Genomic DNA, 72,089 nt, shown 5'->3' on the forward strand with positions numbered 1-72,089 from the left:
AAGGTGGAGGATTAGCCCAGTGAGCTGTGGCACTGGCTGAACTATTCTACTTAAATGGAAATATCTTCTTTTGGAAAAATGGGAGGAACTGTAACTGTTGGTAGTTAAAGCTAAGCAGTAGAAATGGTGGTTGTGATGGTAGCCATGGGAAAGCAGGGTCTTCAACAGAACTGTAAGATTATGATTTGGCTTGGCATAGCTAGAACCTGAAGAAGTGATTGAAGTTGGTGAATGGTAGCAGAGTGTTAATTATAGCAAGCAGCATTGAGAACCATACTAGGCAAGGAGTTTAATTAGATAAATTGTAGTTTTGTACTGCTCTCTTCAAATAATAACAAGATTGTCACTTGAAGATTGTAGAATTGATTTTGGTAGAATACTAAGTATTACCGGAACAAAGATCTTTTGATGTTAACATGTTCTTTTGATCATATACACATTCTCCTAGCTATAAGGACTGGTAGAAATAAGGTTTTCAGAAGGATTTTCATCATGCAAGAATTATTTTCATCCTGGAGACAAAAATTGTAAGTCCTAAAATATCAATGAAATAATTGTAGTAAAAGAGATTTAAAATCATGTAGAATGGCCAAAATTGGTGGAAGACATGAACTTCATCATTCAGTTAGTTTAGAAACCTTTAGCAAATTTTCAGATCAACACTTTCATCATAATATAACCCCCTTAGCAAGTGAAAATAATATATGTTTGTGATCTAATACTCTAATTCTCTTCCCTTATTCAAGATAAAATAAATTTACCAATTAGAAACGAACACCAATTGTGGGGAGCAACTGAGACTAGACTAAATTACTGGAACTGCTAGGACTAATTCTATGCATCTGATCTCCCACAATATGGTGCTGAGTGACACCAAACAACTTCTACACAGCTGCTTCACCAGTTTGACTGATAAGCTGCAGGAGCTGATCCTGCTCCTGATTGGAGGAGAGCAGCGTGCTCCACGTGTGGGTAGCAGAGTTGGGATTGGTGGAAGAGGACTATAAAGGAGGAGAGAGACAACATGCACCGGGGACATCTGAGGAACATCTGAGCAGCCCCTGAGAGAGCCGGCCGGCTGTGTGCCGCTCCTCCGCAGAAGCGGGGAAAGCAGCAGGGGTGCCGCCCCTCTGTGGAGGTGGGGGGCGGTGGGGGGGTGTCCGGCAGCAAAGCCGGGAAGGACCGGCAGCTAACCCAGGATGGCATCGTTCCTCCGCGAGTGAGGGAATGGCAGCAAACCCGGGAAGGGCCGGGCAAAGAGAACAGTGCAGGGTCCAGTGTCGTTCCTCCGCGAATGGGGGAGCGACAATCAATGAATTCTATTTTGAAAATTTTGATCTGAATAAAAATGGGGGTACAACAGTAAGTCACAGCAGATATCAATTTGAAAATCTAAGGGAAAGTTTTACTTGCTCTTAAAGATTTATTGAATTATAAAACAATTCAATATTAAGATTTATAACAGGGAACTGTTATAAAGGATAATTGTTTTAAACATGTATCTTATGGTAGAATAAGTAACTGCTGAAACCAACATGCACTCTTTTTTTAAACTTTTATTTAATAAATATAAATTTCCAAAGCACAACTTTTGGATTACAGTGGCTTTTTTCCCCATAACCTCCCTCCCACCTGCAACCATCCCATCTCCCACCCCATTCTTCTAGATTCATCTTCAGTTATCTTTATATACAGAAGATCTACTTAGTATTTACTAAGTAAAGATTTCAACAGTTTGCACCCACACAGACACACAAAGTATAGAGTACTGTTTTAGTAGTAGTTTTACCATTAATTCACATAGTACAACACATTAAGGACAGAAATCCTACATGGGGAGTAACTGCACCGTGACTCCCATTGTTGATTTAACAATTGACACTCTTATTTATGATGTCAGTAATCACCTGAGACTCTAGTCATGAGCTGCCAAGGCTATGGAAGCCTCTTGAGTTCACCAACTCTGATCTTATTTAGACATGGCCATAGTCAAAGTGGAAGTTCTCTCCTCCCTTCAGAGAAAGGTACCTTCTTCTTTGATGGCCCATTCTTTCCTCTGGGATCTCACTCACAGAGATCTTTCATTTAGGTTTTTTTTTTTTTCTACAGAGTCTTGGCTTTCCATGTCTAAATTCCTCTCATGGGCTTTTTAGCCAGATCCAAATGCCTTAACGGCTGATTCTGAGGCCAGAGTGATGTTTAGGACATCTGCCATTCTATGAGTCTGCTGTGTATCCTGCTTCCCATGTTGGATGGTTCTCTCCTTTTTAATTCTATCAGTTAGTATTAGCAGACACTAGACTTGTTTATGTGATCCCTTTGACAAATTATAATCCATTATGACCTGAAACTGATCACTTTGACTAGTGAGATGGCATTGGTACATGCCACCTTGATGGGATTGAATTGGAATCCCCTGGCACATTTCTAACTCTACCGTTTGGGCATGTCAGATTGAGCATGTGCTGAACTGTACACCTCCTCCCTCTCTTATTCCCACTCTTATATTCAACAGGGATCACTTTTCAGTTAAATTTAAATGCCTAAGAATAATTGTGTGTTAATTACAGAGTTCAGCAATGGTATTAAGTAGAACAAAAAATACTAAAAGGAATAAAATAGTAAGTTGTTCCACAACAGTCAAGACAAGGGCTGATCAAGTCACTGTTTCTCATAATGTCCATTTCACTTCAGCAGGTTTCTTTTTAGGTGCTCAGTTATTTATCATTGATCAGGGAGAACATATGATATTTGTCCCTTTGGGACTGGCTTATTTCACTCAGCACGATGTTTTCCAGATTCTTCCATTTTGTTGCAAATGACCGGATTTCATTGTTGGTTTTTTTTTGACTGCTGTATAGTATTCTATAGAGTACATATCCCATAATTTCTTTATCCAGTCTTCTGTTGATGGGCATTTAGGTTGATTTCAGGTCTTAGCTATTGTGAATTGAGCTGCAATTAACACTGAGGTGCAGACAGCTCTTTTATTTGCCAATTTAATTTCCTTTGGGTAAATTCCAAGGAATGGGATGGCTGGGTTGTATAGTAGGGTTATATTCGGGTTTCTGAGGAATCTCCAGACTGACTTCCATAGTGGCTTTAGCAGTTTGCATTCCCACCAACAGTGGATTAGTATCCCTTTTTCTCCACATCCTCATAAGCGTATGTTGTTGGTATATTTCTGTATGTAAGACATTCTAACTGGGGTGAGGTGAAACCTCATTGTGGTTTTGATTTGCATTTCCCTGATTGCTAGTGATCTTGAACATTTTTTCATGTGTCTGTTGGCCATTTGGTTTTCCTCTTTTGAAAAATATGGCAGGTGCTGCGGCTCACTAGGCTAATCCTCCGCTTGCGGTGCCGGCACCCTGGGTTCTAGTCCCAGTTGGGGTGCCCGATTCTGTCCCAGTTGCTCCTCTTCCCGTCCAGCTCTCTGCTGTGGCCCGGGAGTGCAGTGGTGGAAGGCCCAGGTCCTTGGGCTCTGCACCCGCATGGGAGACCAGGAGGAAGCACTTGGCTCCTGGCTTCAGATCGTTGTAGCACGCTGGCTGCAACGCACCGGCCTTAGTGGTCATTGGGGGGTGAACCAATGGAAAAGGAAGACCTTTCTCTCTGTCTCTCTCTCTCACTGTGTAACTCTGCCTGTCGAAGGAAAAAAAAGAAAAATATCTATTTAGGTCCTTGGCCCATCTCTTAAGTGGGTTGTTTGTTTTGTTGTTGTGGAGTTTCTTGATCTCTGTACATTCTGGTTATTAATCCTTTATCTGTTGCATAATTTATAAATATTTTTCCCATTCTGTTGGTTGCCTTTTCACTTTCTTGACTGTTTCTTTTGTAGTACAGAAATTTCTCAGTTTGATGTAATCCCAATTGCTAATTTTGGCTTTAACTGCCTAATGCACTCTTCTCTAGTAGTAGTGCTTCAATGATTGTAGGAAACATTAAAACACACAAACATCCTTTTAAAGATTAGTAACAAAGACAATATGCAAGAAAAATGCATAGTTATGTATTTATTAATTTGTTTGTTTCCATTTCTTTTTCTTAGTTTCCTTCTGAATTTTGTTTAATTCTTTTTAATGTTTATCATCCCCAATCTGCATGTACATATAGATGAGGAAAACATGGGCAAGGGTGATTTTTATCTTTTGTAAATATTCATTTTATTTATTTATCTGAAAGGCAGAGTGACAGAGAAGTGGGGGGAGAGAGAGATAGAGAGAGAAGGAGACCTTCCATCCACTGGTTCACTCTCAAACAATTGCAGCAGCTGGGCTTTGGCCAGACTGAAGCTAGGAACCAGGAACTCCAACTGGGTCTCCCATTTGTGTGGTAGAGATCCAAGTACTTGAACCATCATCTGCTGTCTCTAAGATACATTAGTAAGGAGCTGTATTGGAAGTGGAGTAGCCAAGACTTGAATTAACCCTGAGATGTGAGATGCAGATGTCCCAAATAATGGCTTAACCTGCTGCACCACAGCACCCACCCCAAAAAGAGCAATTTTTAAATTCAAGTTTAGATTCTTAAAATTTTATTTATCAATCTAAGAGGAAATTCTTATATTTTTAAGAGTAAAATAGTCATTATAAATCAGGGATACTTTTTATGAACTTGATACCAGGAAAATAGGATTGGAATCTAGGTGAAGTGAGTGGTTATTATATTGTAATACATTGCCAATTTCTTCCTCTATTTTCTTCCTTCCTTCAGGTGACTAATCTATAGTACTCAAGGAGCACTACTCATTCAAGATGTCTACATACCTATGCACATGAAGTATATGGCAATGGCAGCTAGTTTGTGGAAATGGTACACTTAGAGGACTTCAAAGTTTCTTGTATGTGTCTTGAGATAAAAATGAAGGATATAAATGCGAAAGAAATAATTGGAAAATGATTTTGTATCTACGGTGGGTAGCTTTCCATTTCTTATTTAAATTTACATATGTCCTTACCACAAATCTTTCTTGTGCTTCTTCTAGCTTGAATTAGTGTCTATACCTTGTGACTATGTTCTACTAAAACAAAAAGCAAAGAACAAATCCTGAAGTCATCTTACTTTAACACATGAAAATTAATTTTTTCTTCCATAGGGCCTGCAAGTATGCAGGGTAGCTTCATTTTGGGGGTAGACCTAGAGATCAACACTCTTTTAATGTGACTTTACCATTGCAGGAAATGGATTTTGCTGTTGCAATGGCAGGGAAAGGGAGAGCAGAAAGGTTGTAGGTTGACTCTTAAATGCTTTGATCTGGAAAGGACACATATCACTTCTGTGCAGAATCTGTGGCCAGAGCTGCTCCAGTAGTCATATCAAATTGTAGGTCTCTGAAATGCAGGAGGAGCACATCCAACACTATTGATACAGATTGTAGTTAGCATAAACTGTATAATATGGAGATGGATTACAATTCTTTGTCAATTGTTTTAAAAGATTCTGCCTCCTGCAGTTGATCTAATGAGCATTCTTAAAGAACATAATCTCTTTATCTTATTATTTGAGATAAAGGAGGAAAAATTATTTGTTGATATGTGAAAATAATTTGTTCTTATATAAAGTAAAATGAATACAGTTCTAGTAATCCAAGTGGAATAATTGTTTAAAGAACATGCAGTTGATTATTTGAATGAGATCAATCATAGATTTCAATCTCTATTTTTCTCAAAAATTTTCCTTTACTGGAAGCATAACAGTGAAACATTGTAATTTCATAATGAATACATTTGGATGGAAATGTCTGCTTTTTTCCCCACAGAGGAATTGGAGTAGTTTAGTTATTATTGCTATCTTAAATATTTTATTCACTGGATGTACATATAAGGTCCATTTACAAAAAAATTTTTCCCCAAAGAAATCTTTTATTTAAGGAATACAAACTTCATGCATTTCCTAAGTGTAACTTTAGGAAGATATTGATTCTTCCCAACATACTCACCCACCCACACTCCCACCTATACTCTTCTTCCCTCTCTCGTTCCCAGTCCCATTCTTCACTAAGATCCATTTTTAATTAACTTCACATTCAGAAGACCAACTCTATATTGAGTAAAGAGTTCAACAATTTGCACACACAAAAAATCTGTTCCTCAACAATTGAGACAAGGGCTGTTAAGTCATTGCATCTCAAAGTTAATTTCATTTCTTTTTCTTTTTTTTTTTTTAGAAACTTAACTTTAAAGAAGCAGCCAAGAATGATATATCTTTTACCAGCACTTAGACATAACTATAACTTATGAGACATAAGAATATCCTCTGGCCGGCGCTGTGGCTCAATAGGCTAATCCTCCGCCTGTGGCACCGGCACACCAGGTTCTAGTCCCGGTTGGGGCGCCGGATTCTGTCCCAGTTGCCCCTCTTCCAGGCCAGCTCTCTGCTGTGGCCCAGGAGTGCAGTGGAGGATGGTCCAAGTCCTTAGGCCCTGCACCCACATGGGAGACCAGGAGAAGCACCTGGCTCCTGCCTTCGGATCAGTGCAGTGCACCGGCTGCGGCAGCCATTGGAGAGTGACCCAATGGCAAAAGGAAGACCTTTCTCACTGTCCACTCTGCTGTCAAAAAAAAAAAAAAAAAAGAATATCCTCCACTTAATACATTAAAAAAAGTCCTTGAGAACAAGTTTTATCATTAATTAAAAAAGCACCTGGGAAAACAAGGAATGGAGTTAGACACTAGGCCAACTAAAACTTATGAGACATAAGAATATCCTCTACTTCATTCGCTAAATTGAAATAAGTCTTTGAGAATAAGTTTTACTGTTAACTCTCATAATACAGCTCTTTGAGGACAGAAGTCCTACATTGGAAGTTAGTACATATTGACTCCTGTTGTTAATTTTTTAATATAGAGGAGGCAGAGAGGAATTCCTGGAACTGTTTTTTTTTTTTTAAAGATTTATTTATTTACTTGGAAGTCAGAGTTAAACAGAGAGAGAAGGAAAGGCAGAGAGAGAGAGAGAGAGAGAGAGTCTTCCATCCACAAGTTCACTCCCCAGATGGCCAAAATGGCCAGAGCTGCACTGATCTGAAGCCAGGAGCCAGGAGCTTCTTCCAGGTCTCCCACGTGGGTGCAAGGGCCCAAGGACTTGGGCCATCTTCTACTTCTTTCCCAGGCCATAGAAGAGAGCTGGATCGCAAGTGGAGCAGCCGGGACTCGAATCGGCTCCCGTATGGGATGCTGGTGCTGCAGGTCGAGGATTAACACACTGAGCCACAGTGCCGGCCTCCCAAAGGAACATTCTAAACCCGTTAAATGACAACTACAAAAAATCAACACTACTATCACATATTCTGGGGAAAGACTAAATTCTTTCCAAGATCAGGAAAACGGATGCCCACTTTTTCCACTTTTTCATGCTTCAAAGAAGTTTCAGTCAGCAATAAGTTAGAGGTCAGTTGACTGCATCCTGAGGACCTAATCTGGTCTAACAATTTTTATACATGCTTTATTTGTATCTCACTAAACCCTTTTTTTACGTAGTTAATTTTGCAGCAGAGTTGTGATAGAGAATGTGTGACAAACAAAACCTATAGTATTTACTACCTGATCCTTTATAGAAAAAGTTGATTCTTATGGCAGAAAACATTTAGGGGAGAGAAAGGGAACGAGGGAGGGAGGGGGGAGAGAGAGAGAGAGAAAGAGAGAATAGAGAGAAAGAGAAACTCTTTTATATGCTGGCTTGCTTCCCCAGTCGACAATAGCCAGGACTTGGCCAAGCTGAAGTCAGGAGGCAGGAACTCCTCCCTGGTGTTTTATGTGGGTGGCAGGGACTCCAGTACTGAGCTATCATCTACTACTCCTAGGTGCATTATCAGGGAGATAGATGGGAAGTGAAATAGTTGGGACTTGAATCAATAGTCCAATATTGGATATGGGCATTCCAAGCAGCAGCTTAACATACTATACCAGGACACCCACCCCAGCATCTATCATGACTAAAAGATTATTTCACTCATCACAGTCATTCAAAAAGTAATTGCATTTTAAAACCGTAATTTTTATTGTGTTTATTCTGATTAGTGGCAGGTAGTCTTACATGTGTTTGAAGTAATATATTGTCATAAAAATCATTGCTCTTGAGAAATAATGTAATCTCTTAAAAATGTTTTTAAACACATCCAAAGGAACTAAGTTTCATATTTTAAAATTATTGCTTCATAATGCTGTATATATTGGTATTTGGCCATGAACAATGGTAGGCAGAATTCGTTGAGGAATTGGACAAGAAGAGGTAAACAAGGAATGAAAATCAAACACAAAATTTGTGGTTGAAATGTCTTTGTAATCCACGATCTCAAGCTAAGACAGGAAAAAACCTCTCAAGATACCATATTGATGAATCAGGATTAGTATTAAAATATATAGATTTGGCAAATGTGTAGTCATAAAGAGATTCTGTATACCAACAGGCTTTAGAATCAATATATCTTAATTAAATATAAAAAATTAACATGAAGTCATGAATTAGATTATTCCTAAACCCTTCCACATGTCCGCTTTATTTTCTTGCTACATGTATCAGGCTTTTGTTAGGAAAACAGAAACCACTCTACAGATCTTTGAGCTTACCTGATATTTGTCAGAAGGAAATTCTTCACAGAATTAGTGAGAATGACAGTACTTTTCCTTGCTCAATAGAGCAATCATATTTATTTCATTTCAGGAGGAAACTATAAGTTCTTACAAAAATCAAAGCGTTTATATGAAAAAGAGAGTACTCAGTGGATTAGCATAGCTTCCAGCCTCATTTATGATAATCAAATTACATTTGTTTTCTTCCAGATTTATAGACATTACCATTTGTCATAAGCAGACATATTGAGAACCTGCAAAGCTGATTAGAATGATACTGGACTAGCAAATAACTTTAGTCCACTGATATTAGAAAATTGGCAAAAAAATGCATTGCTAAATCTGGGTCTATATTACAAAATAAAAGCTTTTCACCTACCTATCTATCTACCAATCATCTATCTGCCTAACTAAAAATAATAAGTAATTTAAAAGTAATCAGAATAAATAAAAACAAAATAATAATACCCAAACTCTCAACGCTTGTAGGGAGTCTGTGTATAAAGAAGAGATATAGGGACTTATCATATAAGTAATTTGCTATGAATACATGAATGCAGAAGACACATAAAAATTAAAATTTCATTATATATAATACCATTTGTGATGGGTGGGAATCTAAGAATGTCTTTTAAGAGTCCCAGTCCTGGAGCCGGTGTTGTATAGTGGGTCAAGCTGCAGCCTGCGACACCAGTATCCCCCACGAGCACTGGTTTGTGTCCCGGCTGATCCAATTCTGATTCAGCTCCTTGTGAATGTGCCTTGGAAAGCAACATAGGATGGTTCAAGTGCTTGGGCACCTACACCCACATGGGAGACCAGGAGGAAGCTCCTGGCTCCTGGCTTCTAGCTTTAGATCAGTGCAGTTCTGGCTGTTGCGGCCATTTGGGGAGTGAACCAACACTGTCTGTAACTCTACCTGTCAAATAAATAAAATATTTAAAAAAACATCTTTTTTTTTTTTTTTTAAGATGTATCTGCTTTAAAAAAAAAAAGAGACTCACTCCTGGTACACCCCAATCTTCTCCTGGTTATTCAGTCAAGCAGTAGCAAAGGAATTTTGCATATGCAATTAAAGTTTCAGTTAACGCTAAAATAGGGATATTACTCTTCTAGGCAAGAGTTAATCAGTTGAGCCCTGAAAAAGCAAAGTTTTCTCTGGCTGATCACAGAAGATGAAGTCAGAAATTCAAGGCATGAAAGGATTTGACCTGTTGTTGACTTGAAGGTGGAGGAGGGATCTGGCAAGGAATTTATATATCTTCTGATTTCTGAAAGTAGACCTGGCTGATAATAAGCACAGAAGTAGGGTCTCTCAATGTGTCTGCCACTATTCTTTTCAAACACACACACAAACAAATAAAACTTGAAAAATAGAGTTCCATGCTCCAATTTATCAATTAAGGGCAAATGGGGGAATCTAAACACATTTTGTATCTAAACATTTTCTTCAAGGCAGTGCACTGACATTTTGTTCCACAGGGAAATCTATTTTAATGAAACAACCTTGGAGTGAATCCTGCAATATATGTATTTTAGTCGGTCTAATTTATAGACTCAAGGATTGGCCATTTATTCATTAGAGAATGATTATAGCTATCAGACAGGAAATACTCCCCCAACTGGCTCTAAAAATAATCAGAATAACTTCATTGTTTTCATGGATATGACAACATAAATCTCATTAACTACTGTAACTTACCTCACAGGGTGCTTAACATTGGTTATTCATCCAGAATCTATGTTGGTGACATGATAGACATTACTCATTATGATTGATGTGAGTCATGAAGCTATGACTGATTTGCTGCATGGATCCATCAAGTCTCTAGTTATTGCCAAACACACTTTCAATTTAAATTTGTGGTGAATCATTTGAATTAGTGCATAACTATTGACAACCTCAGAAAAAAATCACTAGCATGGGAAAGTATTGGCCTGTTATCTAACTCATTTCAATTCAAGTAACATTTCTAGTTTAGTCTCAGTCAAGGCGACCTCCAATGCTTAGAATTCATTTCCAGCATCATGAAGTTTTGGTTTCCTAGGTTGAGTTTTACAGCAAATTGCTTTGTGACCTTGAATAAATTTTTAAGTTTCTTTTTCTAAAATAGTAACAACAAAATTGGGATATCTGAAGATGTCTGCTGAGGTGTTCAGGGAATACTCTTTTTAATAGACAGTAGTGAGAGACTCAGGAATGGGACAAGAAGCACTATGGTCACAAACAACAAGGTTAACAGCCCACCAAATACTTGTTACTTTTTGTGTGAAGTAAGGGGTAAAAAAGAAAATTCTTGGCAATAAATAGCAAAATTATTTTTTGAAGTGACTAGAATGAAGGTACTGAAGTACCAAGGGGGCACCTACTGGGAATAATGGCCCATTTTTAATTTCTAAGCACTTGTGTGAAAATTTTCAAATTGAGGAATAATATTATGAAACTAAAGCAGTTGTAAACTATTTTAATAATTATCAATTCATTTGAATTTTGTTGCATTTATATCATCATACTCAACTATTTTGGAGAAAGTTCCTGCATCATATTTATAGTTCAAGTATTCAGTTAAAATATTGAAATAAAAATATTTCAATTGTGGTTAAAATTAAACAGTAATTAAAATAATTATTCATTGCTTGAATCAACAAAAACGTACATTTAGGTGCAGGGGGCGGAGCCAAGATGGCGGAATAGTGAGGGCGCGCACCGATAGTCCGGGAAAATTTAGTTTAATAAAAGGGGAGTTACGGTAGCCGCAGAAAAAAGAACCAGGAAAAAATTGCACGGGAATCGTGAATCGGAGGACCTACTGGGAGAACAAGGTCGCCCACCGCGCGGAAGCCAAGTCGCGGGACGGAGCCGCAGAAGCCCCAGTGCTCCAAGGGGAGTGCATGCCACACAGACAACAGCGGGGAGACTTGGGACGCTCCACACATCGGCGCTGGAAGGGGAGGTGAGCTCAATAACCCGAGACATTGGTGGGGAAACGGGGGTCAGAATCTAGAGGGGGGCCGGAAAGTGCAGCAAACTCACTACCGGAAAGAAGGAAAAAAAAAGCTTCGGGGTTTCTCTTCCCCCTAACCTTCCAAAGGTTACAAGGCTGGAAGGCTAGAATTCCCAAGAGACAAAGAGCAGGCCTGCGCTCTGGATTTACATATCAATGGGGGAGAGCTAAGGAACTGAGTCACTACAATTCAGTAGCCTAGGCAACCCAGTGGGAGTCCAGAGGAGCCAAAGACTGGAAGCTAAATACCATCAATTCTGCACAGCCGTGCCCTGCGGTGTTACTTACCCCCTGAATAAATAAAATAAATAAATAAATAAAAAGAGAGAGATTTACCACGCATAACCTGAGGGTGTCACCTTTGCACACCCTTAACCTGGAAGAACCAGGCAGAGCTCTCAGGCCGCACCCATCTCAAGCCTCCAAGGCTCCTCCAACAGCAGGCAGTCCACTTAACACGGACACAGTATAAATAAAAAAAAAAAAAAAAGAAAAGAAAAAAAAAAACGCACAGTGACGCAAGAAGAATTAACTATGCCGAGTAACAAACACAGAAATAGAGGGAGCAAGATCAACGATGACACTATGATGCCTCCAAATAAGCAAAACACCCCAAGCCAAGAGTATGAAGATGATGAGATAGAAGAAATGCAAGATACGGATTTCAAAAAATTTATGATAAGAACATTTAGAAGTTTTCAAAAGCAAATCCTTGAACTACAGAAATCCTTAATGGACAAGATTGAAAATCTCTCTCGTGAAAACGAAATTTTAAGGAAGAGTCAAAATGAAACTCAGAAACTAGTAGAACAGGAAAGTGTTATAGTGCAGAGAAATCAAAATGAAATGAAGAGCTCAATAGATCAAATGACAAACACATTAGAAAGCCTTAAAAACAGAATGGGTGAAGCAGAAGAGAGAATATCGGACTTAGAAGATAGAGCACAGGAAAACATACAGTCAAACCAAAGAAAAGAAGAGGAAATTAGAAACCTAAAAAATATTGTTGGGAATCTACAGGATACTATCAAAAAAACCAACATTCGAGTTCTAGGAGTTCCTGAAGGCATGGAGAGAGAGAAAGGATTGGAAGGCCTTTTTAGTGAGATACTAGCAGAGAACTTTCCAGGTTTGGAGAAGGACAGAGATATCCTAGTACAGGAAGCTCATAGAACCCCCAATAAACATGACCAAAAGAGATCCTCACCACGACACGTGGTAATTAAACTTACCACAGTGAAACATAAAGAAAAGATCCTAAAATGTGCAAGAGAGAAACGTCAGATTACTCTCAGAGGATCTCCAATCAGACTCACAGCTGACTTCTCATCAGAAACCCTACAAGCTAGGAGGGAATGGCGAGACATAGCACAGGTGCTAAGAGAGAAAAATTGCCAGCCCAGAATATTATATCCTGCCAAGCTCTCATTTGTGAATGAAGGTGAAATAAAGACCTTTCATAGCAAACTGAAATTGAAAGACTTTGTGGCCACTCGTCCGGCCCTGCAAAAGATACTTAAAGATGTGCTACACTCAGAAACACAGAAACACGGCCATCAATATGAAAGAAGGGAAGGGAAGAACACCTACCAGTAAAAGAGCATGGGAAGCTCAAAGCATATACTAGAAAATATTTCCGGGAAAATGGAGGGCAAAGTCACTACGTATCAATTGTCACATTGAACATTAATGGTCTGAATTCTTCAGTTAAAAGACACCATTTAGCTGACTGGCTCACAGAACACAACCCAACTATTTGTTGCCTACAAGAAACACATCTCTCTAACAAAGAGGCATGCAGACTGAAAGTGAAAGGTTGGAAAAAGATATTCCATGCCAACAGAAACCAAAAAAAAGCAGGTGTAGCCATATTAATATCAGACAAAATAAACTTTAATACAAAAACTGTTAAGAGAGACAAAGAGGGACACTATATAATGATTAAGGGTTCAATTCAACAGGAAGATGTAACTATTATAAATGTATATGCACCTAATTACAGGGCACCGGTCTATTTAAAAGATATGTTAAGGGACTTAAAGGGAGATTTAGATTCCAATACAATAGTACTGGGGGACTTCAATACTCCACTCTCAGAAATAGACAGATCATCCGGACAGAAGATCAACAAGGAAACAGCAGATTTAAATGACACTATAGCCCAAATGGATCTAACAGATATATACAGAACTTTCAACCCTACATCTACAGACTTCACATTCTTCTCAGCAGCGCATGGAACCTTCTCTAGGATTGACCACATACTAGGCCATAAAGCAAGTCTCAGCAAATTTAAAAGAATTAGAATCATACCATGCAGCTTCTCAGACCACAGCAGGATGAAGCTGGAAATTAGCAACTCAGGAAACCCCAGAAAGTATGCAAACACATGGAGACTGAACAACATGCTCCTGAATGAACACTGGGTCATTCAAGAAATCAAAAGAGAAATCAAAAACTTTCTGGAAGTAAATGAAGACAACAACACAACATATCAAAACTTATGGGATACAGCAAAAGCAGTATTGAGAGGCAAATTTATAGCAATAGGTGCCTATACCAAGAAATTGGAAAGGTACCAAATAAATGAGCTTTCAGCGCACCTCAAGGACCTAGAAAAACTGCAGCAAACCAAACCCAAATCTAGTAGGAGAAGAGAAATAATTAAAACCAGAGAAGAAATTAATAGGATTGAATCCAAAAAAACATTACAAAAAATCAGCCAAGCGAGAAGCTGGTTTTTTGAAAAAATAAACAAAATTGACACCCCATTGGCCCAACTAACTAAAAAAAGAAGAGAAAAGACCCAAATCAATAAAATCAGAGATGAAAAAGGAAACGTAACAACAGACACCACAGAAATAAAAAGAATCATCAGAAATTACTACAAGGACCTGTACGCCAGCAAACAGGAAAACCTATCAGAAATGGATAGATTCCTGGACACATGCAACCTACCTAAATTGAACCATGAAGACATCGAAAACCTAAATAGACCCATAACTGAAACAGAAATTGAAACAGTAATAAAGGCCCTCCCAACAAAGAAAAGCCCAGGACCAGATGGATTCACTGCTGAATTCTACCAGACATTTAAAGAAGAACTAATCCCATTTCTTCTCAAACTATTCAGAACAATCGAAAAAGAGGGAATCCTCCCAAATTCTTTCTATGAAGCCAGCATCACCTTAATCCCTAAGCCAGAGAAAGATGCAGCACTGAAAGAAAATTACAGACCAATATCCCTGATGAACATAGACGCAAAAATCCTCAATAAAATTCTGGCCAATAGAATACAACAACACATCAGGAAAATCATCCACCCAGACCAAGTGGGATTCATCCCTGGTATGCAGGGATGGTTCAACATTCGCAAATCAATCAATGTGATTCACCACATTAACAGACTGCAGAAGAAAAACCATATGATTATCTCAATTGATGCAGAGAAAGCATTTGATAAAATTCAACACCCTTTCATGATGAAAACTCTAAGCAAATTGGGTATAGAAGGAACATTCCTCAATATAATCAAAGCAATTTATAAAAAACCCACAGCCAGCATCCTATTGAATGGGGAAAAGTTGGAAGCATTTCCACTGAAATCTGGCACCAGGCAGGGATGCCCACTCTCACCACTGCTATTTAACATAGTTCTGGAAGTTTTAGCCAGAGCCATCAGACAAGAAAAAGAAATCAAAGGAATACAAATCAAGAAGGAAGAAGTCAAACTATCCCTCTTTGCAGACGATATGATTCTGTACTTAGAGGATCCAAAGAACTCTACTGAGAGACTATTGGAACTCATAGAGGAGTTTGGCAAAGTGGCAGGATATAAAATCAATGCACAAAAATCAACAGCCTTTGTATACACAAGCAATGCCATGACTGAGAAAGAGCTGCTAAGGTCAATCCCATTCACAATAGCTACAAAAACAATCAAATACCTTGGAATAAACTTAAACAAGGACGTTAAAGATCTCTACGATGAAAATTACAAAACCTTAAAGAAAGAAATAGAAGAGGATACCAAAAAATGGAAAAATCTTCCATGCTCATGGATTGGAAGAATCAACATCATCAAAATGTCCATTCTCCCAAAAGCAATTTATAGATTCAATGCAATCCCAATCAAGATACCAAAGACATTCTTCGCAGATCTAGAAAAAATGATGCTGAAATTCATATGGAGGCACAAGAGACCTCGAATAGCTAAAGCAATCTTGTACAACAAAAACAAAGCCGGAGGCATCACAATACCAGACTTCAGGACATACTACAGGGCAGTTGTAATCAAAACAGCATGGTACTGGTACAGAAACAGATGGATAGACCAATGGAACAGAATTGAAACACCAGAAATCAACCCAAACATCTACAGCCAACTTATATTTGATCAAGGATCTCAAACCAATTCCTGGAGCAAGGACAGTCTATTCAATAAATGGTGCTGGGAAAACTGGATTTCCACGTGCAGAATCATGAAGCAAGACCCCTACCTTACACCTTACACAAAAATCCACTCAACGTGGATTAAAGACCTAAATCTTCGTCCTGACACCATTAAGTTATTAGAGAACATTGGAGAAACCCTTCAAGATATTGGCACAGGCAAAGAATTTCTGGAAAAGACCCGGGAGGCACAGACAGTCAAAGCCAAAATCAACTATTGGGATTGCATCAAATTGAGAAGTTTCTGTACTGCAAAAGAAACAGTCAGGAGAGTGAAGAGACAACCGACAGAATGGGAAAAAATATTTGCAAACTATGCAACAGATAAAGGGTTAATAACCAGAATCTACAAAGAGATCAAGAAACTCCACAAAAACAAAACCAACAACCCACTTAAGAGATGGGCCAAGGACTTCAATAGACATTTTTCAAAAGAGGAAATCCAAATGGCCAACAGGCACATGAAAAAATGTTCAAGGTCACTAGCAATCAGGGAAATGCAAATCAAAACCACAATGAGGTTTCACCTCACCCCGGTTAGAATGGCTCACATACAGAAATCTACCAACAACAGATGCTGGCGAGGATGTGGGGAAAAAGGGACACTAACCCACTGTTGGTGGGAATGCAAACTGGTCAAGCCACTATGGAAATCAGTCTGGAGATTCCTCAGAAACCTGAATATAACCCTACCATTCGACCCAGCCATCCCACTCCTTGGAATTTACCCAAAGGAGTTTAAATTGATAAACAAAAAAGCAGTCTGCACCCTAATGTTTATTGCAGCACAATTCACAATAGCCAAGACCTGGAACCAACCTAAATGCCCATCAACGGTAGACTGGATAAAGAAATTATGGGATATGTATTCTTTAGAGTACTATACCGCAGTAAGAAACAACGAAATCCAGTCATTTGCAACAAAATGGAGGAATCTGGAACACATCATGCTGAGTGAAGTAAGCCAGTCCCAAAGGGACAAATACCATATGTTCTCCCTGATCGGTGACAACTGACTCAACACCAAAAAGGAAACCTCCTGAAGTGAAATGGACACTATGAGAAATGGTGACTTGATCAGCATAGCTCTGACTGCTAATGGACAACTTAATACATTATCCCTCATAGTATTTTTTTTTGTCTGTTCTACTTAATATGACTGGTTTAATTCTGTAATTATCACACAGTTATTCTTAAGTGTTGAAAATTAACCGAAATGTGATCCCTGTTAAACATAAGAGTGGGAATAAGAGAGGGAAGAGATGTATAATTTGGGACATGCTCGGGCTGACTTGCCCCAATTGGTAGAGTTGGAAACATACCAGGGGATTCCAATTCAATCCCATCAAGGTGGCATGTGCCAATGCCATCTCACTACTCCAAGTGATCAATTTCAGTTCACAATTGATCATAATGAAAGGACTAAGAGTCAAAGGGAGCACATAAACAAGTCTAGTATCTGCTAACACCAACCGATAGAATAAATAAAGGGGAGAGTGATCCAACATGGGAAGTGAGATACTCAGCAGACTCATAGAATGGCGGATGTCCTAAATAGCACTCTGGCCTCAGAATCAGCCCTAAAGGCACTCGGATCTGGCTGAAAAGCCCATGAGAGTATTTCAGGCATGGAAAGCCAAGACACTCTGGAAAAAAGATCTCTGTGAGTGAGATCCCAGTGGAAAGAACAGGTCTTCAAAGAGGGAGGTGCCTTTCTCTGAAGGGAGGAGAGAACCTCCACTTTGACTATGACCTTGTCTAAACAAGATAAGAGTCGGAGAACTCAAGAGGCTTCCATAGCCTTGGAAACTCATAACTGGTGCATAGGGAGATTACTGATGCCATAAACAGGAGTGTCAATTGGTAAAGTCAACAACAGGAGTCACTGTGCACTTACTCCTCATGTAGGATCTCGGTCCTTAACGTGCTGTACACTGAGGCTTAATGCTATAACGAGTACTCAAACAGTATATTTCACTTTGTGTTTCTATGGGGGTGCAAACGACTGAAATCTTTACTTAATGTACACTAAACTGATCTTCTGTAAAAAAAAAAAAAAAAAAAAAAAAAAAAGAAAGAAATTTTCAATTCCCAACTTGACTCTCACTGGGATTAAACATGACAATAGGTCTGATCTGATTTCATCATCATTTTAAAAAAATCATCTATTATTTTTCACTTTATGTTTCTGTGTGGGAGCAAACTGTTGAAATACTTACTTAAGGTATACTAAGCTGATCTTCTGTATATTAAGATAATCGAAAATGAATCTTGATGTGAATGGAAGGGGAGAGGGAGTGGGAAAGGGGAGGGTTGTTGGTGGGAGGGACGGTATGGGGGGGGAAGCCATTGTAACCCATGAGTCGTACTTTGGAAATTATATTCATTAAATAAAAGATAAAAAAAAAAAAAACAAAAAAAAAACAAAAAAAAACGTACATTTAAAAATATTTCATTTAATTTGAAAGACAGAGTTACAGAGAGGTAGAGACAGAGAGAAAGGTCTTCCATCCACTGGTACAGAGAGAGAGAAGGAGAGACAGAGAGAGAGAGAGAGAGAGAGATCTTCCAACTGCTGATTCACTCCCCAAATGGCTGCAAAAGCTAGGGCTGGGTCAGGTGGAAGCCAGGAGCCAGGAACTTCATCCAGGTCTGCAACATGGTTTCAGTTTTCAAGCTGTACTGTCCTCTGCTGCTTTCCCAGGCACATTATCAGGGAGCTGGATTGTAAGTGAAGTAGCCAAGACTCAAACCAGCACCCATATAGGATGCTATCATAACAGGTGGTGGCTTAACCCCACTACACCACAATGCTGGTCCCAGCACAACAATTTTTAAAGCTATATATTTCAAGAAATTCTTTTGAAATATAGGCAATAATCTCTCCAAAGCCTAGAGATTCAATGAGGTATGTATAATCTTATACAAACACCAGTTCAGTATATTTGATAGAACCATGCCACTGTCAGACATTTCTTATTAAAACAACATCAGGCAGGCAACCGTGAAACAAAGTGGAATGTGGAGTCAGCCCTCTTGAGGGAAGGTGTAATTGGAGTCTGACCACCTTCACCCTTGTGGATTTCTGGATCTTTGTTTCAACTTGGCTGGGAGTTGCTGTGGAGTCTATTGGGTGAAGGTGGCCCTTTCCTCACGTTCTCACTGCTAGGGGTATGTTATGTTGCCCAAGGACATAGCCAGGCTGGTCTCTAAAACCCATTTGATGTCTGAATCTGCATAGAGGAATCTTGCCGTTCAGCAGAGTCAGGGATGGGTCCATTATATGATCCATGAACCAGAATCCCACATCTTGCAGTCCCAGCAGCCACTACCAAAGAAATCAAAGAAACGAACCTGGCAAGCCACTTCCCAGTCTCGAGCTCCACACAGCTGTTCTTCCTTTCTAACAACTTTCTGATAACATTATGTTGCCTCTCTGTTTCTCTCTCTGATATTTCAATACATTGTTCAGATAAGCTGGTAACTGCTTTGCTTGTTGAGTAAAGCCGACACCACCACAGCCCTGCCAGCTGAGTGCTCTGTGGGCCATGGCCTCCCCTGAATGTGACCCAGAAGCCTCGGTGTGTTCTGCATCCTGCAGAGCATACTCTGCAGGTGGAGGAAGCATCTGAGAGTAAGACCGTGGTTTTCATAGGGATCTCCTGACCTTGCTGTTTTGTTTTTCCCCACCGGGTGTTTTATGTATGGTGAATTGTGATTTTATGTTTCAACGTATTGCAAGCTTTCCATTTTATTCAAGAAATCTGTTCCATGTTAAAAGCCTTGATTAAAGAGGAATTTTTTAATCAATTTAAAAAAGACAACATCGGTGATTGGAGAGATTCTTAGGCAATAATAGAAAAATACAGTAGACATTTCAAACAAAAAATGAATAGTATGAGATAAGATTATGTTCAGAATTACTCAGTATTTTAGTCAGGTGTTATAAATCAGTGCATATATCCCAAAACATGAATTTAGTTTTTCTTTCCAATCATACCTCCCTTGACTTTGGTAATAGTTTTCTGTCTAGATGTAGCTAGATCACTATTTTATTTCTGTTCTAATACTCCCAGTGTTTTGGCCCCTCTGGTTTCTTGTTGGGGATTGGAAAAAGATGACCAATTAATCTCCCATTTGCTTGGGATTTAGATAATCAAGTATCAGGGCTGCACTGCCTGAATTTCACCTTTGTCTTGAAGTCTTTCTTTTTATTATACATGTATTCTAGTGGATTGTGGGCTGTTTAACATTGAGCATTTCTTGCAGAATACACTAGTAGATATTGCATCACAATGTTCTTTCTCATCTCTTACTTGCTGGATTTTTTTTTTGGGGGGGGGAAGTGGGTGGCCCTTTATCTCTTGCTATTGAGGTCTATTTCCATTGGGTTTCTCTTTCTCTAGGTGTGTTCCTATCTTCTGCACTGAAAGCTATTTTTATTCTTTGGTTTTACTGTACTACATTTGGTGCCTAAAGGCCTTTAAGAATAAGTAAGAACCAATTTTTGACAGATGCTCTTGTCTAGCATTTTGCCTGTAATCTTTTTCTGTCCATTCCAGGTGAGTTATACAAACTCACATTCTTTAAATTCAATACCACCCCTTCCTACCAGGTTTTGTTTTTAGATCATCCAACAATGGTGTGTAATGCCTCTTATTGTATTTTCTGCCTACAGTTCTATCATCCATCTGTACTGCTACTAGGTTGATTTTTTTTAAGACTTGGATGTGATTTTCACTTTCTTGCTTATAAACAGGTTTGGCTTCTCCACACTGAGAGAATAAAATGCAAACCAAAGGCTTGATATTTAGAGTCTTTCATTCACTTTACATTGACAGTAGCCATACCTACATTTCTGGTGTTTCTTTTCCCTTTTCTCCTTCATGTACACTTTCACTGTATTGTTTGATTTCCTTGCGCTTGCAAAGTGTCATATAGCTCCAGGATCTTAGTTCACTTTGCTGACATTTACCTGAATTCTCTTTGCTTTTCATCCCTCCTACTTTTTTAACTTGTTTATTTATTGATATATTTGAGAAAGACAGAAGGAGAGAGAGACAGACAGAGAGCTCCCAACCACTGAGTGAACCACTGGTTCACTCTCCAAAGGCTTGCAACAGCTGGTCCAGCTTTGGGGCTGAAGCAGGGATCCACGACCTTACCCCATGTCTGCTGTGTGTGTGAAAGGAACCCAGTCACTTCAGCCACCCTGAAGCTCCTGCTGCCTCCTAGGATCTGCATTAGCAGGAAATGGAGTCAGGAATTGGAGCAGAGAATCAAACTGAGGTACTGGGTGTCCTGAACAGCATCTTAACCACTAGGCTTAATGTTCACCTCTCCTTTCTTCTCTTAATGACTTGCATCCTTTTAATTCTTCATAATTTATTTTAAATGTCATTTTCTTCCTAGCCCAGAATGTTTATCTCTATACTGATGTTGGAAATAAACTTTCCTCTTTCTGAAAATTGATGGTACTTCCTACAGTATATCTTAAGTTTAGCTGTTTATGCTGATTCAATAAAAATTATTGAGAATCTAATCTGTGTCAAAGACAATTTTACATTTTATTGACATAGCAGTAATCAAGCGAGAAGAAAACATCTACCCTCATGGAGTTTATTTTATTGTGCTATATCTGCCTAGGGAGTTTTCAACCTTTGATTTATAAATATGTACACTTAGGTGAAGAAAGGAGAGCAACTGTCATCTCATTTACACATTCTCAATATTTTACAAAAGCAAAAATTAATAGGATCTCTAAAGAAATGCTGCTGAATTGTTGAAAAACGTGATATTTGATCATTTCTGTCTTTTGTGACACTAAAAAACACAGTTGCACTTGAGAAATTATTACTGCTTTAGGAGAGTTGCATTCATGAAGCATGCATTCATGCTGGTACAAGAGAACAACACCATGAAAGGACTTCCAAGCTTGCCAGGACATCTAACTCTGGTATGCATCATCCAGTTTGCAGTTACTACATGAGGACTGATTCAGTTCCCCAGCTTTCCCCAAATGAGTAGTGGAGGTGAAAATAATGTCCCTACTGTGACTTTGCAGGAATCAGGACATCTTTTTTATTGCGAACCATTTTACTTCTACCTCTGGTATTGAAGAAGTTAGTGGACATTCCTACTATACAGTCATGTTAATGCATTTTTTTTTCCCTGAAGTTCTTAGAAACAAGGGCTTGCTTCCGTTGAAGTTTGTGACTTCTAGAGCTCCTACCTTAGCACTTAGCATGTAATAACTAAAACCTATTTTTGAAGTAATGAATGGTATTTTCTGCATGGTCTAAAGTTCACTTTGTGCAGTTTTAGTATTTCTTGCATATTGTAATCTAAGTTTTGCTAAATGTTATTTCAGATACATGGAGTTTGTTTTTTGTAGGCTCCTCATTTAAACATTTCTACATGAACTAATTGTTAGCATTTGATGTTTTGCAAACTGTTCTTTTGTTTAAATGGTTCCTATCTGAATGAGAGACATCTTTTAAAACAACCAGCTGAGACAAAGCAATTAGTGTCACGAAAGTCAGTGTAGCAAAAAACATCAGTCACAGAATATTATCAATGTTTGAAGAGAAAATAAATAAATTTATCGAGGGTCTCATGTCAGATATGAGGGCATGTAAAAAAGCTTGTGGTAAATGCAATTAAATGATAAGTTTATTTCGAGGGTGGGCATTTGATGCAGGGGTTAAGACGCTTAGAACACCTGCATTTATATGGGATGCCTAGAACTGAGTTTTGGAGCTGCTTGATATCCCAGCTTCCTGCTAATGTACACTATGGAAAGCAGCATGTGTTGGCTCAAATAACAAATTAGAATACTTCAAAAGTGCATTGAAATGTGTGATTGAAAGATAAATTTTAGGGCCAGCATTGTGGCATAGTGACTAAAGCCACAGCCTGGGCACCAGCATCCCATATGAGCACTGGTTCTATTCTTGACTATTTCACTTCTGATCCAGCTCCCTATTAATGTGCCTGGGAAAGCAGTGGAGGATGGCTGAAGTCCTTGGGCCTCTGCACCCATGCAGAAGGCCTAGAAAAAGGTCCTGGCTGTTGGTACTGGCCCAGCTCCAGCCATTGCTGCCATCTAGGGAGTGAACCAGTGGATGGGAGATCTCTCTGTCTCTGTCTTTTCCTCTCTCTGTAACTCTTTCAAATAAATAAATAAATCCTGTTAAATTTCAAGTGGGTCTGCAAGAATGATCTCAATAAGTTGGTAGAACGTATATTATGAAAACAATGCATGAATTTCAAAAATGTTTTGCATCAAAATGACCTTACATTTTAATTCAATTCTTCCACAAAGCTTTTGTAGTACCCAGGTATTCTGTTTGTATTTTTCCAAAACTATATTGCCTTGTCTACTGTGTGTAGCATTATGGGCAAGTATGGAAACCCAATTGTGTATTTCACCCACACTTGTTAATTTGGAAATTTTAGTCTCCTTTCATCTACATATATTTTTTAGAATCAGCCTGCCAGTTTCTGTAAACAAAACTGTTGAATATTTTGTTGGAATTGCATTTTAAATCTATTTGGCAAGAATTGACAATTTTTTAAATTTATTTGACAGGTAGAGTTAAACAATGAGAGAGAGAGACAGAGAGAAAAGTCTTCCTTCCATTGGTTTACCCCTCCAAATGGCTGCCACGGCTGGAGCTATACTGATCTGAAGCCAGGAGCCAGGTGCTTCTTCCTGGTCTCCCACGTGGGTACAGGCGCCCAAGCACGTGGGCCATCCTCCACTGCCCTCCCGGGCCACAGCAGAGAGCTGGACTGGAAGAGGAGCAACCGGGACTAGAACCTGCAGCCTGTAGGGGATGCTGGTGTTGCAGGTGGAGGATTAACCAAGTGAGCCACAACGCCGGCCCCATGAGAACTGACATCTTAACAATATTGAATTTTTCAATCCCGGAAAATGGCATACATTACTCCATTAACTTAGATCTTTGTTATTTACTGTCGTGTTATTTACTGAAGATCTATTTATTTGTTTGAAAGTCAGAACATCAGAAGACACACACACACACACACACACACAGAGTTAAATATTCCACCTGCTGGTTTACTCACTTGATGGTTAGGATGGTCAGGAATTGGTCAGGCTGAAGACAGGAGCCAGGAGCTTCATCTGAATCTCCCACATGGGTGGCTCATGCACTTGGACCATATTCCACTGCTTTTCCCAGACCATTAGCAGGGGGCTGGACCAGAAGTGGAGCAACTGGGACACCAATTGGCACCCATATAATTGCTGACACACTGGTGGTGGGTTTACCTGTTAAATCATGATGCTGGCTGTTATAAGGTATTTGATAGTGTTGTAGAAAAATTTTTATTTTAATTTTAAGTTGTTCATTGTTACTGTAAAGAACAAAATCAGTATTTGCATATTTTCCTTGTTTACTACAAACTTGATAAACTTTCTTTGTACTTCTAGTTGTTTTAAAAATATGATAATTGTGTTTATATATTATATTTATTGCAAATATAGATGGACAGTCTTGTTTTCTGGCAATAAGAGCAATTTTATTTCTTCCTTTCCAAATGGTGTATATTTCATTTATTCATTTTTGATCTTGTTTTATTGCACTGGATAGAATTATCAACAAAATGTTGGAGTGGTAAGAGCAAAAATCTATATTTTTGTCAAAAATAGATGAGGAAAATATTTTCCAATTAAGTACAATTTTACAGGGGTGTGTGTGTGTGTGGTGTAAGTGCATATTAGTGGTGCCTTTTATAAACTGGACAATGTTCTTTCCTGTTACTAGTTTGCTGAAAGTTTTATTATGAAAGAATATTGAACTTGTCCAAGGCCTTTTCTGAATCTATTTGTTAACAGTAGTTTTTCTTCTCATTTGGTTGATATGGTGAATTACAGTCAATTCTCATCACTTGTAAATCTGTGCTTGTGAATTTGACCACTTGTTACAATTTATTTGTAACCCAAAAATCAATCCTTATGGTGCATTTGAATCATTCTTGGAAGTGTTTACAGCAGCAAAGAACTTGGGTCAGCCATTGTGCACATGCCTAATGATGCTCTGCCTTCCTCTTTCAGCTTTTACACCATGAACAAGTATGCTTCTGGTGGTCTAGTAATCTCCACATTTTCCTTCTGTGCTTTTCACTGATTTTTGCTTTTGAATGTGGCCTGCAAACATAGTGCTGAAGTGTTAGCTAGTGTTCCTTATGGAGAAAATATGTGTATGTGTGTATGTTAGGCAAGCTTTCTTCAAGTATGAATTTCAGTGCTTTTGGCTATAAATTCAATATTAATGAATCAATACTGTATATTAAATACAGTGGCTTTTTTAAAAAAAGATTTATTTATTTGTTTGAAAGAGTTACAGAGGAGAGACAGAGAGAAAGAGAGAGAGAGAGAGAGTTCTTTTTTTTTTTTTTTTTTTTTTTTTTGGACAGGCAGAGTGGACAGTGAGAGAGAGAGACAGAGAGAAAGGTCTTCCTTTGCCGTTGGTTCACCCTCCAATGGCCGCCGTGGCCAGCGCTGCCGCTGGTGCACTGCGCTAATCCGATGGCAGGAGCCAGGTACTTCTGGTCTCCCACGGGGTGCAGGGCCCAAGCACTTGGGCCATCCTCCACTGCACTCCCTGGCCACAGCAGAGAGCTGGCCTGGAAGAGGGGCAACCAGGACAGAATCTGGCACCCCGACCGGGACTAGAACCCGGTGTGCCAGCGCCGCAAGGTGGAGGATTAGCCTAGTGAGCCGTGGCTCCGGCCGAGAGAGAGATCTTCTATCCACTGGTTCACGTCCAAGAAGGCCATAAGGGCAGGGTTGGGACAGGTCAAACCCAGATCTTTCATTTAGGTTTTTTTTTTTTTTTTTTTTTTTTTTTTTTTCCCCAGAGTGTCTTTGCTTTCCATGCCTGAAATACTCTCATGGGCTCTTCAGCCAGATCCAAATGCCTTAAGGACTGATTCTGAGGCCAGAGTGCTGTTTAGGACATCTGTCATTCTATGGGTCTGCTGTGTATCTCACTTCCCATGTTGGATCGTTCTCTCCCTTTTTGATTCTATCAGCTAGTATTTTCAGACACTATTCTTATTTATGTGATCCCTTTGGTTCTTAGTCCTATCATTATGATCAACTGTGAACAGAAATTGATCACTGGGACTAGTGAGATGGCATTGGTACATGCCACCTTGATGCTCCCAATTCATTTCTGCTTTTATTTTTATTATTTTCTTCATTCTACTTGTTTTGGCTTGAATTTTATCTTTTATTTAAAATAAAATTTTGGAAATACGATTTGAGGTATTTTCTCTCATCTAAAATGAGTATTTAATATGTAAATTTCCTTCAAAGCACTGCTTTATTGTCATCACCCAAATTTTAATGTTATCCCTTAATTCTCATTCAATTTAAAATATTTTAAAGACCCTGCCATGTATACTTTGACTCTGATGACCCATTGGAACGGTATTATTTAATTTCCAAGTATTTGATGGAGGTTTTTTTTTTTTTTTAAGATTTTTTTATTTATTTGAAAGTCTGAGTTACACAGAGAAAGGAGAGGCAGAGGGAGAGAGAGGTCTTCCATTCGCTGGTTCACTCCCCAGTTGGCTGCAACGGCTGGAGCTGCACCAATCCAAAGCCAGAAGCCAGGAGCTTCCTCAAGGTCTTCCCATAGGGGTACGGGGGCCCAAGGGCCCAGGGACTTGGGCCATCTTCCACTGTTTTCTCAGGCCATAGCAGAGCTGGATTAGAAGTGGAGCAACCAGGACACGAACTGCACCCATATGGGATGCTGGCACTTCAGGCGGTGGCTTTATCTGCTACGCCACAGCACCGGCCCCCTTGATGGAGGTTTTTTTTTTTTTTTTGTTTGTTTTTTTTTTTGTTTTTTTTATTTGACAAGTAGAGTTACAGACAGTGAGAGATAGAGACAATGAGAAAGGTATTCCTTCCGTTTGTTCACTCCCCAAATGGCTGCTATGGCCGGAGCTATACTGATCCGAAGCCAGGAGCCAGGTGCTTTTTCCTGGTCTCCCACGTGGGTGCAGGGCCCAAGCACTTGGGCCATCCTCCACTGCCCTCCTGGGCCACAGCAGAGAGCTGGACTGGAAGAGGAGCATCCGGGAATAGAACCGGCGCCCATAGGGGATGCCGGTGACGCAAGCAGAGGATTAACCAAGTGAGCCACAGCACTGGCCCCCTTGATGGAGTTTTAAGATATCTTTTTTTGCTAATGATTTCTAATTTTAATCCATTATCATTGCAGAAAATGTATGTTAGTGAGTTGTTTGTGTGAAACAATTCTTTAATTTTTTTTTTTTTTTTTGACAGGCAGAGTGGACAGTGAGAGAGAGAGACAGAGAGAAAGGTCTTCCTTTGCCGTTGGATCACCCTCCAATGGCCGCCGCTGCAGCCGGCGCACCGCGCTGATCCGATGGCAGGAGCCAGGATCCAGGTGCTTTTCCTGGTCTCCCATGGGGTGCAGGGCCCAAGCACCTGGGCCATCCTCCACTGCACTCCCTGGCCATAGCAGAGAGCTGGCCTGGAAGAGGGGCAACCGGGACAGAATCCGGTGCCCCAACCGGGACTAGAACCCGGTGTGCCGGCGCCGCAAGGTGGAGGATTAGCCTATTGAGCCACGGCACCGGCTCACAATTCTTTAATTTTGTTAATATTTGAATTTTAGCCTAAACGTGGCCTATATTGAGAAGTATTTCATATTCATTTGAAAAGAATATATATTCTGCTGTTATTTAGTGCAGTGTTCAATATATGGCAAATGACACACACTTTGTCATAGTATAGGAAGATACTTCACAAATTTTCAAAGAAAATATAGCTATCATAAGCTTAATTTGGTGGAAAATATTTTGAAACCCATACATAGAAGGGGATCTTAAGTGAGTTCCTGGACTATGGATTTTGAAGAAATTCTGGGGACATATTTGCTATAATTTAATTCCCACAGCCAATTCAAAAACCATACAGTTTTTAAATTATAATGTGAAAGGTCATGAGAAGATGGTTGGATTCATCATATGTTATATAATTACAGCACATATATACCACTCTACTAAAACGGTTTCATATGATTTAGTCACTGTTAGCGCTGCTAAAAATGTAATTCACTTGATAATATGTCTACCAACTCTTTGATTGTAGATATTTGACTATGCAAAATCTAAGGCTAACAGTAAGTAAAGCTCTTCAGAAGTATGGTAGCCTTTGCAAATTGTTTGGAATTAATTTGTTTTGAGTAAACGGAAATTAGTCTGTTAAATTAAGCTTATAAAACAAGGATTATGAAGGGGTATGAGACCATCTCACAAGGGTAGCTTAAAACCCACACATTTGTGTGATTCAAGAGAAGAACTGTCCTTTCAAAGTGATCTTATTCCTTCTAATTGCCTGGGCTTTGTGCCTCCTAATGTGATTTGAAGATTGGCAAAGAATAAATATATTTAAAATCTTATTCATTAGAATGCTAGACTCATCCATCAGCAGATTGATAAGGTCTGAGACAAAGCATTCTGCCCGACACACAACCTGTAGGGAGATTTTCCTGTGGCTATAATGCAGAACACCTGACAGATGTGTGAGCCACCGAGCACAGCAGGAGGTGCTCATAAACACCATAAACTGGCATTCAACATGATAGGGATTATTTTTCTTTTGTCTGCCTGAAGTTATATGGCCCATAATCAATAAAGGTTTGAGGCTTAACTAGCTAACACATAGGGTGTGATATCATTTATAGGCAATATTTCTAGTGCTTCCAAGTTTATAACGTGTCCCAGATGCTGAGATACTTTCTGACGTGGCTGAAAAACGTGCTATCTAGGCTTCTCTTTTAGGATTGGAACTGGTTCAAAGAAGAGTACCAACTTCTTTGTTGCTTTCCTTATTTTTTTTTTTTTCAGGGAGTAAAGATAATGTATCATCTGTTTCTATTCTTGATAGCTCCTTAAAGATGCAATGAGCTTTACCAAATCCATGCTCATTTTTAAATTCCACATGGTGGTGAGACACTCTTTTAAATTTCCAATAACAACGTGTCTGAGTCAGAAAAAGAAAGGCAGAAATGAACATACGCCATCTGTAGTTTTTCAAATTTTACTATGTGTCCTAAGGGATGTGGATAGATGCTATTAATTTAAATGTCATGTTTGCATAGAATGAAGTGCAGCAATTTTAAACTTGGCTTTATTAAAGTTTCTTTTTTAGCTCAAGTTTCTCATTTGCCAAACAGCAATAGGAGCAAATGCTCACTGATAAAGTTTATTTAGGTCCTTTGGGGAGCAGTAACAAACATACGGGCACAATACTTTCAAAATAGCATATTTTATTGCATTTATAAATTATTGCGTGACCAAAATCTTCTTGTAGTCTACAATTAAGTAGGGCATTAACAATAAGAAAGTTAACAATACCTTTAAGGGACAAATAAATACCACGACTGAACCATGGTGCCCCTTGACGTATAAAACATTCAATTAACGAGTTGTTTTTGTGGACATAGATTTGTTAGGAACAGGTTTTATTTTGTTTTACATAGATCATGGCTTTTGTCAGTTTCCTTTAGGGTTCAGTGATTTGCTGGGCACAGCTGCATAGGCAGATGCAGAAATTGTTTCATCTTAGGCAATAATCAGAGTTTAGCATGTGTGAGCCAAGGTAAGTTTGGAGAAGTTAATTAAATCCTTTAAGGCTATGCCCAAATACAAAGAAGAGGTTGGAATTCAGAAAAACACAACCAGATAAAAATCAGTCCAGTACTTTCTATTTCCAATGTTTTTTTCTGTTTTTTTTTTTTTTTTTTTTTTTTTTTTTTTTTTCTGCTGCTAACTACAGTGTGTTAACTAATTTCCTAACACTCATATTCTAACTCCTACATTTCCAGGATAATGACTTTTGATTTTTTTGGCCCATTGACAGCAATATAGCAAACACAATTTTTCATGCTAGTTTCAGGATTAGCTGTTTTTTGCTTTTTTTTTTTTTTTTTTTTTTTTTTTTTTTTCCAATTTGAAAGTCAGAGTTACAGAGAAAGGGAGAGAGATCTTCCATCTACTGGTTCACTCCCAAAATGGCCACTTGGTCAGGGCCAGTCAGGAGCCAGGAGTTTCATTCAGGTCTTCCACATGGACGCAGGGACCAAGCACTTAGGCCATCTTCTGCTGCCTTCCCAGGTGTGCTAGTAAAGGAGCTGGACCAGGACTAGAACAGCTAAGATTCCATATGAGTTGCCGGCCTCACAGGTGGCAGCCTTCCCCACTACATCATGGTGCAATCCCAGGACTAGATATTTTGTCTGTTTGCTCCTTTGATTCTTAGATCCAGTATGATCCACATATGTATACCTGGGGTTTTATTTTCATTTTAAACTAATTTATAAAGTAGGTGAGTAATTAGAGCTTTGAAAGTTTGGAAGAGAGCTTATAATATGAATTCCAAATATAATAATTGTGAGTCTCCCCACTATAGTCCAAGTTCCAGATATAGGGATTGTGTCTGTTTTTCTTATCCTCACATCTTTTTGTCCTGCATTGCAGTGAGGACTCAATAAATACTTGCTGAATTAATGTATCTTTTTTTTTTTTTTTGACAGGCAGAGTGGACAGTGAGAGAGAGAGACAGAAAGGTCTTCCTTTGCTGTTGGTTCACCCCCCAAATGGCCGCTATGGCCGGCGTGCTGCGCCAGTCCGAAGCCAGGAGCCAGGTGCTTCCTCCTGGTCTCCCATGGGGTGCAGGGCCCAAGCACTTGGGCCATCCTCCACTGCACTCCCTGGCCATAGCAGAGAGCTGGCCTGGAAGAGGGGCAACTGGGACAGAATCCGGCGCCCCGACCAGGACTGGAACCCGGTGTGCCCGCGCCACAGGCAGAGGATTAGCCTCTTAAGCCGCGGCGCCAGCTGAATTAATGTATCTTAAATAGCACTCTTACATATTGTTGATATATTATATTGTTTAATCATGATTTTGAAACATTCCTACAACAGACATGACTTCTTGATATTTTGCTAAGCATTGCTCTACTACTGTATGAAGAGCAAAAGGTGAACCAATATAGAAATCTTTTCTTTCCTCTTCTGAAATTAATTGAGGGAAATACCCAGAAGTCAAACATGAATTGGAGGACATGCTTAGGGGTGTGGCCACCATGAGTTACACAACTACCTTACTTATCAGTTATAGCCAGTTCCCCCACTGGGGAGCAAAGAGGAATGACATTATCTTTGATAAATGGATATCTGAGTAGGAGGAAACACCTGCTTGATTGAGAGGAATATCCTGAAAGGGTTGTGAAGGGATTTAAGGGATTGTGAAGACAGGGGAAATAAATGGGGCATTGTCAGTGCGTCTCAGTAATTGTTTACTGTGTTTTAGCCTAGAGATTAAAACAAAACAAAACAAAAAACCAAGGACCACTACCAGGAAGAGAAGCTCTCTGGATTCCTGACCCATTTCTTTATATCCAGGCATGAAATAAGAAGACTGTATTACCTGTAAAAAAGATTGCGTACCATGAAGCTGGTGCTTAGTGGTTAAAGCTGCCACCTGTCGTGCCGGCATTCCATATGAGCACCAGTTCAAGTTCAGTTGCTCCACTTTCCATCCAGATCCCTGTTAATGGGCCCGGGAAAGCAGCAAAGGATGGCCCAAGTGCTTGGATCCCTGCAGTCATGTAGGAGACCAAGAGGAATCTCCTAGCTCCTGGCTTCAGATCAGTTCAGCTTCAGATGTTTTGGCCATTTGAGGAGTAAACCAGTGAATGGAAGATCTCTCTTTTTCTCTGTAACTCTGATTTCCAATAAAATAAATAAATCTTTAAAAAATTCATATCATCAGGAAAATGTAAACAAGCTTTCTGAATTTTGATATCTGATCCTTTGACGTTACAGGAGCAATCTTTGTTTTTCTGCATTGCAGATGATAACCAACCTGTTCCCTATGTTCTACCGTCTCCTCCCATGATACTGAAGTTATCTGATAACCATAAGGAAGCAACACATACATCAGGTGTATATTTAGATTTTTACACATGTAATTTCATTTTACCTGGGAGGCAGTAGAGTGTAGCTGTGTAGTGAAAAGATTAAGACCCTGGGTTAAATGGTGCAATGAACATAATGTGTTTAATAATATTGTGCCTGATAGCATGCATGGTCAATGCTCTGTAAAATGCTAGACATTATTGTGATGGTAATTATTACTAGAGTAGAGTGGAAATTCTCATTGTCCACTTCACCCAAGTGCCACTTATTGCTGGGGTCACTTTCATGACAGTCTCTCCCTTGTCATGTAATGGAACTCCTCATTGTCATTGAGGAATCTTGAAAGAGTCTGTGTCGCTCCCCCTCTTCGTGGAGGAACGACACAGGACCCTGCGCTGTTCTTTCGTCTGCTCGGCCCTCCCCGGGTTTGCTGCTGGTTCTTCCCGGGTTGGCTACTATCCCTTCCACCTCCGTGGAAGGGCAGTTCCCCCTGGCCACATTCCCCACTTCCGCAGGGGAGCGGCACACCGCCGGCCGGCTCTCTCGGGGGCTGCACAGGTGTTCCCCTTAGATGTTCCCCTTAGATGTTCCTGGTGCATGCCGTCTCTCTCCTCCTTTATAGTCCTCCTCCGCCAATCCTAACTCGGCTGCCCACACGCCAAGTACGCTGCTCTCCAATCAGGAGCAAGTCCTACAGTTTATTGGTTGAACTGGAGGCAGCTGTGTAAAAGCTGTTTTCTTCTCTCCCAGCGCCATATTGTGGGAGAGCAGATGCATAGAATAAGTCTTAATTCCAGTAACCTAGTCCAGTCCGAGCTGCTCCCCACAGATCCCCCTTTCTTTTTATTTTTTGGCGTTGATACGCGCCTGTCTTCGGTGTCCCGCGGCACACACTCTGCTCTACTTGCTAGAGTTGCCACAGGTTCTTACAAGTCCTATCAATCAGGCAAACCGAATCCGGGTCCTCTCTTCGCCATGTTGTGAGGAGGTTTTTAGGCGCTGATGCGTGCCTGTGTTCGGTGACCTGCGGCTCATACTCTGGTCGAGCCGCCTGCTGGTGCTTACCGCCTTAATCAGGCAGACCGAATCCAAGCTCTCTCATTGCCATGTTGTGGGGTGACTTATTGGTGTTGATAACGTGCCTGTCTTCGGTGACCTGCGGCGCATAAGCTGCTAGCCGCCCGCAGGTGCTCACCGCCTCCCTTAATCAGGCAGACCAAATCCAAGCTTTCTCATTGCCATGTTGTGGGGAGGCCTTTCTATTTCTCTATTTCTCTATGTCCGGGCATTCCTATTTCTCCCATTTTACTTCCATCTTCCAGCATTCCCATTTCTCTCATTTTACTTCTAAACTTCTGCTTCTCTTATCCCCGCGGCTTCCCAGCGCCGCCTGCCCCGAGGCTGCTTCTCGGCGGCTTCCCGGCTGAGCCGCTTCAGCCTGCTTCTCTCATCTGCGCGGCTTCGCGGCTCTGCGAGGCTCGGCTTTGCGCGCACACTCCGCGGTCTCCGCGCTAGCCCTGCGTTCCCTATCTACTTGTGCCCCGCACGCTCTCTCTGCGCGCGACAGCCTCCGCGAATCACACAGCGTCAGCTCACATCTCAGCCACTAGTATTCAATCTAAGTTCCCCGGGCTAGCCTGGCGAATTCAACCCAGCTCACGTCTCCGCCCCACGATTTGGCTTCCCATCCTTTGCTCCCCGGGCTAATCAGACAGATCCCAATCTGGCTTACGTTTCTGCTTCTGGTTTCAACTTTTCACCCCCTATTCCCGGGCTAACTTGAGAATCCCAAAGTGGCTTTCGTCTCCGCCTCGGCCTGCCCCCCGCGGCTTCAATTTCCCTAACATTTTTCTCTACCCGGTATGTTTCCCCAAGCTTTCCTCCAACAATACTCCTCCCTCATTTCTCCTGGCCTCTCCCACAGTCCGCATCCGAGTCTGTTTGTTCTAGCTTTCACTTTCGCTTTCGACCTTAGAGATTTCTCCCAGCTTCCCCCCGTAGTCCGTATCTGAGTCTATGCCTAGGCTTTCAATAGCTTCTTCCGACACCTTTTTCGTCCGGCTTTTCCCTAGGCTGTTTGCTAGTCTCTCTCTCCGATATTTTCCACTTCTTCCCGTTTCTTCCCTCCTAAGTTTCCTATCCGTCCTAGGTTTCCTATCCGAGTCGCGGCACCATTATGTCGCTCCCCCTCTTCGTGGAGGAACGACACTAAACCCTGCCTGGGCTTCATATCCGAGTCACAGCACCATTATGTCGCTCCCTGTCTTCGTGGAGGAACGACACAGGACCCTGCGTTGTTCTTTCGTCTGCTTGGCCCTCCCCGGGTTTGCTGCTGGTTCTTCCCGGGTTGGCTGCTGACCCTTCCACCTCCGTGGAAGGGCGGTTCCCCCTGGCCACATTCCCCACTTCCGCAGGGGAGCGGCACACCGCCGGCCGGCTCTCTCGGGGGCTGCACAGGTGTTCCCCTTAGATGTTCCCCTTAGATGTTCCTGGTGCATGCCGTCTCTCTCCTCCTTTATAGTCCTCCTCCACCAATCCCAACTCTGCTACCCACAATGCCGAGCACGCTGCTCTCCTCCAATCAGGAGCAGGTCCCACAGTTTATTGGTTGAACTGGAGGCAGCTGTGCAGAAGCTGTTTCCCTTCTCAGGGCCATATTGTGGGAGAGCAGATGCATAGAATAAGTCTTAATTCCAGTAACCTAGTCCAGTCCGAGCTGCTCCCCACAAGTCTGGGCCTTCAACAATTGGCACCTGAATGCCCAGACAGTCTGCATGGAGCTCAGCTAACATTCAGACAGGTTCCTCTTGACCAGGGACCAAAATTCATTAATGTGGATGTGAATTGTTATTACAGCTCCCATGAGTGAACAGTAACGTTTCTTGGTGTTGGCCTGGCTTCCATGTGACTCCCAAACTGTTTGAGTCCCTGTCTGCTGACCCTACTCCTCTCTACTTGGTTGCTCAGATTCAATTTCCTCTATTCCCATCATTGGTGTCCACTGAAGACACAACACATCCCCAGCTCCCCCTCCCTCGTCACTTCTGCTGACTCACTTCTATTTCTCCAAGGAGATTTAGGTAGAATGACCTAGATCTTCTTCCAGCTCTTTCCAAGTTGATCATTTTGCCTGGAAAATGCTTCTTAAAAAAACATTCTAAAAAGTCTGTTCTGGGTACAAAGAATAAAACACACACTGATCATCTCTTAATTTTTCTTGTTTTACCCACTGTAAAAAATCCTACTTTTCCTTAGGGCGAAGGTGAAACCTTTTACTTACTGAGGGAAAATTCACTTCTAATTAACTAAGGGAAAGAAAAATGATATCCTAGACTGGTATTCCAGCTTACTCTTTTGCTGCATTATTATATTATTATTGAACTATAATATAATAATATCAGATAGTAACCCCATTTTACCAACAGAAGTGAACACACTGACCATGCGATTATCTTTCTCACAAAAATAGCCAAAATTAAGCCCAGGAATTCTGTCTTTTTAAAGATTTATTTATTTATTTGAAAGTCAGAGTTACAGAGAGACAGAAGGAGAGGCAGAGAGAGAGAGAGAGAGAGAGACAGAGAGACAGAGAGAGAGAGAGAGAGAGAGGTCTTCCACCTGCTGGTTCACTCCCCAATTGGATGCAATGGCCAGAGCTGCACCGATCCGAATCCAGGAGGCAGATGCTTCTTCCAGGTCTCCCAGATGGATGCAGGGGCCCAAGGACTTGGGCCATCCTCTGCTGCTTTCCCAGGCCATAATAGAGAGCTGGATTGGAAGTAGAGCAACCAGGACTTGAACCAGCACCCATATGGGATACTTGCACTGCAGGTGGCGACTTTACCCACTATGCCACAGCGCCAGCCCCAACAGGTTAACATCTTAACCTAGATGTTAAGACGCTCCATGTTCCATACTCTTCTCTTTCCCTTCCCTTCTCTCCTCTCCTCTCCACTTTTTTCCTTTTATTTCTAAGATTTGTTTATTTATTTGAGAGCAGAGTTAGAGAAAGCGAAAGAGAGAGGGAGAGAGACAGAGAGACCTTCCATCTGCTGGTTCACTACCCAAATGGCTGTAACAGTCAGGGCTGGGCCAGGCTGAAGCCAGGAGCCTGGAACTCCATCTGGGTCTCCACATGGGTGGCAGGGGACCAAGCACATAGGCCATCTTCTACTGCTTTCTAGGGACACTAGCAAGGAGCTGGAATGTTGTTGGAGAAGCCAGGATTTGAACTGGTGCTCATATGGGATACCTGCTGAGCCACCATGCCAGGGCCTGACCCAGTAGTTTTTCTGTGATAATCATTCTGCAGTATCTATAAGAATTTCAGCTACCTCTCCACAAAGACTCTGATGGCAGGAACAGTGTCTTACTTATAATTTGAATTCCCATGATAATGCAATGTATCTGAAGATAGAACTCATTTAACTACCAGAGACTGAACAGATATGATAGAAATGGGCTCCAGCAAATCTCAGCAAAGGTCTCATAGCTCTGTACTTTCAAGTCCTCCTTCGAGAGTCAATACACACACTCACCACTAGACTGAGTGGCGTACCTGTATACTCCTTTCTGAACTCTTTTTCTAACAAATTCAGTAATCAACACATTGAATACTTTCTCCAGTAATTTCTGTTTGTAGCTCCAATAAGATTACAGAAAAGTAGCAAGTATTTTCAGTGGCTCCCATTCAGGAACGAATATAGCTTCAGCTCTTTCATTAGTCTACCGTAGTCCTTCCTCTACTTAGGCAGACCACAACACAGACAGCTCATGGGCAAGAGAGAGAATGAGGGACAGGAGAGGTTAGAGGGAGAAACTGGGCTTTCTCTCTTCCTCAAATGATGCACTCATTGTCTCCTTCAGTCATAATTCCCACAAGTGGATGGCAGTGATAGCCTCAAGCAAGTAACGGATGGCGTGATGACTTGACATCAGAGACAGCAAGGCAAACAGGGAGAAAGCTGTTACAGGAAGGAAGGCTTTACTCATTGTGACATAAAACAAAGCTGAGTCAATGAAATTATGAGGAAGTACATGAATTTGAGAAACATTTAGGAGTTAGAAAGTAATAATTCACGTCCTGGCTGAATTCGTGTTTTTGGCTTATCCAACTGTGTGGTTTGTTGGTGATGGCATTCATTAAGAAAGTGAACATTGCATAGTATAATACTATGGAATCTTTGTTAATTTGAATTGCCTTACAATTTTTATATTTCTAGTGTTTCTGTTTTATTGTGATTGTGAAAACAAACTTTATATCACTTCATAAAAACCATGGTGACTATAATTAATAACAATATATTACATTCATCTATGAAAAAATGAGTAGATTTTAAATGTCCTCACTACGAAAATATATGTGAGGTGATTCATATGTTAATTAGCTTGATTTAGCCAATCCATAATGTATCTATGCAGCATATCAAAACATCATATTGTACACCAGAATATATGCAATTTTATGTATCAATTGAAAAATTAAAAAATGAAAAAGCTTCACTGAAGTAAGAGGAATTTATTTTCAAGATAAAAAACATGAATAATAAGGAGAACAAATCCCATAATTTATCATCCTTCTGTGAATTCCATACTTCACATACAATCATAATCAGGTAATCAATTTCAACTGTTAGACTTTTTGAATTTTCCTGGTGAGGCCCAGGTCACACTCTTCATGGGGACACTACCAAACATTCGCTGTTCTCTTCAACCCTGTGTTGGGAAACTCCGCATGACCACACTCAGCATCCTCTGATAGGCCAAGCACTTCCTCCTCCTCAGCACAAATAGAGGTGATCAGGTTGAGGTGCTCCCACCCTTTCTTCCCCTTCTCATTCTCTCTTCCGATCAACCGCCATTCTGTCAGTCTCTCAGCTGCTTTTTGAGTCCCTCCATCTGTTTTTCTCCCACTATCACTACCTTTTCTGAATCATCCTTTTCTACCTAGACTTTTGCAGAGTCCTGCTCGTCTCAAGGGGCTCCGGTTTCCTCCCCCTTTTTCTATCTTCCACATCAAAAACCAAGTATCTTTCACTACTGTGAATTTACTAATGATGCACATTTCATTGAAACTTCCTAATGGGTTAGCAGCCTCACTTTGCCACACGGCTGTCTTCTTGACTGTGCCTCTTGCTTGGATCTCTCTATTCTCTTCACATTGACTCAGTTCTTCTAATGCATGTTTCTTATCACCCCCATCTGTTTGCATATGCTGTCCCAATCTGATCCAAATTATGATTTGATTTTTGTTTGTTTTATTTGTAAATGTTGAGTCTTAAGGTTTTTTAATTAATATCACTCCCTTTGGGAAGCTGTCCTGATTCTAACTTTGCCCTGAATATGGATTTGCTTTACTTCTCCTGCATGTACATATTGCACACGTCACAGAAAACTCACAACGTTTTCTGTTTACTTTCAGGATGTCAGGCTGCACTGTACCAAGGCAAAGCCTGTTTCTTTTAGCTGTGTCTTGGTCTTCAACACAGGTCCCTCTGTGTAGAAGATGCTGTGTAATACAACAGGTGAGTATTGAATGTCAAAAGTTTGAAACAGTGTTATTCTTTAAACTTGAGCCATTTTCAATGTGCATTGATAACTCTTTTAAGTTGAATGAAAAGCTTGCTTTTATCAATGTAAATATCCAATATTGATGTTTTGACACATTGGAATCTTGTTTTTACCCATACGGAGTACTTTGACAGATAACTAAAATTTGTTAATATAGACACAGTCTGCTGATTGCAGTTTTACCGACTTTTCCTAATCTATCACAAAATATTGAGATCCGAAACAGCCCGAATTTCTGAGACTCTGATTAAGGCAGATACAACTTCTAATTATATTTATTCATAAATATTACAATGTTTTAAAAGCAGACACCTTTCTACTCAACTGTCAATAGGTTCATCTTTTTAACCTGCAGAGCATGCTTCTCCAGGCTAAGTTAATTATCACTTGCTATCATAGTACTCAATAACATACCTGTTCTCTGGAGGTCATTTTGAATTCTATCATTACCTTTTGTCGAGTTTATCCTCTACAAGACTATCAGGTTAATCTTTGTGACATATTTTATTATTATAATGTTCCTATGAGGTAAAAAAGAGATTGACGAATTTCTTCTGTTTCCCAGGGAACTAGGTTTCAGAATTTAATGCAGGAGAAATTTTTTTTTCACAAACAAACCCTTGAAGATTCTCCATTATTTAAGTCATATGTCTGCATATGTGGATAGGTACATAGTGTGGAGCTTTCCTGGAATGAAAAAAGGAAAGAGATACTTGTCTTCTGAACAAGATGGGCAGGGAGAGAGCCCGATGACCCCTGGTGCTTAAACAGTAAGGCAGGGGAGACTTGAGCAAGAGCCATGAGGTATGAAACTCTCATCCTTAACCATTTCATTGAGAAAATTTACTCTAGTTTATTTCTTTTGAGTGTCACAATTTACATTTTTAATTTGTTTTATATTGGATTCAATTGTGCTGTAGACATGCTGGAAATTGATGATATAAAACATACTACAAACTAATTCTTATTTGTATTAATACATCAATGATGATTTGGAAAATATGTCAATTAATAAACATAGATGAATACAATTTTAGATTTTCCTAAACCAGTTCTGTTTACCAAAATAAAATTTTCAATTGATTTAAAAATCAAATGTCATTCATTCCTAAGGTTTTCCATTTCACTCCTATATGGTGAACTTAAAAATAATCACAGATCCTTAAGACTGTGGTTCCATTTGATTATTGCTTAGAGCCCTTCCCTAAATTCCTGCTGAACTATGGTCTTTTTACTTTTTACTGGCTGAACTCTATTTCATGGAGTGTTGAGCTTTTGTCTATAATGTAAATTAAACATATATTCTCTCAAAAATCAAAAAATAAAGGAAGAAGAAAGAAAGAGTAAAGGAGAGAAGGAGGAAGAAGGGGAAGGAAAATATCACTATATTCTTAGAATTAATTCTGTGAACTACTTTGAATCTGTTCTCTTTGTATCCATATTGCCTTAATATGAGAATTGTGTTATAGTAAGCATCATGCATTTGCTGTGATCCTGAGAATTTAAGGTATTCATAAATTCCTTGAAAAAAGATTTTCTAGGCAATATGTGTTTGTGCAAACACCTGGCAAAATTTTAGATGTCCCATGTGGTAGTTGTGGATGAAATTCACTGGACTTGGTCGTCTAAGCATGGATGTTTGCCAAAGCTTTGATACAAGTGCTTACTCCCAAGAGCAGCCATCTTGCATCTTCCATTACCTAAAATGCATCCTGACATTCCAGCCTTGAGATCAGAAGCAACAGCCACCCAGAAAATGCCGCTATTTTTGTCTTTCACCTTTCTTTTAATATTTATTCATGGAGGCAATTTTTCCCTCTCATAACTGAAAATCCATGCAGATCCATGTATTTTCACCTCTGGGAAAAATTATAATGATTTTAAGATTCAAATATAGCTATAATTCTATAATTAAAGGTTACTGCTACCATATAATAAACTTTTAACTTGAGTTAAATTTAAATTCTTGCCCTGCTGAGACCTTCTACAGATAGAAAATTGAAGAAGGGGACTTGCTTCTATTTCTCTCTTTCCAAGCCTTTGTTTCCAACCTTCTTCTCCCATTTTACTGAGTCTCTCAACTCCATAAAAGCTACGGTCTGTGGGCTGGCTGAGAGAGCAGAGCAGAACTGTCCTTGTATTCTGGATTTCACTGATGTTTTTCTGGTGTCTATGTTGGTTTTCAGAAGGTCTCACCGTTGTTAGGGACCTATGATGTCTATTTCCTTCATTCATATGTTGCTGAATATTTCTCGGTGGTTCACAGTTTATGATTGCTTATAGTCCTTGGAATTTTGTGATTTTCTTACAGGCTCTCTTGTTGGAGTCCTTTTGCCCTTGTGTTCCAAATATGGACTCAAATTCTCTGTGGCTCCTTTCATCAAGATGCAGAACCCAGTTACCTATCACATGAATCTGACTTGGCCTTGTGGCTTGCTCTGATGTAATACAAAAGTGCTGGAATTGTGTTATGAATACCAGGATTCTGTCCAATCATGTGAAGAAGACAAAAATGAAAGAAACTTGGATATACAGGGAGGCATCCCAACTACTTCAGTCAGTGAATGAAGACATTTTATGCTGTTCTGTCCCATCCAAGTTGCCAGTTGACTGAGCAACACTCAAGAATGAGCTCAAGTGTGGGTGTCATAAGAACTGCCCAGTAAGTCCAAAGACCTGAGAGAAAATAGGCTGTTCTTTTAAGCCACATTTTTATATCAAAGATTTACCTTACTGGCTGACTTTATTGGTTAGCACTCAAGAACTCCATGGCCCTGTGTGATCCACAAGACTACTCACGCCTGCTTTATTCTAAAAAACTATGTGTGTGCAGCTGATTTCTATGCAGTTTCCAGAGGGGGAAGTTTTCCCTTTCTGTTTTTGGTTCCTTAGGCTGGACCCTGGCACAAACCCATATCCTTCCAAGGATTGAGGCATGCCTGAGTCTCCCTGGAGTTCTTGTGGAAACTTCCATAGATAGATTTGAGGGAATATTGCCCCATGTCTACCTCTTCATTTTCAAAGAATCCCTCTCAAATTTTCTTTTGTTCCCATGTAGATAAAGGATATAATATTGCATATGCGACTTTTAGCTGCTGGTCTACAATCCCTCATATGCAATTCTTTAAGGAAATAGAACAGAATGAACAGAATATATATATGTATAGCAATCATATAATAATTATGCATACATATATAATTATTTGGCAACAATGTCATGAGACAGACATAAAATGAGGCGTTTTGTAGCCTTTAGAAATCTTTAATTGTCCCACTTCCTAGGAATATGTATGCATGCATTTTGTTGGAGAATCTCAATATATAACATTTACCAGTGGCATATAATATGTGGAATAAAAATTGGAATTATTAAATACCTATTTCCCAAAAATATACCAGAAAAAGGACTCTACAGCTCTTTAATGGACCCTTTTACTTTTATTTATTTTTTTTAAGTTTTTTATTCAAGTTATACAAGTTTCATGTATTTCATATATACAGATTTAGAAACACAGTGATATTTCCCACTTTACCCTTCCTCCTGCCAATTTCCAACCATTCTTTCTCCTTCCTCTCCCATTCCCACTACAAATTTTTACAAAGATATATTTTCAGTTGACTTATTGATTGTAAAGTAAATGCTACACTAACTAAATGAGTTCAACAAATAGTATGAAGAAAAAAAAAACATATTCCTCAACAGAAGAGACAAGGGTTGCAAACACTCAATGACTCTCAAAATGTCCAATTCACTCCAGTACATTACATTTTAGATACTCATTTAGTTACCTCAGATCAGTGAAAACATGTGGTGTCTTTTGGGAATTGCTTATTTCACTAAATGTAATGATTTCCATTTGCATCCATTTTGTTGTAAAACATAGAATTTCATATCTTTTTAGAGTTGAGTAGTACTCCATAGTGTATATATATCATACTTTCCTTATGCATTCAGCAATTGCTGGACATTTGGGTTGATTCCATATCTTAGTTATTGTGAATTGTGCTGCAGTGAACATAGGGGTACAGATAACTCTTTCAGATGCTGATTTCTTTTGGTTTGTGTTAATTTCCAGGAGTAAGATGGCTGGGTCATATGGTAGATCTATTTTCAGATTTCTGAGGAATCTCCATACTGTCTTTCATAATGGTTGTGCTATCTTACATTCCCACCAGCAGTGCATTAAGGTACATTCTACCCCCATCCTTGCCAGCATGTATTTCTTTTTGATTTTTGGATGTTAGCCATTCTAACTGGGGTGACATGATGCTTCATTGTGGTTTTGATTTTTCATTTCTCTGAGCATTTTTTCAAGAGTCTATTGGCCATTTGAATTTCCTCACTTGAAAACTTTCTGTTCAAGTCCTTCACCCATTTCTTACTGGATTGTATTTTTATTGTTGAATTTATAGAGCTCTTTATACAATCTGGATATTAACCCTTTCTAAGTCTCATAGTTTGCAGATGTTCTCTAATAATTTTATGGTATCAGATCATAGATTCAGGTCCTTGATCCATTTTGCATGCATTTTTTGTGTAGATGAAGGTAGGGAGCTAGTTTCACACGTTAGCATGTAGAGATCCAATTGTCCCAGCACCATTTGTTGAAGAGACTGTCCTTGCTCCAGGGATTGATTTTAGCTCCCTTGTCAAAGATAAGTTGGCTATAGATGCATAGATTGATTTCTATAGTTTCTATTCTGCTCCATCAGTATAAGCATCTGTTTTTGTGCCAGTACCAGGCTGTTTTGAGTATAACTGTCCTGCAGTATGTCTTGAAATCAGGTATTGGATGCTTCTGGCTTTGTTTTTGTTGTGTAAGATTGCTTTAGCTATTCAGGGTCTCTTGTATTTCCCTAAGAATTTTAGCATCACTTTTTATTGATCTGAGAAGAATGTCATTGGTTATTTTGATTGCTATTGCATTGAATCTGTAAATTGTTTTCAGTAGTATGGACATTTTGACGTTATTGATTCTTCCAGTACAGGAACATGGAAGATTTTTCCATTTTTGTGTCTTCTATTTCTTTAATGTTTTTCAATTTTCTTCATAGAGATCTTTAACATTCTTGGATAAATTTTTTCCAAGTATCTAATTTTTTTGTACTATTGTGGATGTGCTTGATCTTAAAAATTCTTTCTCAGACGTGGTATTGTCTTTATATACAAAAGCTATTGATTTTGGTGAGTTGATTCTATATCCTGCCACTTTACCAAATTCTTTAATGAGTGCTAATAGTCTCTCAGTGGAATCTTTTGGATCTGCTGTATATAGATTCATGTCATCTGCCAATAGGGATAATTTGACTTCCTCCTTTCCAATTTGTATCCCTTTGATTTCTTTTTCTTGCCTAATGGCTCTGGCTAAAACTTCCAGGATTATATTAAATAACAATGGTGAGAGTGGTCATCTTTGTCTGGTTTCAGATCTTAGGAAGAATACTTCCAGGTTTTCCCTATTCAATAGGATGCTGGTTGTGGGTTTGTCATAAATTGTCTTGATTTTGTTGAAGAATGTCCCTTCTGTGCCTAATTTGCTTAAGGTATTTATCATGAAAGAATGTTGCATTTTATGAAATGCTTTCTTTGCATCTATCAAGATGAATAATCATATGCATATGCAAAAACCATATGGTTTTTGTTCTTCAGTATGTTAATGTGATGTATCACATTTATTGATTGTGAATGTTGAACCATCCCTTCATACCAGGGATAAATCCCACTTGGTCTGGGTGAATAATCTTTCTGATGTGTTGTGGGATTTAATTAGCTACTATTTTGTTGAAGAGTTTTGAATCTATGCTCAGCAGGGATATTGAACTATAGTTTTCTTTCTCTGTTTTATCTTTTTCTGGTTTTTAAAATTAAGGTGATGCTGGCCTCATAGAAAGAGTTTGAGAGGATTCTCTTTCAATTATTTTGAATAGCTTGAGAAGGATTGGAACTAGTTCTTTAAATGTTTGCTAAAATTCAGCAGTGAAGATGTCCAGTCCTGGACTTTTCTTTTTTGGGAAGGTCTTTATTACTGATTCAACATCCAACTTGGTTATTGTTCTGTTTAGGTTATCTATGTCTTAATGGCTCAATTTATGTAGGTTGTTTGTATCCAGGAATCTTTCCCTTTCTTCTAGGTTTCCCAGTTTGTTGGCATACAGCTCTTGGAAGTAATTCCTGATGATTCTTTTTATTTCTGTGATATCTGTTGTTTCATTTCCTTTTTAATCTCTGATTTTATTGAGTCGGGTCTTCTCACCCCCACCTTGTTTATCTAGTTGGGCCAATGGTGTACCAATTTTGACTATTATGTATTGTGGTGAATATCTTTTCTGGTCATGCCTGTTAAGAGTTCCATGTGCTTCCTGTAGTTGGATGTCCTTTTCTATCTCTAAATTGGAAATGTTTTCTGTAATTATTTCACTACCTAAGCCTTCTAATCCATTCTCTCTTTATAGACCCTCAAGAACTTCCAAGACCCATATGTTGGGTCAGTTAATAGTATCCCATAAATCCTCAACACTGAGTTTAAGTTTTCTAATTTCTTCTTTGTGTGTGTGTGTGTGTGTGTGTGTGTGTGTTTGGTCTGACTGAAAGATTTCCAAAGATTTGTATTTTTGTTGTAGTTTGGATATTCTTTCTTCTTCTTCACTAAGTCTGTTAAGGCTTTCTACCACACTTTTTAATTTGATTTATTGAATTATTCATTTCTAATATTTCAGTTTGATTTCTCTTTAAAATCTGAAGTTCTTGGGAAAACTTGTCACTCATATCATGTATGGTTTTCTTTCATTCATGGATTTGCTTCTAATTGCTTTTGAGTAATCCTATGATTAATTTTTTAAATTCCATTTTTGGAATTTCATCAATCTTTTTTTTAAAGATTTATTTATTTATTTGAAAGTCAGAGTTACACATAGAGAGAGAAGGAGAAGTAGAGAGAGGTCGTCCATCTGCTGGTTCACTCCCCAACTGGCCGCCATAGCCAGAGCTGTGCCGATCCAAAGCCAGGAGCCAGGAGCTTCTTCCGGGTCTCCCATGTGGGTGCAGGGGCCAAAAGACTTGGGCCATCTTCGACTGCTTTCCCATGCCATATCAGAGAGCAGGATTGTAAGTGGAGCAGCTGGGACTCAAATCGGTGTCCATATGGGATGCTGGCACTGCAGGGGGCAGCTTTACCACAACACCGGCCCCTCATCAATCTTTTCATTTTCACGTTCTAATGTTGAAATGTTTTTGTGTTCTTTTGGGATGGTGATGAGCTATGGTATACTCCTTATTCTTGTTTCTTGAATTTCTGCATTTATTTTTAGGCATTTGTGGAGTTAATTGTTGATTTTTTCCTCCTGTGGCCTTTAATTTTGAGCTACACATCTGTGGCTTAGTGGAATATCTGCACTTTCAATGAATACCAACAGTTGTATACTAGATGTTGCCAAGGAGCTCTGGTCAGTGCTCCAGTGTGGTGTAAGTATCCAAGATAACCTCCAAGTTGGGGGTGGTAGGTCTCCTTTTGTTAGCAGAAAGAGGGAATAATCAACTCTGTTGGTGTGATCACCCCTTCACTTCCTCTCCTCCAAGCTGAGCAATGTTGGGTGTTAGCCCATGGTGGGTTCAATACTCATCTGCACAAATGCCTTGTGCAGTACTCACACTGAGCATGTTTCAAGCTGCAATGAGCAGTCCCAGGCAACCAAGGAGCTCATAACATGTGGAGCATAACCCAGCTATACCCTGCACCTTCTCATATAGCCACCAAGTCCCCCCAGGGTTACAGCACACAAGGCTCACACAGCCACTGGATGTCAAGGTTTGGCTGCTCTGTCCTACCAGCCTGTCCAGTCTACAGAGAAGCAGATGTTCCCTGAGGCAGCTCTGCCTAGGTGGCTTGAGCATGTGGTATGTCGGGTGGCTGGGGGCGCCTCACAGTCCTACATAGGTGCCCAGCCACCTGTCAGTCCTGCCAGACAGGCTCAAAGTCAGTGGAGACAGTGGATTTTTCCCTCCACTAGAATCTCTGAATCACACCTCTATACAAGAGCCACTGACTTAATGTTGTCTTCTTCCTTCCACTGCCACAAGTACACTGAAATGATGCATTCTGTCTCAGCCAGTTGCTTTGGATGCACAGAAAGTCTTCCATAGCTGCTGCCCAAGCCCAAAATCGTGCCTTCCTTTTCAGCTGGTTAGCAGTTATGGGGAGTATTGGGTGAGGTAAACACATCCGCTTTACTTCCACTGGGTCCCCAGGTAACCACAAAAGTAACTGCTAGCCCATAGGAGTCCAGTCCAGACTCATACCACGCTCTCCCACAGGCTTTATCACTATGGGTTGCTGCAGTCTGATCTCACTCCATCTCCAAGCTGTTTCGTGCTCAGCAGCTCTCAGCTACTGCAGTTGTGTGTTGTGTTCATGTTCCTGCTCACATTTGAACCTTCCACAAAGTTCCACAGCGTTCCTCTTCCTTTCGTAGAATTTCCAGTGTGGTTTTCTCTCTAATTCTCCCCTAATAGTGTGCCTGCTACACTTTTTTTCCCCTAGCCCTAATCCACCAAGTTGGCATTGCCTACTTTTCTTTTTTAACATTTGCATTTTGACTGAGTACTTCATTTTGGTGTCTGATATCTTCTGCCTTAGCATTTAAATAAAATGTTTGTTTTAGCAATTGTTCCATATAGATTAACATTTTTTCTCCCAATCAGGAGAACTGAATTTATACTTCATTTATAAGAGTTACCATGCATAAATCAGGATGCACAAGAGCCAGTCTCACTAGACATTGTGAACAAATAATTTATGTTCTCAAAGAAATTATGGTTCACAGGCAAGCTTTGTGGCATAGTGGGTAAAGACACCTGCGACGCCTGCATCCCACATGGGCTTCAGTTCATGTTTTAGCTGCTCCGCTTCAACTTCAGCTCCCTGCAGGTGACCTAGGAAAAGCAGAACATGGACCAAGTGTTTGGGCTCCTGCTACCCACATGGGAGATCCAGATGAAGCTCCTGCCTCCTGGTTTTGATCAGGGGTTGTGGCCATCTGGGGTAGTGAACTGGTGGATAGAAGATCTCTCTCTCTCTTCCTCCCTGTTTCTCTATGTAATTCTGACTTTCAAAATAAATAAATCTTATTTTTTATATTTTTAAGAAACGTTTTAGGAAGCCAGTAAACTTTGTGTGTCCTTTACATTGTAGCCGATTTTTCTGCTACATATTAAATTGAAATTGTTAGTTGAAACAATCAGTCCTCTCAGTTTATAATGGATCTAAGTCAGTGGGCACAACTCTATTTAACAGACCTGCTCAGAGCACAAGTAGAAGTGGTGAAGTCAAAGAATGAAGCAGCTCATGAAAGACTCAGAGTTCTCAAATGCATTTTTTCTAGTGGATTTCTTTTTTTACATGTTTTAAATAATGAAATTCATGATTTTCCTTGAAAAAATAATTGACACTGCTAGTATGAAGAATATGCAAAATTTCAAATTTTATATAGATATTTAATGTAAGATAAAATATTTATTTTATTTATTTGAAATTGAGAGAGAGAGAGAGAGAGTGAGAGAGAGAGAGAGAGCTCCCAGCTACTGTTTCATTTCCCTGTGCCCACAACAGCCAGGGCTGTGCCAGGCCATATCCAGGATTCTAGAACTCAATCTGAATTTCCCACATGGGTTACAGGGACTCAACTACTTGATCCATCATCTGTCGCCATCCAGAGTGTCCATTACAGGAAACTGAAATTAAATATAGGCACTCACTCCCATAAGGGATGTAGGCATTATATACCCAGTCTTTTTTTTTTTTTTAAACTGAACATTTATTTAATTTGTTTGAAAGGGAGGATGATGGGCAGAGTGAGTGAGTGAGAGAGAGAGAGAGAGAGAGAGAGAGAAACCATTGCAAGTTAGCATTGATAGACACAGCTAACATCTTATTTCAGGAACTCACTTTCTGTTCTAGTTTACTACTTGAAGTTATCATCCTAATGTTATATAAAAGTAATAGTGTAGCTATGTTTTATTTTTGTCAGAACTTCTCACTGTAGCTTACAAATATTTTTACTTCAGCATTTTCCACATATTTTACAATTTTTTTTATTTAATGAGCATAAATTTCCAAAGTACAGCTTATGGATTAAAATAGCTTCCTCCCCCCCCCCCCATAACTTCCCTCCCACCCACAACACTCCCCTCTCCCACTCCCTCTCCCCTTACATTCACATCAAGATTAATTTTCAATTATCTTTATATACAGAAGATCAATTTAGCGTATATTAAATAAAGATTTCCGCATTTTGCTCCCACACAGAAACACAAAGTGTAAAATACTATTTGAGTACTAGTTATAGCATTAATTAAACACCTAAGAGTAATTGTGTATTAATTACAGAGTTCAACCATTAGTTTTAAGTAGAATATAAAACGCAACTTTTGTATTGTTGTGGCTCCCCCCCTCCAACCTCCCTCCCTCCCGTGGCCCTCCCCTCTCCCACTCCCTCTCCCATCCCGCCCTTCATCACATTTCATTTTCAATTACCTTCATATACTGAAGATCAACTTAGTATATACTAAGCAGGGATTTCAACAGGCTGCACTCACACAACCGAACCAGGTATAGGGTATTGTTCGACTAGTAGCGTTGTTCTTGAGTTTCATAGTTAAACACATTAAGGACAGAGATCCTACGTGGGGAGCATGAACCCAGTGACTCCCGTTGTTGATTTAACAATTGGCACTCTTATTTATGATGTCAGCAATCACCCGAGACTCTTGCTATGAGCTGTCTAGGCTATGGAAGCCCCTTGAGTTCACCAACTCTGAATTTGTTTAGTCAAGGCCGTATCACAGTGGAGGTTCCTTCCTCCCTTCAGAGAAAGGCGGCGCCTCTCTCCTTGATGGCCTGATCCTTCTGCTGGGGTCTTGTTCACCAAGATCTTTCATTTAGATTTTTTTTTTTTTTTGCCACCGTGTCATGGCTTTCCATGCCTGTGAGACTCTCATGGACCTTTTAGTCAGATCCGAATGTCCCAAGGGTTGATTGTGAGGCAGGAGTTTTGGGCGTTTGCCATTCTATGAGTCTGCTGTGTGTCCTGCTTCCCCCGCAGGATCATTCTCTCCCTTTTGATTCTATCCTTCATTATTTGCTTACACTGGTCTTATTTGTGTAATCTCTTTAACACTTACCCTATCTTTTTGATTGGTTGTGTATTTATACTTATCACTTTACCAAGTGTGCTGGCATTGGTACCTGCCTCCTTGGTAAGGTTGAGTTGAAATCCCCTGGCACATTTCTAGTTTCACCATTGGAGGTAGGTCTGAGTGAGTATGTGCCGTCCTATATATCTCCTCCCTCTCTTATTCCCACTCCTATGTTTCACAGAGATCAATTTTCTGTTAATTTTTAAACGCTTAAGAATGGTTGTGCTTTGATTGCAGAGTTCAACCAGTGGTCTTGTGTAGAGCAAACCGAGCAACAACAACAACAACAACAATACTAAAGGAACAAAATAGTAAGTTGTTCCTCAACAGTCTAGACAAGGGCTGTTCATGTCATTGTCTCTCATAGTGTCCATTTCACTTCAATGGGTATCATTTTAGGTGCTCATTTAGTTGCCATCGATCAGGGAGAACATGTGATATTTGTCCCTTTTGGACTGGCTTATTTCACTCAGCATGATGTTTTCCAGCTTCCTCCATTTGGTTGTAAATGCCCGGATTTCTTTTTTTTTTTTTTTTTTTTTTTTTTTTACTGCTGTATAGTGTTCCACGAGTACATATTCCATAGTTTCTTTATCCAGTCACCCGTTGATGGACATTTAGGTTGATTCCATGTCTTAGCTATTGTGAATTGAGCTGCAACAAATATTGAGGTGCAAATGGCTTTTTTCTCCCCTTTAATTCCATTTGGATATATTCCAAGGAGTGAGATGGCTGGGTCCTGTGGTAGTGCTATATTCAGGTTTCTGAGGATTCTCCATACTGTCTTCCATAGTGGCTTTACCAGTTTGCATTCCCACCAACAGTGGATTAGTGTCCCTTTTTCCCCACATCCTCACCAGCATCTGTTGTTGGTTGATTTCTGTATGCAAGCCAATCTAACCGGAGTGAGGTGGAATCTCATTGTGGTTTTGATCTGTATTTCCCTGATGGCTAGGGATCCTGAGCATTTTTACATGTGTCTGTTGGCTATTTGGATTTCCTCTTTTGAAAAATGTCCATTAAGGTCCTTGGCCCATTTTTTATTGGGTTGTTTGTTTTGATTCTGTGGTGTTTTTTGATCATTGTGTAGATTCTAGTTGTTAATCCTTTATCTGTTGTGTGGTTTGCGAATAATGTCTCCCATTCTGTTGGTTGCCTTTTCGCTTTCCTGACTGTTTCCTTTGCTGTTAAGAAATTCTTCAATTTGAGGTAATCCCATTTGTTTATTTTATCTTTGATTACCTGTGCCTCTGGGGTCTTCTCCAGGAATTCTTCACCTATTCCGATATCTTGAAGGGTTTCCCCTATGCTCTCAATTAGTTTCATGGTGTTGTGGCGCATCTCTAGTTCTTTGATCCATGTTGAGTGGATTTTTGTATAAGGTGTAAGGTAGGGGTCTTGCTTCATACTGCGACATGTGGACATCCAGTTTTCCCAGCACCATTTGTTGAAGAGGCTGTCCTTGTTCCAGGGGTTGGTTTTAGGTCCTTTGTCGAATATGAGTTGATTATAGATGTTTGGATTGATCTCCGGTGTTTCTATTCTGTTCCATTGGTCTATCCATCTGTGTTTGTACCAGTACCAGGCTGTTTTGATTATAACTGCCCTGTAGTATGCTTTGAAGTCTGGAATTGTGATGCCTCTGGCCTTGTTTTTATTGTAAAGGATTGCTTTAGCTATTCTGGGTCCCCTGTTTCTCCATATGAATTTCAGCATCAGTTTTTCTAGGTCTTTGAAGAATGACTTTGGTATTTTGATTGGTATTGCATTGAACTTGTAAATTGCTTTTGGGAGAATGGACATTTTGATATTGATTCTTCCAATCCATGAGCATGGCAGGTTTTTCCATTTTTTTGTGTCGTCTTCTATTCCTTTCTTTAGTGTTTTGTAATTTTCATCATAGAGGTCTTTGACCTCCTTGGTTAAATTATTCCAAGGTACTTTATTGTTTTTGTGGCTATCATGAATGGGATTGATCTTAGTAGTTCTTCCTCGGCCCTGGCATTGTCTGTGTATACAAAGGCTGTTGATTTCTGAGTGTTGACTTTGTATCCTGCTACTTTACCAAACTCTTCTATGAGTTCCAGTAGACTCTTATAGGAGTTTATTGGGTCCCCTATATATAGTATCATGTCATCTGCAAACAGGGGTAGTTTAACTTCCTCCTTTCCCATTTGTATCCCTTTAATTTCTTTTTCTTGCCTGATGGCTCTGGCTAACACTTCTAGGACTATCTTGAATAGCAATGGTGAGAGTGGGCATCCCCGTCTGGTGCCAGTTTTCAATGGAAATGCCTCCAACTTTTCCCCATTCAATATGATGCTGGCCATTGGTTTATCATAGACTGCCTTAATTGTGTTGAGGAATGTTCCTTCTAACCCCAATTTGCTTAGGGTTTTCATCATGAAAGGGTGTTGTATTTTGTCAAATGCTTTTTCTGCATCTGTTGAGATAACCATATGATTTTTGTTTCTCAATTTATTAATGTGATGTATTACCTTGATTGACTTTCGAATATTGAACCATCCCTGCATACCAGGGCTAAATCCCACTTGGTCCGGGTGAATGATCTTTCTGATGTGTAGTTAGATTCAGTTTGCCAGAATTTTGTTGAGTATTTTTGCATCTATGTTCATCAGGGAGATAGGTCTGTAGTTTTCTTTCTCTGTTGTGTCTTTTCCGGGCTTAGGAATTAAGGTGATATTGGCTTCGTAGAAGGAATTTGGAAGGATTCCCTCTCTTTCAATCGTTTTGAATAATTTGAGAAGAACTGGGGTTAGTTGTTCTCTAAATGTCTGGTAAAATTCGGCAGTGAAGCCATTTGGTCCTGGGCTCTTCTTTTTCAGTAGTGCGTTTATTACTGATTCAATTTCTTCCATGGTTATGGGTCTGTTTAGATTTTCTATATCTTCACGGCTCAGCTTAGGAAGGTTGTATTTGTCCAGGAATCTATCCATTTCTTCCAGGTTCCCCAATTTGTTAGCATACATCTCTTCGTAGTAGTTTCTGATGATTCTTTTCATTTCTGTTGTGTCTGCTGTTACATTTCCATTACTATCTTTGATTTTACAGATTTGGGTCTTCTCTCTCCTTTTTTTGGTTAGTTGGGCCAGTGGTGTGTTGATTTTGTTTATTTTTTCAAAGAACCAGCTCCTGGTTTTGTTGATCTTTTGTATTTTTTTTTTTTTTGGTTTCAATTCTGTTTATTTCTTCTCTGATCTTTAGTATTTCTTTCCTCCTTTTGGATTTGGGCTTGATTTGCTGCTGTTTTTCTAGATCCTTGAGGTGCATGGGGAGTTCATTTGTTTGGTTCCTTTCCAGCTTCTTGATGTAGGCACCAACTGCTATAAACTTTCCTCTTAGCACTGCTTTTGCTGTGTCCCACAGGTTTTGATAGGTTGTGTTATCATTTTCATTTGTTTCTAGAAATCTTTTGATTTCTCTTTTAATTTCTTCGATGACCCACTGTTCATTTAGGATCATGTTGCCCATTCTCCATATATTTGCATATGTTGTAGAGATTCTTGGGTTGTTGATTTCGAGTTTCACTGCACTGTGGTCTGAGAAGCTGCATGGTATAGTTTCAATTTTTTTGAATTTGTTGAGGCTCCCTTTATGGCCTAGCATATGGTCAATCTTAGAGAATGTTCCATGTACTGGGGAGAAATACGTGAACTCTGTGTCTGTGGGGTGGAAGGTTCTGAAGATATCTATTAGGTCTATTTGGTCTATGGCGTCAATTAGCATTTTCCACATATTTTACATATTCCACATATGTTTACAATTTTTAAAAATATTGGCTATCTTCTGTTAGTCTGTGAGGTGTTTGGGATAGTTCTTCAGATTTAATTCTTTCTTGACACTGTTTCCATGCAACAGGTATTTGATATTAACATCTGTATCTTGAGGTGTTCTACTTCAGTTCCACATGGAGAATGTATCACTTCAACTCCCTTTCGCTTTCTGACTTAGGTACACATCCAGCACTATATACTACCTAATCTATTTCATTTCTATTATTTTAAAAATAATTTTATAGTTTCAAAGTACTGTGATATATGTCATTACATTTGAACAGTATCTGTCTGAGACAAAGTAACAAAGAAGAAATTATGACATCCACTAGATAATTTCCATTAAGCCAAAGAATTATCAAATCTAAAGGTAAACCTAGATGTCAGTCCTTCCACTGCCATTATGTAACTTTTCTTTTATTTTATTTTATTTTATTTTATTATTTTTTTTTAACTTTTATTTAATGAATATAAATTTCCAAAGTACGATTTATGGATTACAATGGCTTCCCCCACATACCGTCCCTCCCACCCACTACCCTCCCCTTTCCCACTCCCTCTCCCCTTCCATTCACATCAAGATTCATTTTCGATTATCTTAATATACAGAAGATCAGCTTAGTATACATTAAGTAAAGATTTCAACAGTTTGCTCTCACACAGAAACATAAAGATAGAAATAATAGATGATTTTTTTTTAAATGATGATGAAATCAGATCAGACCTATTGTCATGTTTAATCCCAGTGAGAGTCAAGTTGGGAGTTGATAATTTCTTTCTTTCTTTCTTTCTTTTTTTTTTTTACAGAGGATCAGTTTAGTATGCATTAAGTAAAGATTTCAACAGTTTGCACCCCCATAAAAACACAAAGTGAAATATATTGTTTGAGTACTCGTTATAGCATTAAATCTCAATACACAGCACATTAAGGACAGAGACCCTACATGAGGAGTAAGTGCACAGTGACTCCTGTTGTTGACTTTACCAATTGACACTCCCGTCTATGGCATCAGTAGTCTCCCTATGCTCCGGTCATGAGTTTCCAAGGCTATGGAAGCCCTCTGAGTTCTCCGATTCTTATCTTGTTTAGACAAGGTCATAGTCAAAATGGAGGTTCTCTCCTCCCTTCAGAGAAAGGTATCTCCTTCTTTGAAGACCTGTTCTTTCCACTGGGATCTCACTCACAGAGATCTTTTGCCAGAGCGTCTTGGCTTTCCATGCCTGAAATACTCTCATGGGCTTTTCAGCCAGATCCGAATGCCTTTAGGGCTGATTCTGAGGCCAGAGTGCTATTTAGGACATCTGCCATTCTATGAGTCTGCTGAGTATCTCACTTCCCATTTGGATCATTCTCCCCTTTATTTATTCCATCGGTTAGTGTTAGCAGGTACTAGACTTGTTTATGTGCTCCCTTTGACTCTTAGTCCTTTCATTATGATCAATTGTAAACTGAAATTGATCACTTGGACTAGTGAGATTTCATTGGTACATGCCACCTTGATGGGATTGGATTGGAATCCCCTGGTATGTTTTTAACTCTACCATTTGGGGCAAGTCAGCTTGAGCATGTCCCAAATTATACATCTCTTCCCTCTCTTATTCCCACTCTTATGTTTAACAGGGATCACATTTCAGTTAATTTTTAACACTTAAGAATAACTGCGTATTAATTACAGAATTAAACCAGTCATATTAAGTAGAACAGACAAAAAAACTACTAAGAGGGATAATGTATTAACTTGTTCATCAACAGTCAGGGCTATGCTGATCAAGTCACCGTTTCCCATAGAGTCCATTTCACTTCAGGAGGTTTCCTTTTTGGTGTTCAGTAAGTTGTCACCGATCAGGGAGAACATATGGTATTTGTCCCTTTGGGTCTGGCTTATTTCACTCAGCATGATGTGTTCCAGATTCCTCCATTTTGTTGCAAATGACTGGATTTCGTTGTTTCTTACTGCAGTATAGTATTCTAAAGAGTACATATCCCATAATTTCTTTATCCAATCTACCGTTGATGGGCATTTAGGTTGGTTCCAGGTCTTAGCTATTGTGAATTGAGCTGCAATAAACATTAGGCTGCAGACCGCTTTTTTGTTTGCCAATTTAAATTCCTTTGGGTAAATTCCAAGGAGTGGGATGGCTGGGTCGAACGGTAGGGTTATCTTCAGGTTTCTGAGGAATCTCCAGACTGACTTCCATAGTGGCTTGACCAGTTTGCATTCCCACCAACACTGGGTTAGTGTCCCTTTTTCCCCACATCCTCGCCAGCATCTGTTGTTGGTAGATTTCTGCATGTGAGCCATTCTAACCGGGGTGAGGTGAAACCTCATTGTGGTTTTGATTTGCATTTCCCTGATTGCTAATGACCTTGAACATTTTTTCATGTGCCTGTTGGCCATTTGGATTTCCTCTTTTGCAAAATGTCTATTGAGGTCCTTGGCCCATCTCTTAAGTGGGTTGTTGGTTTTGTTTTTGTGGAGTTTCTTGATCTCTTTGTAGATTCTGATTATTAACCCTTTATCTGTTGCATAGTTTGCAAATATTTTTTCCCATTCTGTCGGTTGTCTCTTCACTCTCCTGTTTCTTTTGCAGTACAGAAACTTCTCAATTTGATGCAATCCCAATAGTTAATTTTGGCTTTGACTGCCTGTGCCTCCCGGGTCTTTTCCAGAAACTCTTTGCCTGTGCCAATATCTTGAAGGGTTTCTCCAATGTTCTCTAGTAACTTGATGGTGTCAGGTCGTAGATTTAGGTCTTTAATCCATGTTGAGTGGATTTTTGTGTAAGGCGTAAGGTAGGGGTCTTGCTTCATGCTTCTGCACGTGGAAATCCAGTTTTCCCAGCACCATTTATTGAATAGACTGTCCTTGCTCCAGGAATTGGTTTGAGATCCTTGATCAAATATAAGTTGGCTGTAGATGTTTGGGTTGATTTCTGGTGTTTCAATTCTGTTCCATTGGTCTATCCATCTGTTTCTGTACCAGTACCATGCTGTTTTGATTACAACTGCCCTGTAGTATGTCCTGAAATCTGGTATTGTGATGCCTCCGGCTTTGTTTTTGTTGTACAAGATTGCTTTAGCTATTCGAGGTCTCTTGTGCCTCCATATAAATTTCAGCACCAATTTTTCCAGATCTGAGAAGAAGGTCTTCGGTATCTTGATTGGTATTGCATTGAATTTATAAATTGCTTTTGGGAGAATGGACATTTTGATGATATTGATTCTTCCAATCCATGAGCATGGAAGATTTTTCCATTTCTTGGTATCCTCTTCTATTTCTTTCTTTAAGGTTTTGTAATTTTCATCGTAGAGATCTTTAACATCCTTGGTTAAGTTTATTCCAAGGTATTTGATTGTTTTTGTAGCTATTGTGAGTGGGATTGATCTTAGAAGTTCTTCCTCAGCCATGGCATTGTCTGTGTATACAAAGGCTGTTGATTTTTGTGCATTGATTTTATACCCTGCTAGTTTGCCAAACTCTTCTATGAGTTCCAATAGTCTCTTAGTAGGGTTCTTTGGGTCCCCTAAATACAGAATCATGCCATCTGCAAAGAGGGATAGTTTGAGTTCTTCCTTCCCAATTTGTATCCTTTTAATTTCTTTTTCTTGCCTAATAGCTCTGGCTAGAACCTCCAGAACTATATTGAATAGCAGTGGTGAGAGTGGGCATCCCTGTCTGGTACCAGATCTCAGTGGAAATGCTTCCAACTTTTCCCCATTCAATAGGATGTTGGCTGTGGGTTTTTCATAGATTGCTTTGATTGTATTGAGGAATGTTCCTTCCAAACCCAGTTTGCTTAGAGTTTTCATCATGAATGGGTGTTGTATTTTATCAAATGCTTTCTCGGCATCTATTGAGAGAATCATATGGTTTTTCTTCTGCAGTCTGTTAATGTGGTGGATCACATTGATTGTTTTGCGCACATTAAACCATCCCTGCATACCAGGGATAAATCCCACTTGGTCTGGGTGGATGATCTTTCTGATGTGTTGTTGCATTCTATTGGCGAGAATTTTATTGAGGATTTTTGCGTCTATGTTCATCAGGGATATTGGTCTGTAATTCTCTTTCAGTGCTGCATCTTTTTCCGGCTTAGGAATTAAGGTGATGCTGGCTTCATAGAAAGAATTTGGGAGGATTCCCTCTTCTTCGATTGTTCTGAATAGTTTGAGAAGAATTGGAGTTAGTTCTTCTTTAAATGTCTGGTAGAATTCAGCAGTGAATCCATCTGGTCCTGGGCTTTTCTTTGTTGGGAGGGCCTTTATTACTGTTTCAATTTCTGTCTCAGTTATGGGTCTGTTTAGGTTTTCGATGTCTTCCTGGTTCAATTTAGGTAGGTTGCATGTGTCCAGGAATCTATCCATTTCTGATAGGTTTCCCTGTTTGCTGGCATACAAGTCCTTGTAGTAATTTCTGATGATTCTTTTTATTTCTGTGGTGTCTGTTGTTACATTTCCTTTTTCATCTCTGATTTTATTGATTTGGGTCTTTTCTCTTCTTTTTTTAGTTAGTTGGGCCAATGGGGTGTCAATTTTGTTTATTTTTTCAAAAAACCAGCTCCTCGTTTGGCTGATTTTTTGTAATGTTTTTCTTGATTCAATCCTGTTGATTTCTTCTCTGATTTTAATTATTTCTCTTCTCCTACTAGATTTGGGTCTGGTTTGCTGTAGGTTTTCTAGATCCTTGAGGTGAATTGAAAGCTCATCTATTTGGTGCCTTTCCAATTTCTTGATGTAGGCACCTATTGATATAAACTTTCCTCTTAACACTGCTTTTGCTGCGTCCCATAAGTTTTGGTATGTTGTGCTGTTATCCTCATTTACTTCCAGAAACTTTTTTATTTCTCTTTTGATTTCTTCTATGACCCATTGTTCATTCAGGAGCATGTTGTTCAATCTCCATGTGTTTGCATATGCTCTAGGGATTCCTGAGTTGCTAATTTCCAACTTCATTCCTTTATGGTCTGAGAAGCTGCATGGTATGATTCTAATTCTTTTGAATTTGCTGAGACTCGCTTTATGGCCTAGTATGTGGTCAATCCTAGAGAAGGTTCCATGTACTGCTGAGAAGAATGTAAAGTCTTTAGCTGTAGGATTGAAAGTTCTGTATATATCTGTTAGATCCATTTGGGCTATAATGTCGTTTAAATCTACTGTATCCTTGTTGATCTTCTGTCCGGATGATCTGTCTATTTCTGAGAGTGGAGTATTGAAGTCCCCCAGTACTATTGTATTGGGGTCTAAGTCTTCCTTTAAGTCCGTTAACAAGTCTTTTAGATAAACCGGTGCCCTGTAGTTAGGTGCATATACATTGATAATTGTTATATCTTCCTGTTGAATTGATCCCTTAATCATTATGTAGTGTCCCTCTTTGTCTCTCTTAACGGTTTTTGTGGTAAAGTTTATGTTGTCTGAAATTAAGATGGCTACACCTGCTCTTTTTTCATTTCTGTTGGCATGGTATATCTTTTTCCAGCTTTTCACTTTCAGTCTGTATGGATCTTTGTTGGAAAGATGAGTTTCTTGTAAGCAGCAAATAGATGGGTTTTGTTCCGTAACCCAATCAGCCAATCGGTGTCTTTTAACTGGACAGTTCAGGCCATTCACATTCAATGTGACTAATGATAAATGGTAACTTTGCCCTGCCATTTGCCAAAGATAAGTTCTAATATATGCTTTGAATTCCCTGTGATCTTTTGCTGTGAGCTTTCCTTCCTTGGTTTCCTTCCTTTACCTTCTTTCATATTGATGACCGTGTTTCTGTTTCTGTGTGTAACACATCTTTAAGCATCTTTTGCAGGGCTGGACGAGTGGCAACAAATTCTTTCAATTTCTGTTTGCTATGAAAAGTCTTTATTTCACCTTCATTCACAAATGATAGCTTTGCAGGATATAATATTCTGGGCTGGCAGTTTTTCTCTCTTAGTACCTGGGCTATATCTCGCCATTCCCTCCTAGCTTGTAGGGTTTCTGATGAGAAGTCAGCTGTGAGTCTGATTGGAGATCCTCTGAGAGTAATCTGACGTTTCTCTCTTGCACATTTTAGGATCTTTTCTTTATGTTTCACTGTGGAGAGTTTAATTACAACGTGTCGTGGTGAGGATCTCTTTTGGTCGTGTTTATTAGGGTTTCTGTGAGCTTCCTGTACTAGGATGTCTCTGTCCTTCTCCAAACCTGGGAAATTTTCTGCTAATAGCTCACTAAAAAGGCCTTCTAATCCTTTCTCCCTCTCCATGCCTTCAGGAACTCCTAGAACCCGAATGTTGGGTTTTTTAATAGTATCCTGAAGATTCCCAACAATATGTTTTAGATTCCTAATTTCCTCTTCTTTTCTTTGGTCTGACTGTATCCTTTCCTGTTCTCTGTCTTCTAAGTCTGATATTCTCTCTTCTGCTTCACCCATTCTGTTTGTAAGGCTCTCTATTGTGTTTTTCATTTGATCTATTGAATTCTTCACTTCAGTCACTATCCCAGTTTCCTGTTGTACTAGTTGTTTCGTTTCATTTTGATTCCTCCTTAATATTTCATTTTCACGAGAGAGATTTTCTATCTTGTCCATTAAGGATTTCTGCAGTTCAAGAATTTGTTTTTGAGAACTTCTTAATGTTCTTATCAATTTTTTGAGATCTGCTTCTTGCATTTCTTCTATGTCATCATCTTCATAATCTTGAATTGGGGTGTCTTTTTCATTTGAGGGCTTCATGGTGACTTCCTTGTTTTTATTACCTTGGTTTTTGCGTTTGTTATTTGGCATATTGGAGATATTTGGTTTCTTCACTGTGGTGCTTTTTCTTGTTATACTATGACTCTAGATTAAGTGGACTATCTGTTTTTGATGGAGCCTTAGGGCTTGAGATGGGTGTGGCCTGAGAGCTCTGTTTGGTGTGCCAAAGGTGACACTCCCAGGTTAGGCGTGGTAAACCTCTCTCTCTCTCTTTCTTTTTTTTTTTTTGATTCAAAAGGGAAGTTATTCTGCACAGCTGAACGAAGTTGGAGGTAGTTAGCAGGCAAATGATATACCCACAGGAACCAGAGATCAGAAGCTCTTTCCCAAGGACCACACAGGGAATATGTTCGGCCCTCAGAGTGGGCTCAAATTCTCCTTCAGTCTCCCACTGGGTTGCCAAAGTTACTGAATTGTAGCGTCTCTGGAGAGTGCTCACATGAATTCCGTGAGTTCTCTCCCCCACCGTCTCTTTTTTCACAGTCTCAGTTCAGTAGCACCACGAATTTACTAGGTCCTAATCTCCTGTTAATTCGCCCCGCCCAGAGTCAGGTTTTTCTGCTAGGCTCAGGGCCGGTGCAGACCTGAGGTCGCTCTGCTTATGACCTATGTCCAAGATGGCGCCTGCTCTTTGTCTTGTTCGCCCTTGAGAGGTGAGCGGAGAGAGAGAAACCCGTGTCCATACCAGTCACCTCTCTCTCTCTTCCAGTTAGCCTGGTGAAGTCCCCCCCCGGGGGTCGTTCCCTCTAGTCTCCTCTCTCCGCTTGCCTGCCAGTGTCTCGGGCTATTGAGGTTCAGCTCACCTTGCGTTCCAGTGGCTCGGTCCCGCGGCTCGGCTTGCGCAGCTCAGTCCCGCGGCTCGGCTTCCGCGGCTCGGTCCCGTGGCTCGGCTTCCGCAGGGTGGGTGACCTTGTTCTCCCAGTAGGTCCTCCGATTCACGACCACTCAATCCAGAAGGGTTTCCTCTCGCGTTCCAGTGGCTCGGTCCCGCAGCTCGGCTTGCGCAGCTCGGTCCCGCGGCTCAGCTTCCGCGGCTCGGTCCCGCAGCTCGGCTTCCGCGCGGTGGGCGACCTTGTTCTCCCAGTAGGTCCTCCGATTCGCTACCACTCAATCCAGAAGGGTTTCCTCTGCAATATTATCCTGGTTCTTTTTTCTGAGGCTACCGTAACTCCCCTTTTATTAAACTAAATTTTCCCGGACTATTGGTGCGCGCCCTTACTATTCCGCCATCTTGGCTCCGCCCGTAACTTTTCAAAACATCCTCTCATTATCTTATGAGATTCATGTTCATTTTACTTTTCTCTCCAAGGTCATGAATTTATTGAGAAAGGAATGTTTAGTGGAAACATTTTCATTTATGAATTTTTGAGTAAAAATTTTTAAAAATCAGTATATTAGAATGTGTGTCTACATTTTTTCCATACTTGACTACAAGTGGAGTTGAAATTTGCATTTCATGGACATTGAAAATACATAATTTCTTTGGAATATTAATATGATGACCTGTGAGAAGCTTTTAATGGAACATATTTAAAAATTTAGAGAAACATTTCAAAATCTTTTGGAAAATGGTTCTAAAATACTAAAACATATTGTAATTTCCATATTGGCCACAAGATGGCAGCAAATTACTTTGTTTAGTTTTAAAATTTGCTATCCTTGAAATGGAGAGATTAAACATATTCCTGCTTCCTACAATAGTTATGAATTGGTTGAAGATCACAAATAAAGCTTTAGCATTTCATCCTTCATTTAGAATTTCCCCATTCATTAACATTTTACCTGCAAACTTACAGCCCCTTATGACTGAAATATTAGCAGCATTATTTATTCTACCCTTCCATTTCAGTATCCATTGGCAATACTTAAACAAATACTTTGTTGCTATTGTTTGTATTTAATGTCAAACATGCTAGCCTCCCTCTCTTTTCTCATCCTTTCACTAAATTTGTTTTAATTGAGTTCTGAAGGTTATCTGGCTATTACAGTAATTTTTTAAAAGATTTATGTATTTATTTAAAAGGCAGAGTTACAGAGAGGCAGAGGTAGAGGTAGAGGTAGAGAGAGAAGTAGAGAGAGAGAGAGAGAGAGATAGGCCTTCTATCTTCTGGTCCACTTCCCAAATGGCTGCAATGGACAGAACTGTGCTGATCCAAAGCCAGGAGCCAGGAGCCTCCTCTGGGTCTCTCAGATGCAGGGGCCTAAGGACTTTTGTCATTTTCCATTGTTTTTCTCAGGCCATTGGAAGGGAGAGGATTGGAAGTGGAGCAGCCAGAACACGAACTGGAGGTCATTTGGGATGCTGGTGTCACAGGCGGCAGCTTTTCTTGCTATGCCAAAATACAGATCCCTCTCTTTACCTCTTCTTTTAATTTTATCTCTATCTTAATAGTTTATGGAAAACTTGCTTCTTCTGGAAAGTTCATCTTACCTCCGAGGGCCACATTGTCCTCTTACTTTCCTGCTCTGAGACTCCTTAGAATGAGTGTGCTTGCAATAGATACTTCCATCTCTGTAGTTGTCCACATTGTCGCCCCCTTGCCCGCAAAGGAACGACACTGCTTGCAGCTTATCGGTCTTCAGTAGACTTCTAATAAGAAAATAACAGTGACAGAGAAAGAATGAAGGGAGGAGAGTGGAAAGAAAAGGCCCCTCCTTCTTCAGCACACAGCTTATATACAAAATCCGGCCAATTGCAAGCGGGCTCAAGTCCATGCACGGAACACTCCAGTCCGCTGTCTGTTCACGCAGTGTGCACGCGTCCTCAGGCCAATCAGATGAGGTGTCACACAGCAGGCAGGCTCACTGCGTGGTCCTCAGCGCCATCTTGTTGTTTACAACATTCTCAACTCCTCTGGAAAGTCCCGACCGTGGGAAAGCATTGCCCTAACTGAAACTAGCAACATCCGCCTTGTGATAAAGACACAGCAACAGCTATCAGACCGACCTTGACGTGGGGGCTCCATGGCTGCGCATCCTATGGAGCCCCAAACACATTTGTATGCTTTCTTGAAAATGTTCTCTGAATTTTTTCATACTTTTAAATTTCATACGTGTGACTGCACTTACACAGGAAGTGCCATCCATTAGTAAAGGGAAAAGGACAAGGCTTCTATTCTAAATTTGTCTCCCAAATTACTTCTATAATGTACAATGGTAAACTACTCAAAACTTAGTTTTGATATACATATAGCATCAGAATGTAATGCAACAAGCTTTTCATAATGTCCAATCACAGTGATTAAAAATTCAATAGTATTTTTATTATATGAGTTCTACTTAGTATATATGAAGGCCTGGTTATAATCCTGATATCAATTTTTGCCATTAAGTTGAACTAAGTATGTTTTTCATTGTGACTTATAGATATTTGGTGAGAACTGATTCATTAGTATCTTAGAGAGGCATAGAATTTGAACAATTACCTAATGAGTACAATAGAGAAAACACATGCAAACTTTACACAAAAGCTATCTCTGTATCTAGCTTCTACACAGAACATAGTACAATTGTATAGTACCTTTCATTTATTATTTCGATTGCACCAATCAACTATTTCTGGATTGATCTTCATTTTTCCTCAAGTCAGATTTTTCAGTTCACATACTATTGTGTGTTAGAATTTATGTAGCACTGGGGAGGGCTTTTGGCACAGTAGCTAAGATGCCTCTTGGAATATCTTCATTCTATATCAGAATGCCTGTGTTTGAGTCTCGGCTCTGCTTGTAATTTCAGCTTCCTGCTACCCTGCCGCCCTGGGAGGTGGCACATGAAGGCTCCAGTAATTGAATTCCTGCCACCTACATGGGAGACTAGATCTTGTTCAGGGATTCCAGTTAGGCCATGGCTGTTGAAGACATTTTTGTGGAGTAAATCAATGGATGGAAAGTATCTTTCTGATGTCTCTCTCTTTGCCTTTTAAGTAAATAAACACATTTTTTAAAAAGAATTTACACAGGGCTAAATGTAGGTTCATCTTATGACAACATCTATTTGATTCAATACCTTTGCAAGTGGTCTGCTTTAATACCAGGGACATTTTCATTCTTATAATGAGTAATGTTTCTATCTTTAATTTTTCTAGTTTTAAGATTGCAAATCTAGTTCACCTCTAGTCAATGTACAATTCCCTATGGTACTGTTTGGGCTTCATGGATTTATTATTTTCCTTCCCAATTCTTCCTATCTTCCTTTACCTAATTTTCTTAGTTACTTATTTTTTACTGCTCATGCATAAGGATATTTTCTAGGTCATTTTAACTCTTTCATCTAATGAAATAATTCATGAATACAAACATATTTTGTCATTAAACATGACATATTGTAAAGCTGGGTCAGAATGTGCAGGTTCCATAGTCTAAAATACATTATGATGCAATGATAGATACACTGAAAAGCCAAAAGAATCAGAACCACCCAAAACCTACACTGAAATTGATGGGATCTTCTAGGATGTGGGGAAATTTTGTACCTCTTCATTCTTTGCAAGCTACAACATGTAAATAACATCAGATCAACATTTTGCCTCACAAAATGTGGCTAGATTATTTTTTTAAAAATTTATTTGACAGAGTTAGTGAGAGAGAGAGAGAGAAAGAGAAAGGTCTTCCTTCTGTTGGTTCACTCCCCAAATGGCCGCTACGGCCGGTGCTGCCCCAATCTGAAGCCAGGAGCCAGGTACTTCCTCCTGGTCTCCCACGCAGGTGCAGGGCCCAAGCACTTGATCCATCCTTCACTGTCTTCCCAGGCCACAGCAGAAGAGCTGGACTGGAAGAGGAGCAACTGGGACTAGAACCCGTGCCCATGTGGGATGCCAGCGCTGCAGGTGGAGGATTAACATAGTGAGCCATAGCGCCAGACCCTAGATTATTTTCTAACTTCCTGCTACAAACTATCTTTAAAAATGTGTAATATGACTTACAAAAAAGTAAAGAACTTGAAATATTGAAAGTGAAGGAGTTGAAAACCAAAATAAAAAGCTGTGGCTTTGGGCATTGGCAATCACAAAATGAGTTTTGGATGCTACACAGAAACTGGAGTCAAGGACTTGAGACTGAGCTCCCTGATAAAGTCAGTGCCCTCAAAGTTCTACATTCCCGACAAGGTACTCATGGGAACAACTTCAACATACTGCAAGAGAAATATTCATATGTTTGCAGATAACACATTTCTATACAATTTGGACATGATAATGGAATTTAAACAATAGAAGTAAAAATCAAAGAAAACACAATATATCAAATTTCATGGGATATAGGTAAAAGAATATCCAGAATGAGATTTATTGCAAGAAAAAGGTTAAAATATATGAGCTCAGATTCCAACTTCAGATGTCAGGAAGAGAAAAACAAAATAAATCTAAAGTAAATAGAGAGAGGCAAACCTGACAAAGAGAGAGGGCAGAAATAAACAAATAAATAACCAGGTGACACCATTGCACATGAAGCAGACATTAAAAAATGTGGTCATCTCATTGTCAGTAATTTTCAAAAACCTGAGTGAAAAGACATAATTTCTTAGGAAAATATAACTTGTGAAAGCCTTATTTAAGAAGCAGAAATCATAAAAAAATCTCTACTAAAGAAATTGTAACCTGACAGTATTTGAAACATCTACCACTAATTGTTTTTTCTTTCCCCTTCCCCATACCATCCAGGAAAAGTGCTTTTATAGGCCAGCTGTACTAAATGTTCCTCTAACATGGACCTACACTACTGCCATATAGGGGTCATTCCCGAGATGGACATGCAAGAATGCTGCCTGGCTACTATCACAGAACAGCTTATGAAGTATCTGGAAAGTCAGATGGCTGAAAGGAAAATCAGTGAAAGGAAAATTAAAAGCCAGGCTACTACATTAATTTAGAAGCAACAAATTTTAACCCTATTGGTTAACAACCAAAATCCATGAAGTAAAAAATGCATCCTGATCAAGTGAGTTTTATGCTAGGACTGAAAGTATATGCTACTGATAAAGCTGCTAATGAAATTCATCACATTAGCAGATTATGAAGAAAAATAGTAGTGTTGACTCAGTCAAAATATAAAAAAAGGCAACAAAATAAAATGTTCCCTTATGAGAAAAGTTAGAAAAGTAGGAATAGAGGAAAACTTCCTTGCCAAACCTCACACAAAATGGTGAGACTTGGAAGTATTCCCTTTAAAAGTGGACAAGACAAAGGGATGTCCTATTTTGTATTGTGCCAACAAGACAGCAAGCCCAGACGTCGGAATAAACAGAAAGACTGAAAAGGAAAAAAACAGTTTTGTTTGTATTTGAGGTTAATGGTTAGTCCAAGAGAATTTTTTATAACTCAATTGTTAAAAATAAGAGATTTAAACTTGTTTATTATGTATAATTTGGCAGAAAACATTTTAAAATGTAATTTTAAATGATAGTATTTTATAATAGCAAGTAAATTGCAAACCAGTGGGAATAAATCTGGCCAAAAAGTTTTCATGGGGAAAATTGCAGAGCTTTATTGAAAGTCAATAAGGAAGAAGTGAATAAATAGAGAGAATTGTGTGCAACAGAGTCAAAATACTGGAGAAATGAATTATCTTTAAACCTGTATACACTTCAAAGCAGTGTGACCATTAAAATATTGTTCACTGCCCACATGACCTCAGAGTTGGGAGCTTATCCAGGCTGTGTGCTTAGGTAAGGTGTCAGAGAACAAACCACTGAGTCATCCAGGGTATGCATTAGCAAAAACTTGAAACTGGGAATGGAATTTAGATGACTCAATCACAGACACTGATGTGGGATGCAGGCATTTCAACCTGCCTTAACTGCTGAGCCAGTTGACCATCCCTTGCCAGTATTTTCACAGAACTTGATGAAAGTAATCTAACATTCATAGAGAAGAGCAAAGGGTAAGGAAGCTGAAAAAGAACATCTTGGGGAGAAATCCTACCCAAATTCAAGGCATCTTATAGGAACAATAGTTAAGAAAAGGGAATGTTAGCATGAGCATAGATTAATGAACTCATTGGGACAAATAGAAATTACAGCTGGATGTATACGTATGTGCACACACATACACACACATGTCTACACTGATACCTGAGAGATGAGACTCTATAATTACCCTATGTAAAAAATATAATTCTTGTCTTTAATTATAAACATTAAAAGAAATTTTCTATTGAATAAGGATCTAAATAGAAACAAAAATTCAAGGCAGTGTGAGGAAAATGAAAGTGCCTCTTTCTTTTTAATTTCTTCCTTTTTAAAAAGATTTATTTACTTCTTTATTTTATATTTGAAAGGCAAAGTAGAAGACACAAATGCACAAACATACACACATAGAGAGAGAGAAAGAGGGAGAGAGAGAAAGAGAGAGAGATCTTCAATCCAGTGGTTCACTCCCCAAATGGCTGCAATGGCCAGGGTTGGGCTGGTCTAAGCCAAGAGCCTGGAACTTCTTCAGGGTCTCCCATGTAGGTCCAGGGGCCCAAGCACTTGGGCAATCCTCTGCTGCTTTCCCAAGTGTGTTAGCAGAGAGTTGGATCGGAAGTGGAGAAGCTGAAACTTGAACTGGTGACCAGGCAGGATGCGAGAGTCACAGGTGGAGGCGTAACTTTCTATGCCACAATGCTGGTTCAGAGGAATTTCTTAAATAATGCACAAAGTCTAGTACAGTCTAACACACTGTTGATAAACTACAAAATCAAATAGTTCTCTTTGAAAGATTTTGTGAAGAAAAAGCAACCAAATAGATGAGATGAAGACATTTGTAGTATATGGTGCTGAGGAAAAATTCCTACATATGCCAATATTTTCTGTGAATCAATAGTACAACAGCTAAACAGTCTAGTGAGAAATGGACAAAGAATATGAGACAGGAAGGCATTTCATTGACCAATAAATACATGAAATGATACATACAGCTTTATAAATAGTCAAAGAAATCCTGATTGCAACCACAGTGAGGTGGCATGTCACAGATTCACATGAAATTAGCAGGCTAACATGTTGAAAAGTGTATTCATAATAGAAGCTTTTGTAAACTGGTGAAATCATTTCTAAGAGGGCAGTTATTATTTGATAAACTTTTTTTCAAAAGAATTATTTATTTATTTATTTTAATCAGAGTTAGAGAGAGAGAGAGAGACATGCAGACCGACAGACGGATTTCTTCCATCTACTGGTTCACTCCCCAAATGGCCACAATAGCTAGGTTTGAACCAGGACAAGCCAGGAACCAGGAGCTTCATCAGGCTCTCCTATGTGGGTGGCAGGGCCCAAGTACTTGGCCCATTCTCTGCTGCTTTTCCCAGGCCATTAGCAGGGAGCTGGGTTGGAAGTAGAGCAGCCAAAACACGAACTGGAGCTCATATGGGATGCTAGCAGCCTCGCAGGCAGCAGCTTTGCCTGCTGCACTACCACGCTGGACCTTACTTGATAAACTTGATAATGCACATATACTTAGATTCTTAGATCTCAGATACATTTGTGTTTCATAGAAAGAGTAATACTGCTTGTGTGTATAAAGAGATATGTAGGCTGGCGCCGCGGCTCACTAGGCTAATCCTCCGCCTAGCGGCGCCGGCACACCGGGTTCTAGTCCAGGTCGGGGCTCCGGATTCTGTCCCGGTTGCCCCTCTTCCAGGCCAGCTCTCTGCTGTGGCCAGGGAGTGCAGTGGAGGATGGCCCAAGTGCTTGGGCCCTGCACCCCATGGGAGACCAGGAGAAGCACCTGGCTCCTGCCATCGGATCAGCATGGTGCTGATCCGGCCTCAGTGCGCCAGCCTCGGCGGCCATTGGAGGGTGAACCAATGGCAAAAGGAACACCTCTCTCTCTGTCTCTCTCTCTCTCACTGTCCACTCTGCCTGTCAAAAAAAAAAAAAAAAAAGATATGTACAGAGTACTCATACTCCATGTGTGAAACAGGGAAAAGTAGGAGACAATGTAAATCACCACCAGTAGCAATGTGAAGTAAATTGCAGAAAATCATATGGTGGAATACCTTAGAACAATGAAAATGAATGAACCAGACTAGAACCTTTTGTGTCATTGTGGGTAAATCTTCAAAGCATAGTACTGAGTGAAGAAAGTGTCCAGGAAAAGAATCTATACAGGATTATTCCAAAACTTTCATTTGAAGAATATGTGTGTGTATAAGAAGAGATGATATAAAGACAGACATGGAAATGATAGACTCTAATTCACAGTGTTGTGTACTTCTAGGGTAGAGGAAGTAGAAACACGACTGGGAAGAGGAACAGCAAAGGGTATTTCCACTGTATTTGCAATCTTCCGTTTTAAGCTAGATTTTAGGTTCATAGGTGCTTGTTAATTATTTTCATACCTTTGGTCTGGATTTTTTCATTTACAAAAATTCTCAGAAGGAAAAGAAAAGCAACCAAAATTGGCCCTAACTATAATACTAGCTATTTTTTTAGATCTTATGTATTTGAGAGGTAGAGTTACAGAAACTGAGGCAGAGAGACAGAGAGAAAGGTTTTCCATCCATTGGTTCACTCTCCAAGGGGCCACAACAGTCGGAGCTGAGCTAATCCGAAGCCAGGAGCCAGGAGCTTCTTCCAGGTCTCTCACACAGTGCAAGGGCCCAAGCACTTGGGCCATCTTCCACTGCTTTCCGAGGCCACAGCAGAGAGCTGGATAGAAAGTGGAACTGCTGGGACTCAAACCTGTGCCCATATAGGATGTTGGCACTGTAGGCAGAGGATTAACCTACTGTGCCACAACACTGGCCCCTGTAGCCATTCTTAATAGTGCTTACTTTTAGTAACTATGTATCATACACCAAATTAGGATAAAATCATGTTTCTAGGGAAAGAAAAATGCTCTAACTCATGAATACTGACTGCCTTTTTAATGGGAAATATAATACTAATAAATCTAGTTGAAGCAGAGCAGAGGTTACAGATGTTGGGCATCCTCTGTGTATATGTGTGTGTGTGTGTGTGTGTGTATTTGTGTGGAGAGAGAGAGAGAGAGGCACTAAGTCTGAACCAATGATTGCCATTAGAGGCTTTATTTATAAAAGACTTAAAACTGTCAACAAGTATCAGATTTAGGTATCTCTCTCTCCTTTCTCTGACTCTCTCCCTCCATCCCTTTCAATTGTTGCTTGGATCAGCAATACTTTTTAAATATCTATCCAATGAGTTTGCATGCCAAAAATTATTGTCAGAGATTGCAATGCCTGAGGAGAATGCTGCAAATCCATCTTCCTTTCATTAACTCTTTAAATTAAATATATATAAACATGAACAAAAAATGACATATGACCAGAGCCACAAATGACTACTCTGTAATTTACAAATTTGTAGTTTCTCTTTAATGCCAGATCCATTATTTTTTCTCAGTGCCTCCCCTAATGTAGATCTTAAAAATCCATTTATTGAGCAAAAGCGTCATGCAGTAAAAACGTGAGTATCTTTATTATTTTTTTAAGGACAGAGCTGATTGTAATTCAGCTAGAAACCTTTCTGAAGATTAACTCCATTCCTGAAGCTACAATTTTTGCAGCAAATGCTTTCTTATTCTCAAGAATAATTTATCCAACTTCTGTTAAAAATATGATATTTCTTTTCTCATGTGTGTACCAAAGGCTTAACAAAAGCTTTTATTATCCATTATTTTATCTAGGTTCAAAGCCTTTAAGTAATACTTGATGCTAATTACTTTATAGGAGGCTTCTCATATATTAGATTAGATATTCTACATAAACATTTTTCATCTCAGTGAATTTTAGAAAGCTGTGCTGATTATGAGTATGGATTGATATTTTTGAGACTTATCAGAGTCTACTTACCAGGTGCTAATTTCTACATATAATTCAAGGATAAGGACTGTTTTGTAATTTGTATAGTAACAATGACACAGTGACCAAGTGATCCATTTTAGGTTTTTTATTAATCAGGCCCAGTGAAGGCAAACATGAAGCTCACTGAGAAGGGGACCTTGCTTCTGTGTTGTTCATTCACAGCTTTGTGGGGAAATTTTTAGCAGTTTGCCATTTTACCCATTGATGTTAAGGTAAAATTCATGTGTGCAAGTCCAAATCCTCTTGTTTGGTGACTGCATGGATCTTTCCTCCCAGGGGTCTTAAAACACATGAATGGCCGGCGCCGCGGCTCACTAAGTTAATCCTCTGCCTGTGGCACCGGCACCCTGGGTTCTAGTCCCAGTTGGGGTGCCGGATTCTGTCCTGGTTGCTCCTCTTCCAGTCCAGCTCTCTGCTATGGCCCAGGAAGGCAGTGGAGGATGGTCCAAATGCTTGGGCCCTGCACACGCATGGGAGACCAGAAGGAAGCACCTGGCTCCTGGCTTCGGATCGGTGCAGCACGCCAGTCATAGCACCCATTTGGGGGGGTGAACCAACGGAAGGAAGACCTTTCTCTCTCTCTCTCTCTCTCTCTCTCTCTCTCTAACTTTGCCTGTCAAAAAAAACCACCCACCCACCCACCCGCCCACACACACACATGGAAACACCTTCCATTGCTATAAAGCAAATGTGCTGGATGTCGGTGCACATGTATCTCTCCAAGCAGTGACAAAGTGTTTTGCAGAAACAACTGTCATTTTGATGCAAGGCAATTTTCCAGGCCTCTCCAGCTGGAGATGGCTGTAAATTTAGTCTACTCATCTCTATGAAGGTAACCAATGACTATCTGACATCTCCCTCTTACTTTTATTCCTTGACCTCTCTAGTTGGCAGTAATCAGTCTAATGGTCTAGCTATGATTCCAAATTATTACTTATGTTTATACTTTCTGAGCTTGCAGGAACAGTTTAACTGACAACTATTAAT

At 39.7% G+C, this 72,089-nt stretch overlaps 1 long non-coding RNA gene across 1 annotated transcript; it reads left to right on the forward strand.

Moving 5' to 3' along the window:
- The first annotated feature begins 1,923 nt into the window (after positions 1-1,923).
- LOC127483808 (uncharacterized) lies at positions 1,924-45,170 on the forward strand. Its single transcript, XR_007910517.2, has 5 exons — positions 1,924-2,024; positions 4,717-4,915; positions 31,959-32,048; positions 38,445-38,547; positions 39,159-45,170. It is a non-coding gene; the product is annotated as an uncharacterized lncRNA (long non-coding RNA).
- Positions 45,171-72,089: the final 26,919 nt, after the last annotated feature.

This window comes from Oryctolagus cuniculus, chromosome 12 (genome assembly GCF_964237555.1).
Source record: "Oryctolagus cuniculus chromosome 12, mOryCun1.1, whole genome shotgun sequence".
In the NCBI taxonomy this organism is placed as follows: Eukaryota; Metazoa; Chordata; class Mammalia; order Lagomorpha; family Leporidae; genus Oryctolagus; species Oryctolagus cuniculus.